This window comes from Phragmites australis, chromosome 4 (genome assembly GCF_958298935.1).
Source record: "Phragmites australis chromosome 4, lpPhrAust1.1, whole genome shotgun sequence".
Classification (NCBI taxonomy): Eukaryota; Viridiplantae; Streptophyta; class Magnoliopsida; order Poales; family Poaceae; genus Phragmites; species Phragmites australis.
Window position 1 is genome coordinate 41,099,890 of NC_084924.1, and position 66,799 is coordinate 41,166,688.

Here is a 66,799-nt window from a genome sequence, read left to right on the forward strand (position 1 = left end):
GTCGAATCTCGGGATGAGATTTTTTTAGGGAGGGGGGAGGTTTGTCACATCCTAAAATGGTAATCATATAATTAAGCATGTATAATCATTATGATGTTATGTCTTATGCGATTAATTATTATTTTGGATATTTTTTGGAGTGGAAAGAAAAGAGAGGTAAATTTAGGAAAACTCAGCAAAGGATCCCTCTTGTGGTCTAACCGGGATTCCCCGCGGTCTGATTGACTCTTCCCGCAGTCTGACTATCACAACACAGAGGCTCCACTTAAGGAAATCGGCCAACTCTCTCACCCTCTCACTCTCACTCACTCCTTCATCCACACTAAGAGAGAGGGAGAGACCACCTCAACGACCGGAGATTGATAGAGGGAACTTTCTTGAGCTCTCCAAAGGCTTCCTCGAGCTCATCCCTTTCATCTTGTCCATCGAAGGAGTTCCTATACGCGTTCATCCACCTCAAGCTCGTACATCACCCTGAAGCCTAATCTCCAAATCGGAGCTTCCCCAGAGTGAACTCCTCAAATAGAAAGCTTCTCTACACTAAGGTGAGCCATCCCCTACCCTTTTTCCACTATTCTCGAGCTCGAGTCAATCCCCATTCCATTTAGACCCAACTTCATCCCTAGCCTAGAGATTCTTCATGGGGTGTTTTGAGTTTAGCTCGGTGAATATTGTCCAAATCACCTTAGAAACATTCCACTAGTCTCATATAGTGTTTCGGTACCCCTTACGGTTGAAGGCATCACCAGAACCTTTGTTGGCGACATTCGAAAGGTGTTGCCAGCAGAGTCTCACAGTCTGACAGCCGACATACCATCGGTATGACTGTTAGGCACCAAAACTCTCTGCAACCCTATTGTCTGACCGCCACTTCTTCACCAGTCTGACCGCTAGCTTCACAAGTCACATAAACTTTAGGTTGTCCCATGCGACGTTTAAAGCACTTCTAGCCCAAGTGTTCGAGCATTCTTTTATAGATATTTTTGTAATCGTGCATCATACAAATTCTTTTATAGCATTCCATCATACTTATTGTGATGTATTTTCTTTTAGTGATCGACGAGTCGGAGAGTAACGGGTTTTTGCGACAAGGTTTTTGGGTTTGATCTCGAATTAAAGCAAAACAGCAAGGCAAGCATCTAAGCATACTCAACCTACTACTTTGTGTGACATCCAAATTAATTAATTACAAATTTCACTCCAAATTAAAAAAATTGTGAATAATTAAGCTAACTAAAATCAAAGAAATATGTATATAAATGTATATGTGCTAGTATCTATACATTAATATATATTAAATGAGCTAAATATTCCAAATACACCAAATTTATTTCTAAATAAATCCCTGCATGAATCGGTTTATGCTTTTTATGATTCCTTATGTGGAGAATTGAAATTGAATGTCTCTCAATTTCTAATCTATTCGTAGATTCTATTCAGCTCAATTCCAAATTGAATTCAAATCTTTTGATTAAAATTATCTTCAAGATCTAAGATCCAAATCCAAATCACAATTCAAATGTACTCATTTGAATCTATGTAAGGACCAAACTCAAATCCAAATTCAAAAAGTCTCTTTTGAATTTATCCCAAAACCCTCCTCCTTCTCCTTTTCCTTTTTACCTCGGGTCGAAATTCCCCTCCCTTCTCTCTTTCTCATCCTAGCCATCCGACCCAGTTGGTCGTTCCTTCCTTCCCACACGCTCGGCCCAGCTCGCCTCGCACCGGCCTGCTCGCGCACGCTCGATCGTCCACGTGCCGCACATCCCGCCGTCGCGCGCCGGGCCTCCGTCTTCCTCTCCTCCACCTCACCCCCGCACCGGCCGCCGTTTTCCCCTCCGGGAAAAATATCCCCACACATCCTCCGCTCCCTCGCTCTCTTCTCTCTCTGCCCATGCTCGCGCCACCCATGCCTCTGCGTCATGTGACTTTCGTGCTCCCGCACGCGTATGGATGGTGCAGCGTGCCCATGCCGCGGGAAAAATGGTGGGCGCCACCATGCCACCTCACCGCCGCACCACCGTCGTCGACCGTGTGATGCAAGAGATTGCATCGCCTCCTTGTAGCTCCCTTCCCCTCTATAAATAGCGCAGCCCTAGCCCCTCTCCTTCCCTTTTTCCCATTTCACCACTGTCGTCAGCATTGCACGCCCCCACAGCTCGTCATCGTCGTTCTGCTATCCACGTGCTGCCCAGGAGCTTGAGGAGGACGTCGTCGTCCCTGTGTCGTTCACCAGAAGCTCGACGGGAGGCCACCCACGCAGGATACTGAGCCACTCCGTCACTTTTACACCATCGCTCCACCAGCCACCAGCCAGTTCTCGCCGGCTTCGAGCTCGGTGAGTCCCCTCAGTCCCTTAGCGGCCCTCCTAGTAGCAAGTAGCTATCCCCCGTGCTCCCTTCTCGCGTGTAGCCTCGTGAAGCCGCGTGCTTTTGCCTTTCGCCGCAGTGCTATGGTCAGCGTCGGTGTGCTCGTGCTCTGTGGTTGTGGTCTGGCCATCGTGCTATGAAATCTAGGGGCGCTAGGCCCTTTTCCTTACAGGTTGACCCCTTCCCAATGCAAGGGAGGTGCTATGTGATTTCCTCGCGCCGCTCCTCTCTACTCCAGCCGCCAACTGGTATCGTTTCCATCCCTAGCCGCTGTAGATGAGCTCCCCGCGAAACCCGCCGTGTCGAGTAGAAGCCCGATGCCCTTTTGTCTTCATGAAACCCCGGTGAAAACCCCGCTCCGACGAGCTCTCCGGTGACACTCTGTTGCAATCTCTCATTGCCGCCTATTTTTCCTCCTTTGCCACCGCGCGACCACACACGTGCAGCCAGGTTGCTGTCCCCATGCTACTTGGCTTGGCCAAGTAGGCCTGGCTTGGCCCAGTGGAGATCAACCTGCTAAGCCGGCCCAGCCACCCAAAGGCCGCGCCCTAGTGGGCCAACCCAACTCTGCAGCCCGCAAAGCCAACCAACCCAAACCCGAGCGAGCCTGCTCTGTGTAGTCAGGTACTATGCAGACCAAGCTCGACCCAGCCCATCGAGGCTCGGACCCAACCCAAATTCAAGCCCAGTTTGGCCCATCTTGTACAGTTCATGTGGGTCCCACCGAATCACTATTCATGTGGGCCTAGGTTATTGTTCAGTGGGTCCCACCCGTGGGCCCCACCTATGAATAGTGTAATTTCATAATTTTCTGATTTAATTTTAGATTAAATCTTAGAGGAGTCATAACTTCTCTGTTCTAACTCTGATTTTGGTGATTCTTTCGCTAAAATTCATCTAAATTCAGGATCTACCCTTCTATCATGGTGTGATAACCATTAGGGCTTATTTAGTTTTTTATTTGGTGTTATTTGATTCTTCTCTAGTATAGCTCGCTTTTTATCGTAGTTGCAATTGCAGAGTCGCTAGAGTTTTGCAACAACTACGCAGGAAGCGTCATGAGTAAAGAAGATCTTGACTATAACCAAGAATTTGAAGGAAATTTTGAAGAAGGCAAGTCCTATCTCCTTGATCATACGAAATCTTTGGTTTTTAAATAATATACATGATCAACTAAAACCAGACTTATTATCACATGTACTATATATTACACCTATACAAACTACTTATAATAGTTAATCCTATGAAATACATGCCATGCCTTGAATATTATCATACAGAATACATATCACCTTTGGATTACTTGTTGTTATCTATATTAATGACGATTGACGCCTTTATGACTAGCATGGTTAGGATTGAATACGTCTCCCGAGAGACGTCGCTCTGAACTGTAACTCTTCGGAGATGATAATTTATTGTTATCAATATTAACTCATATATCATGAATCCTTCATGGTTGTGAATTCCGTGACGGTTGTGAAATCCTTGATGGCGTGTGATATGTAAAAATGGGTGAAAACTGATTTGGCAGGGATAGGTGGAGTAATACTCTGGACAAGGATGCTCCTGGGGGCTTGAATCACCTCTGTGGTGTTCATTGCCGGAAGATACCTACCTAGGCCGCTTAAGGACCGAGTCATTGCGACGTCTAGCCTAGTCACCCCATGTAACCATACGTTCTGAATAGGCAGGACTTGACTTTTCTTTCACCAGATCGGGTTGGGTATAATACTAGGAGGATGAGAGCAACAAGAGGTCAGGTGTCCATATGTCCCTCTATTTGAATGCTTTAAGAACCGTCCTAGGCTTAAAAAGGGAGCTAGCATTCAGTACATGGCCTCTGCGGCTTGGGGTATCTCGTAGAAAAGCCTATCATAAAAGGTGTTGGAGGGTCTCGGTATGATTCGCTCCTCCGCTTGCAATGGTTGGAGGCTAAGCATATCACATGGGTAAAGTTGTACAACTTTTTCAGAGTGTAAATCTATTTGAGTAGCCGTATCTAGGGTCATGGACATGCGAAAGCAGCAATCGCGTTGACTAGACTCTGGGTGCATGTGTCTTGATGAATGAGTGTGTGGACTAGATGTCCGTGTAATGAGGTTCCTGGCTCGATCTGCCAGAAGCTATGTGGTACTAGAGGTACACTAGGTGTGATACTAAGGACTACGGGGTGAGGTGTAGCCCCTCCTAGGACCGAAAAACCCCTAGATATAACTTCTTGCCTTGTTTTAAACTATTTAAATTGTTTTAAAGTCAATACTAAATGACACAATTGAATACCTGCATAAACAACTTCGCGCTTAAAACTAAACCATAAAGCCTTATCCTTGAATTTCTCCTTTACACATCTATCAATACCTTGAAGTAGTATAAGGCTTGCTGAGTATCTTCCGTACCCACTCTTGTTGTCATTCTGATGAGAAAGCAGACGCTGCCAATGCCAGAGGTGAAGGCGATGATGAAGAGTGGTCATAGAAGTCGTGTTCGCACCCTAGATGTTGTGGCTTTAGATCTTCGCTTTCCAATGTGTTTTGTTGACCGTTTAGCCAGATTTATAATATACAGTATGGTTTGTAACCTTTTGTACTCTGAACTTTAATATGTATGTACGAAGTTGACTGTGATACTACAACTGTTATACTATGCATATCAATTACTTGATTCAGGGACTGATACAGTAGGCACAGGAGATCCCAGGAGTGGGGGTCTTACACTTTGGATCTCTTATTGTATAACTTGATAAATTACGCTTTATATATGTTTGAATGAGTAGTGGGTCCATTGTCAGGTTTTGGCGGGTAGAACCTATGTTGATGCATTAATTCTCCTGCCTTGAGTTACTGATAATCCATATCCTTATCTCCTGAGTTTAATATGATGTTGTCTAACCTGAAAGATATCTGAAATACTTAATAATGCATAGGTCACCAGTAGAAGTCCAGCGGTGGAGTGCTTCATTGTTCGCGAGTATAGGTTTTAACTTCTTTCACAATGATAGCAATGTTGGGTTGATGATGTTGGTTGGATGAGTTGTGATAATGAGATGAGATGTGGGTGGTACTAGAGGTGCCTTTTGCCCCGCTGTGGAGTTCCCCAGGGTAGGTCAGGAGATGAGTGTGGACGCTATAGACCGCTTGCATTGTTTAAGCACTGATCATCAGTGCAGTTGGTTTTAGCATTGTTCGTACTTACTACATGTCGCCTATGGGAATTATAACCCGAATACCTTTGTAGTTGTGGTCATTTGGCATGCGAGTCGATGGTGTCATAAGCATAATAGACTTGGTGGGGTATCTAGTTTGCTCCGAGAGTAGTTCTGGATGACCCCCGCATCTATCAGCGCATGATCAAACAGTTCGAGCTTATTGAGAAAGGTTGACATGAGTACCCCTTACGTGGGTCTGTGTGGATATGTGAGCCGAATGGTTCTCGAGTCGTGCGGGTAAAGAAGTACCCATGTAGGGTGTAAAAATAATTCGAATTGCCGTATTCTCGGTCATGAGCATGCTTTTGTTCATTTGCATCGGTCGTAGAGTTTTCGAATTTGAGGATGTGTGATATGGAATGGTATGTTGGAAATAGTTGTTTATAATTATTGATTACATGAGATGGTTCTAGTTACATTTATATTTAGGTTGTTAGTTACAGAGTAGGAAGGTACTTTTTGTTAAGTATAGATGCTCACACATAGGTGTCTAGGTTGCTTACGCTTATGAATTTACTTAACCCTTTGGGCTACTCCTTACTAATGACTTAAATACATAATAATTAAAATCAATTTATTATATGTACTCATTATGGATTAAGTCTTATGAGTACCTTCGTACTCACACTGCTTATTTTCTTTTCAGTTGAAGTTAGGTGCCGGCTACTCTAACCCCGGTCGGTTGCCTTGTGGGCAAATAACGTCATTGGTTTTGTTTTCTTTAGCTGTTTTTCGTTGTGGTGTATGTATGTTAACACTAGTTGAAACATTGTCTTTTATTTTTGTATCAACTTGTAATCCTTTGAATCCTATTTAATCTCGATGTTGTGATATCCATGTTGTAAAGGTATGTGTGGGTAGTAGCTTTTCTAGGAGTTACTAACGCACGCATACTAGGACTGCCAGAATTAGATTCGCTTAAATCATTAATGGCTTCGATTGTTGTGGTGAGATGTGGGTTAACATGTGGCTCGTCAAGAGACGGATGCAGACTAGCTCTCATCTTACTAAATGAGCGTCCTAATGATTAAATCGAATTTACTTTGGATGGATCTTGACATTATGGTTGTATTCCCTAACAAGGAATCCCTGACAACCTTTTCAAGAATTAATTCTGTGAACTGGCCATCCATAAACTAAAAGTGAAAATCAGCAAGCATGGAAAGGACCCAGAACATTATTGATATTCTAAAGACCTCCTGGATTAACATCTATGGCATACTTGCTTTTGCCAAAGATATGGAGTCAGTCAAAGAAATCACCTCTTTGGTAGCTGAACCAGTGGTTGTGGATGAACTAAGTTTGGTAAAGGATGACCTTGCTAGAGTAAAGGTACTCTGCAGGGATCCTCACAAGATTAGAAATTTCATTAAAAAAAATTCAATGGTGAAAAGGCATCTGATCAGGTACATCATGGAGTGTTTTCATGATAAAGACTTCAAAGACAACCCATCAAAACCTGATAAACCTGATGATGAGGAGGACAAGGGTTCACATGGAGATAACATAAGTGAGTTTGAGGAGGAGTCAAGTTTGGGTGACAATAACACTAATGAAGGGGGAGAAAAAAAAACCAAGAAACACACTGCCAGACTCCACAAGCCCATGGAGAAAGGAAAAAAGATCCAAACTGATGACCCTGTGAGCTCTGACTCATGCATCCCAATTGTCCCTCTGGCCTCCTTTGATCTTTTTCCAGGGAAAGCTGGTAGTCAATAAGGTTTTAGTCGCGGAAGGGGAAACATCTTGGCAGTTAACTCAAGGTGAGGTAACTGTGGAAGGAGCACTAGGTGAACCATCTGAACTTGACATGGGTGTCTGTTCTTCTGGATCCCAATTATACCTTACTCTAGGGCCTACTCCTGATAATAAAAAGTTTGACTGCAATCATGAACCAGAGCTACCCTGCTCCAAGGAGGAGCAACAGATGACAAATGGCCCCCCAAATAAATCTGGACATGAAGGGTGGTTCGGAGATACTGAAGGGGCTTCTTTGGGAGATACCAGAAGGCAGGATGAAAAGGGGATCCCCTCCCCTCATCTGTGGCCTCACCCTTAGATATAGTTGGCCTCTCAAGAGAATGCACACCTTCAAGGGATTGCTATGGAGGTACCCCAAGGAGATACTGAAGAGGACTTTAACAACCTCTCACAGATTTGCTCTAGGACTGAAGAGGCTAAAGTACCCAAGGGTGGGTTGCCACATCCAAAGGTAAGAAACAACAAGCCTACAAAAAAGAAGGCTCCAGTGGCTGCCACTAGAGCCAGCTCTAGAATCCTCAAAGATAGCATACCTATCCATGCCAAGGTCATGAAGAAAGCCTGGGTGAAGAACACTACTGGAGAATTAGAGTACCCTCTATAAAGATGATGACAGGATCAAGGTGGACAATGCTACAATGGAGGCAAGGGAGTGGATGCGCCTTTTTACTCCGATTGAGGGGCTACTGTCTGATGTTTGCGAGCTCTAAGATCTTTGGCTTCCCCTATATAATTGGATAGTTGAGCTTTCAAGTTTATTTTCCTTCGTATGTTGTCTGTGACTTAATGGTTCTTCTGAACTTGTTTGGAGAGCTGGTGTCCTCAGCTTTTTTATATTGTTTGTATCTCTCAGATTCATGTTTGGTTTCAATATAAACCGATGTTTTTCTCCGTTAAAAAAACCATCGCTCTGGTGGCCCCATGCTGCATATGACCCATGTAGCTAAGAATATATGTAGTGAGGTAAAAAAAACTAGAATGTTAAGGGGCCATGAACCCTGCTTGCCTCCTCCTAGCTCTCCTGGTGAGAATGCGTGCCTAATGCAACCTAATGGTTCACTGCACATCGGACACTTCGAGATGCAACCTAATGCAAATTATTGTACATCTATGTTGTTGCTACGGAAAAGGATCTGGTTCCTTGCTAAGGAGGTCTCTAGCTTCATCCTTAAAAAGTGCTGAGAAATAGAAAATTACGACTAGGTCCATAAAAAGAAAAATTCTTCCTTTGTTAGAGAAGTTGACAATTAAGCATAACCATCCGGTGATCGAGTGCCTCCACACTGGTGACCATCAGGTGGCCTACGGTGGTGACGCCTACTAGGGTCTGCGTGGTTCTATTGACTCCTCAAGATAGAAATGTTGCCTCCCAAAGTACTGTACCAGTGTACAACCATGGACAAAAGCTGAGGTCCTCAACCATGGCAATCATCTTTGGCACACATTGAACAATCGACGCAGAAGAGCTTATGGATCTTGACCAGTGAGAGGGTAGAAAGACTGATTTGCGCCAACACCACCAAACAGAAAACTACTGCAACTACCAAGGCGGCGGAGAAAGGGGCCAGATCCGGCCCGGATGGAGAGTATGCACCCCGGTTCTGGTACCATACTAGCTACTTATTGAGAGAAACATTCAGAAAATACTGATTTTCTGCAGCAACACCCGACTCATAGCCGTTACCACCAATACTGTTGGACACAAAAACAAAGGAAATTTCTTGACGTGATAACATCTGGTCCAGTTATCATAATCTGGCTGACAACAGACTGTCCCAATTTTGAAATTTAGGCCGTGTTTGTTTGAGCTTCTGCTTTTGAGCTTCTCTGAAAAGCAGTGCTTTTGGCTTTTCTGAAAAGCTGCTTTTGGAAATAGGTTGTTGGCTTCTACAATAAATTTTTGGCTTCTCAGCACATAGCTTCTCAGAGAAGCACATCTCAGCGAGCTTCTCAGCTTTAGTTCATTTTCCTCAGAAACAGGCTTCTGGCTTCTCCAGAAGCCACTTCTCCAGAACCTCGTTTGTTCTGGCTTCTGGCTTCTGCCAGTAGCAGAAGCAGTTTCAGAAGCAGCAAACAAACACAGCCTTAATACCCAAGCTAACCATACCTCTCTAGCACTAATACATCACATTCGCTACCAACAGGCCCGCATCAGTTCCTTACGCCGGCAAATCATACAGGAGCACAGAGGCATTTTAACTACTAACAGCGATTTGATATTGAAGACAGCAACACCCGCAGCCAGATAACGAAGCGCACAATGCCATGAAGAAATCTACCTCCTCACGGGAGGTGCACCACTCCGCCTGACAGGACCACCACCACGACCAGCAGCCAGGTTCGGTCCTGACATTTCGGTAGCTCGGGACGAGATTAAAAATAGGATTTTATTATTAAATATAAATCGTCTAGATCTAATTTTTTCAGTTTACTTTTAAACCGATATACACAGTATACATATACATATGAGACTTTTGGATTTTGGGGGCTCGGAGCGGTCGCACCGCTCGACCCCCCTTCGGGCCGGCCCTGCCAGCAGCAGCCTACAAATTGTCAGGTAAAAAGGATTAGGGACCTCGATTGATGAAATGATGATTAATGTACAGCTCTAAATATAAGTCAGATCAGAATGTGTGAACCTCCCAGGTTCTTACATCACAAAAATGTACAGATGAGATTTATAGTTCATTGTACCAAGATACTTTGGCTTTCAGAATCATCTAAAGTCCATGTGTTGAATCTTTCATCAATACAAGACACACTCTCGAGTTCACAAAATGAATCTTTATGCTATTGCTTCATTCCTGCAAGTTTGACCACAAGCTGAAATTGCCAATTATGACGACACAATGTTCAAGTGGGGACCTTTCAATTCCATTATAACAGAAATGTAAAAATTCAGCAAGCAAGTTTCATTGATCATAATCCAGGTCCATTCAGGTCCGTCAAGATTTTTCACCAGATGTTAGTACGCCCAAAACAAATAATCCTTTCAAATAAAAAAAATCCACTGACAATGTGTCATCCATATATTTAGTGTTTCCAATAAAACAAAATTAACTCAAATGCAGATTTAATCAACACCCTCCCCACCGCTCCCTCCCTCCCAGGGAAAAGAGAAATCTGTGTTCTAATTAGGAATAAGTGCCATGAATTAATCCCACAGCGCCAGCTAAAGATTTACTGCAGACATGTTGGAAATGGAAGGCTGAAGTCAGTGAGGAAAGGGTGAATACCGATTAAAAGAAGGATATTTCAAACTTGTTCAACTTAACAACATCATTGCAATACCTAGTATGTGTAGGGGCTAGACTTTTCTATGGATGACACATTGTCAGTGGGGAGGGTGTTGATTTTGTAATATTTGAGCATGTTCCATTTGTCTAGTCTAACATACTATTCACTTGTTTTATTGTTTAATAGAAGACCGGAAAAAGAAAACCCTGACAGTAGTTTCATTTGCATTTCGGTACCCACTAAAGAGGACTAATGATCATAATAATCCCGGAGAGCTGGTATACTTTTTTCACCACATCTGTATGAATGCATGATCAGACAGCTCATGTGGTGCTTGTGAGCGCATGGAGTTTGGAGTTCCAATCATTTGACATTCGGCATTCGTGAACCCTTATTAAGAAGAAATTGGTACGTGTCCTATTTGCCATAATTCCGTGGTCTATTATGTTGGTCAAAACATGGGTTTAACTAGACGCCACTACCAGCTCTTATCGCCCCTAACCTCAGTGCCAATAGCAGATTATCAATTCTTTTTAGATAATCGAAAATCAACTCCAGCCTCTGCAAAGTGCAGAATATCAATAACCCCATCTAAATTAAAATCCAACAGTTCTTTTGATATGCTGGATGGGATCATCCATCCTAAAGAATATTCTCTCAATATGTTAGATGAAGCTATTTTTCTAAATCGGTGGGACGAAATCATCCACCTTTACTAATTATGCTCATTAGTAAAATAATTAGTGATATTAGTATGTTTGTATTATTTATAGTATATATTACTATGGGATTAGAATTTGTAAGGGTTAATATACTAATTAGTGGTAATTAATGAGTTAATTAGAGTATAATTATGGTTAATTAATATATTTTATTATTAGTAATGACTATGACAACAGTAATATTAATATGCGTCAGTGCATATTGATTAGTGTATTATTAATAATTATTATTTAAAATTAAAATATATAATTAGTTGATGATTCTCATCTCCATCCATTCTCATCCCTCCAACAAAAAAAGAGATTCATCTCATATCCAACCAAACAAAAAAAAAGATCATTCCATCCAAAAATAATAACGGCACTATCCCATCTCGCATCACGCTTGCCAACCAAACACACCTAAGTGATGCTACCTCATCCTCGGTCCACCGTGACGCCATCTCGTGCTCAGATTGGGTGGGAAAAAAATCACCTTATCAAAGGGTAATTTTTTATCTTTCGCCCTTTACCAAATTTCAAAGTAGTCGCATAGTTTTATATTTTTCTTTCATAGAAAATATAGAGAACTTTTTTTTTCTAATCCCTTGGCGACGAAGCTAACCGCTGAGACCAAGGAATCCGACGCGACTTGTCCTTTATCCACCTGTCCGTCTGTCTGTCCACCTAGAAGCCGAACCAACCCGCATCCATTTCGCACCCACGCGCACGAACTCGCAGATCGGAGAGACCGAGGCGGCCGAGGCTTTGCTCCCCATTGCCTTCCTTCCCTCACTCCGATCGCGGGAGAAGGTTCTAGTGTTCGAGTCGAAGGGGATTCCGATGGCGCTGCAGTGGATGATCCTGACGTGGGTGGTGGCGACGGAGGCCGTGGTGGCCGCGCTGCTCACGCTCCCGGCTCCCCGCGCCGTGCGGAACCAGATCGTCGCTCTGACGTCCTTGCTCCTGCACCCCTTCGCCAGCATACTCCCCTTCGCGGGCTTCAACCTACTTGGTGCGTGCGGCGCCGCGGGCTCGCAGCCTCCCCGAACCTTCTTCTGTCCCCGTTTCGGTCTCTGATTGGTTCGCATTTTCTGATGCGAGTGCAGATATCTACTGGAAGAAGGAGCACAGGCTGATGTGCACCTCGGAGGTTTGCACCGCCGACGAGCGGATCCATTTCGAAAAATCCGTGAGTACTTGATATGCCTTCCGTGTTCGGATTTGTTTGGTGTTTCTAGCTGTTTTGTTTAGTAAGAAGTGCTTTGTTTTATAAGTTCGAAAGATTTTAGTATGTTTTTCCTTGAGAGTATTAGTTGTTTGGTTGGACTATGCCGATTCTGTTGCCTTGACATAGAACTGGATTAGTGAGTGTAGCGACACTCGATTCATGAATTAACTAGTAAGTGACCAGATCAGATCTTAGTTATTTACGTAAAGGTTTAGAGGCGCTCTCATCTTTATTTTGATAGACCACTTCGGTAAGATGATTTCTCCCGAATCCCCATATTTTAGTGGCTCTGGCATGAAGCGAAGTTTTGATGTTGAACAAAAGTTAGAGAACCAGGAAATAGAAACAAAATGCAGGAGCAAAATTTGGAATTGGGGTAACAATTGACCTGGGTGTATTCTAGTCTTAGTCGCATAGCTTATTATCCTTCATGTTTAGGGCCACTATGGCAATGCAACCTCATAGATTAGAAGAAGTTTTGTCTAGCAGCTTAGTGTTTGTAAAGGGGTTATGGTTTTCTCCTATGCAATTATCTTGGTAGATATCATCAGAGATATAATCATTTGCAGCTAGATTGTGCCAAATCAACTGAGCTCACCTATTTTTAATAGGACACCACTATTCCAAAAAATTTACAATATTCCACAATTCTGTTTTCGTGAGTTTGGATGAATTGATGTTAAGAATTTATATATCTTCCACCTACAAACTATGCATGTTCCATGATATTACCACCGTTGAAGCATCTTTTGGACTAACTTCTCCCCAGAGTCTGAAGCGCTCTGGTGTGCTGCTGTGGAGTAAGGCCCAATGAAGTCGGTAGTTTATAAACGCTTAGTTCTTTTTTTTAGGAGGAATGTTCTTCTAGCAGGAATAATGAGAAAAAGAAAAACCATGCTGAGTATGACTGGCGCTTTTCAATCATGTGGAGTGCAGTTAAAGGAACCAGGTGCACCTGAGGCGCTAAGTATGTAAATTACCTTTGGCACAAAGTGTAAAAAAGAAAAATGACCGCCTGAGAAATTTGAGACACATAATAATAGTAGATATTCCCCCTATTTTGTAGATGACAAATTGAAACATCAAATCATATTATGTATCAGCATCTGCGAATGCATTCTCCATACATTTCACATAAGACAAACTATAGTATTATTAAGCTTTCATAACGTAACCTAGATTTTAAAAGGAAATCAAAATTTTCTAGCCTGGACGGTGACATTGGACCCCACTCCCATTCAGCTTTCTCTTCCATTGGAATATTTCCATCTTTTTGAACATTTGTAATTTATATCATTTATTTTCTTATGCGCAGACTGAATCAACATATAGCTGTTGCAAAATTTTCCATGGACTCAGCATATGGCTTGTATCCTAGTATCCTCTGAAACCTATTTTCTATGTAATTAGTTTGCCCTCATGGTTAGGGATTTTGCGCCTTTCAGATGTGGGTTCGTTAAATTCATGAATGAGTCACCCCCCCCCCCCTTCTCTCCCTCCCCGCTGACCCTTTAGAACTTAGGAATTTACCCTTTACAATTGGTTGGTAAGCTTGTGCATACCGACCAACTGTATTGCTGGTTTCTCAGCTTTTTATAGGAGTGAAATTGTACTCCATAGTTTGTTTGGTTCCTCTCTGTTCTCAATGACGGTTTTTCTTGCACAGATCTTCAAAGCCCAGAGGAATGTAATCCTTTGTGTTTCGGCATGCCTCCTTTATTGGTAAAGCTTCTCATATGCAGAATCTGATTAACAGACTTTCCATGAAAGTCCATCTTATCTTTTATTTTATGTTTTACTTTGGGACAGGTGCATTTGCTGTATTGTCAAGTACAACAAGGATATTAAAGCATTGCAAGAGGCTGAGAAGCGCCTCAAGGAAGATTAGAATCATTGTAGTTTAAGGTGAGTTGTTTTAGTGTTTCAACTTTCAATATGTTGTAGATTTGCCAATTTAACTCAGTAGTGCATTTATAAGGACATTTGACTGGCAATTAGTTCAATGTTTACTTAATAATGCTTTCATATGGAAAGATTGACTTCAGCACTTGAATTATTGCTCAAACCAGGGTTGAAAGATTTGTCACTGGACTTTGCATTGATGTGCTTTGAGAAGTAGCTTTACTGAAAATCAAGATATTTGTCTAGTAATTTTATTTTGTGCTAGAATTGAAAAGTTGCTATGTGTTGTGCCGAAATTGGAACTTAGCTAATGCCCACCTAATACCTGAACTGCAGCTATTAAGTTAGGAAGCCATCCATGTCATTTTCATTTCTACTAAAGTTTTGTAAACCATGCCTGTCTTTCTGATTGTTTTGTTATGGGTTTATGAATCTGCCTTCTCATACAATATTGAGTCCATTGTGGACCAGCATCCTCGTCTCTTATTTGGCATCCATGTCATTTTCATTTGTACTAAAGTTCTATAAATCATGCATGTGGTTCTGATTGATTTTTTTAGGTTATATGAATCTGCCTACTCATCCAATGTTCAATCCACTGAGCACCAGCTTGCATGTGGTTCTGATTGTTCTGTTATGGGTTTATGAATCTGCCTACTCATACAATATTCAATCCATTGAGCACTAGCATCCTCTTCTCTTATTTGGCATCCATGTCATTTTCATTTCTATTTAAGTTCTATAAACCATGCCTGTTCTGATTGATTTTTTTTTATGGTTATATGAATCTGCCTACTCATTCACTGTTTAATCGACTGAGCCCAGCATCCTCGTCTCTTATTTTTTACTTGCTTGTGATACCAAATAGTAGTGTGGTCACTAGGTGGTGCCTATATAGTAGTCAGTTTCAGTAAAGCAGTAGCATGACATACATGATACACCAACATACCATCTTTATATCTGGTTAGTAATGGAATTCTTGAACTATCAACTATGCTTGCCCTTATTTTTGGTGAGCTGGCGATTTCTCATGGCCCATGCAGTCTTGCATTCGGGCAACAGGAACGAACAAAAATTGAATGTGATCTCCCTAACCCGCTACAGTTTCAGCAATGGTGAGATAGCTGCCAGGTTCCAGTGTTCCACGATTTTCGAGCATCACAAATAAACATTAATATGAGTTTGAGATAAAGATGGTTAAGATCTACAACATGTGTAAATATTTGTGTAATTTTATCATTATGATCCATTCATGCAACTATTGTTCGATTTTACTGAGTTTGCAGCTGTCTATTAAAGGTATACTTGAGTTACATTCTTCTCCTCAGTTGATGCAGGTGGATCCTGTGGTGTTCCTGGCCTTCAGAAGATATGTCCAGATACTGTTCCATAGGATTCCTGGTGTATAGTGTTCTCCTTCGTACGAAGAAGAGAATGTCACGCTGTTTCGGCACATCTTCAGTACCAGTGCTCTCTTTTTTTTTAGAGGCCTTATTTTTAACTTACGATAACTGGTTATTGTGGACATGTTTAGCATCGGTCGTTTCTCAACGTTTTGAACATTTGCTTGGAATGTCGTTTACCGGCCTTTGGGTCTTGCATGTTGATTTAGTCTGGTATTTGTTAGAATTGTACTTAGATTTGATCACCCTGTTGCTTCCCTCAGTGATGTCAAAAGTTTCCAGCGGTTGACCAAGACCTGCTCGTAAACCTTGGATGGACGATGTATTCTACGCTTGTACTGTTGCAGCTAGAAAGTTGGGATACCCGTGTGGCCGTGTGGTCAAGTGTTTGCTGGCTGTCATTCGGTGGTCTTTGACTTGGTGATTCACTATCGCCATACCTACACGGAGTGGATTGTTTCTTTATTTTACCTGATGAGATTGCTGCTGTATCGGGCAGCGAAGGTGCTGCTCACCTGCGACGAACGGAACCTGCACGAGTTCAGCGCCGCCGCCCTCGATGTCCCCGCAACCGTCCGGCTGCATGCTGTCGTTGGGCTGACGGCTGCTACCTCTGTATGCTTGTCTACTAGATGAATGTCCATCCTATCAGAGTTACAGATGAGATGTGTCGATTTGGCAATGCGAGGAAGACAGGATAGAGGAAGTTACCAGACAACATTGCTCGTGGATCTGCTCTAGGAGCTCAAGCGGAAGACAGAGATGACGCAGCGGCGGAATGTCTTGTTGGGTGGACGGGCACCGTCCTCGCTGGATTTGGAGTTGTGGTTGTCCAGTTCTGAGTTGTGGCTGTCTCTTTCTTCATCCTCCTCCTTCCACTTGAGAGTTGAACACGGTTTCTTCGAAGACAAATACTGCGTAGTAAGCCGTAGCACTGAGTTTTAAACCTACCACTGAGAACTAATCTGAAATCTAAAGAAAAAAACAAAACTAAGAAGACTTGCTCCTAAACTCTGTAGGCGATCAACAAAACACGCAAGTGAGTAGTTCAACAAAATATGCATTTGAGACATCTAAGACCAGCAACCCCCAAACACAAGTCTACCAGCAACACCAAGTACACTAATGCAACACCCAATACTTGACGTCAAACTCAACCGGCGGCATGTTGTGCCCAATTTCAGACAGGGAAGTAAGAAATGTGAAATTTGAGGAACGGAATCGGCAGGAGGAAAGAGGTGGGTCTGTCACTAACCCGCAACGACAATGGTGAGCGAGGATAGATGGGATGGCCGCCGTGGAGGTTGACTTAGCCGCCTCCCTCTCCGTGAAGACTGCCACCGGCGAGTTTTTAAAACAATAATTGATTAATAAAAATATACTCTAATTAATAAAACAGCATTCAAACATTACTCATGAAATAAGTCATTCCAACCGCTATCTCCCATGGTGATCAACCGAGTTTTGATAGTTACTGACTGTCAAAGTTTCAAAAGTTTGATCAAATCTTGTCATAAACGTCAAGCATTTGTGACCACAGGGAGTAAACATTTATCAATTATCTCGACAAACAAAAGTAACATAGTATCCAATGCATTTTCCACTTAGGAATTTGAACAGCTCTATTTCCTTTTCAATATTACCACTAACTCTATAATTGTTGCCAAGAAAGATAAAAAAATAAGTCTATCTACTATTTTAGCTTTGTGGACAGCCGTTGGTGCATCTTGTGCGAGTGAGCAGACCCTCTGTCCCAGTCTTCCCATGAAAACAGTTTCACAATACATGCTCTTCTGTGGTCCTCACTAACCATATCGGGTGTAGAAAAGAGCAGAGTGAACGACATGTGAGCTGTCAAGAATGCGCAAGCACTTTTCAAGCCTCTCCACCTTTGGCCATCGTGCAACTCAATATCAAAGCTTCTTCACAGTTTCTTCCATTGCGCGTTCATAGTACCTTATTCTCTGTGTAGCTTCCACTGCACGGTCAAAGTCCCTCTTATCAAATGCCTCCTGGAAGGAATCAGACCAGGTTTCAAGCATTCTCTTAATCTGAAAATAGGTATCAAACAAAGAGTGAGCACAGAAATCGTTGAAACATGACTACCTCCCTGGTTATGACATGTGTAACTATATTTAGAAATCAGAAGAACCTGAGATTGGATCTTCTCCAGGGTTTCAGAATCACTGGCATCACTAACAGCTTCACGTATCTCCATCATCTGAAAATTATGTGCATCACTTTAGTCAGATTTATTTTTTATTGATTTATAGAGGACATTGCAATTCTTCATTTTGCTTGCAGTTTTTGGAATAACATGTATGGAAAAAATTATTATACTCTATGATATATTCAGCTATTAAGAATATGTTTGCAATTATTGAGAACAAGATATATGAAAACAAAGAAAATGGTGATTATGTTGCCTACTTGAAAAACACGTAAGCTAAGGTGCAAAAATTACCTCCATAAGAAGTTCTGGATCACTAATAGTCTTTTCTTCATCAACATGTATGCCCCCGAGTTGAAGCTGCCAAATAGTAGGGTTCAGAAGCTATTAAAAGATGAATTAAATGTTTATAGAGTCAGAAAGCATAAGGCTGTATTGATATGGGGAAGGGTCAGGCCCATATCATTACTTCAAAATAGATTTAAAAAGGATACAATCTAATGACGTACAGTTGCACGCTTCCGCATCAATACAATTTTTGAAACACTAACCGAGGAACTCACCAAGTATAATGCCCTTGATAAAGGTCTGCTGAGCGTGCGGTATGCACCAATCACAAGTGATGACTGCTCCGCAGCAAAGCCTCTCTCTTTCTAAATTAGGATTAAGCCATATCAGAAGTGATTTAGTGGCTAACATAGAAGAATTCAGCTAACAATGCGTGGCAGAAACCTCAGATTTAGTATGAACTAGGTCGGGATGTAACTTCTTCTGCCAGTCCTTGTACTTCCCTCCTAAATTATTATCCTTGACGTTGTATTCTCTTTTTCTGAAGAAACCAATAAGAAAACAAGTCATCACCAGATGTTATCACCATAAAATTAGCATACGTTTTGGGTTATAGCATACGTTTTGGGAGTTATCAAAGTACACATGGATTAGCAAAGTATAATTCCACATCTCCGACATTCTTTTGTTTTGGGAGTTACAAGTTATTGTATAAATTAAAACAAATTGTTCAGGGGCCTAATAAAATAATAACACCAAATGTTCAGACAATTCACAATAATCACATCACATATCAACCACCTCAGAATGTCATCTAAGCGCATAATGCACAGCAACAGAGAAAGCTATCGCTGTCAAAAGCAAATCTACTAGTAATTGATAGTGGTTCCATCCTAGCCACACAAGATACAAGTCCCCTTCGTACAACTATCCATTGAACAAAAAAATCATTTCCATTTCCCATTATTTTCGAACATTGGGCTGGGACTCTGCACTGTAACCACTGAAATTTCGGTTGATAGGAGGCTATTGTTTCGACTGCAGCACCTCCTCATTAATCAGCACCCAACAAAGAACTAACACTACAATTCCAAAGATATCACACGATTCACGATCAGACAGAATTCGGAATAAGTCTATGAGCGCTTAATAATTGCCCACAGCAACGCAATTAAAAGGCTCGAGCTCTGCTACTCACAGGCCAAAGATTTGGAAGTAGTCGATGGCGGGGTCGACGGGCTGCACGCTCCCGCAGGACCCGCACGAGAGGAACGCGCCCCTTGCTCCGCAGCTCCAGCACTCGCCGCCTTCTTCTCCTCCACCTCCTGCCTGGTTCGACAGGTTGCGACACGGAGCCCCGACGGTACCCCGGAAGATTCCAAGATTGTGGCGGGACGGGGAAGAGCAAGAGGCGGGGAAGGATGGGGCCGTGGGGATAGGAGGTGGCGGGGGTCGCCGCACGCGACGGCCAGCGGAGGCAGCGGTGGTGAGGTGGTGGCGGAGCGGCCCGGCTTTGGCACGGCGCCACATGGTCTTTAGGGAGTGGGGTAGCGACGGGAGCGCTGACGTACCGTTGCGATGGGCGACGCGTGCGGAACTGTACGGCGTCCTCGCTGCGGCGGCGGTGCGTGGGCGGCCCAGCACGGCGGCGATGGCCGATGGCCGATGCCCGAAGAGATGTATAATCGGACCACGGTAGGAGGCGTGCAGAGACGATGCACGGCAGGAGGTGGATGAGGACCTGCGGCAGGGACAAAACGTGTGTGTTGAGGCGGAGACGTCTCCCGCGGCCGTACAGTCTCCAGAGCGCCGCCCGGCGAGGTCTAGACGGCAAGGTCTCGGCGATATTCGAAGGAATCGGTCCCGGCGAGGCTGCGGGTCACGGTGTCGCCCACAGCCGGTGAAAGTTGGGCCGTACAGTGGGAGCACGATACGCCTCCAAGGCTTGTGCCTAGGGCCGTGCTAGCCCAGCAGGCTGTGCTCGTCGCGGGAGCACGACACGCCTCCAAGGCAACCGGGCGCAAGCACGGCTCGTGGCACGTCAAGCTGCCGCCGCGTAGTGCCAGCCCACGTCGCAGAGAAACTATCATGTGAACAAATATGGAACCGCCAAAACCCTTTAAAAACGTATATATCTTTACTATATAAAATATAAATTATTTCTCGGATCAACTCTTCTCTCTACTCTACTCATATCTAATAAAAATTTTAAAATTCAAATAACTTACTCATTTTTATTATTCACTCTCGTTCTTCAGCCTTTTCGTCTTGTTATCGGCTAAATAAATAAAAAAATTAGAAGAAAAATTAGTAGGTAATCTCCTCCTCTTTTTCAGATCTCATATGAAATTAAACTACGGTATCATTTATGATGTATTTATTTGGTGGTATTTCTATGATATACCCACATGTCTATATCTTGAATTTGTACTTGATTTACCGTATATAATATTTGTGTTTCGTTGCAACGTGTGTGTATATATATATATATATTCCCACACACCTAACTTTAATAATTCTTTAATGTGTATTTTAAACTTTTCTATGTCCTTTGGAGTGGTTTCTACAGGACATGTCTTAATTATATAATCCAGGTTTATAATGTTTATCTTACGTACAATAGAATTCTTATCCCAATATTTTATTGGTATTTCTTCAATTATTTAGATATCTTCTAGTCTTTGTACAATCTTCTCTATATCATTTTTATATTTTATATCTTCATACCAATTTGGTACGAATGATTGTAATCTAATGCATTTTATATAAGAATTTGTCATATAATATTCTTCTATTCTTGTATAAGCTCGTTTTATTTATGTTTGTTTGAGAACGGAGGAAGTGGACGAATGTTTCTTCGTCTATAAGGAAGTGATCGGTATTTAATGTTGGTGTAAGTGGTGGTCATCTTAACATTATGGACAGTGCGGCACTGTATCGCAATTGACGATCGGCTGAATATCGCACCCTCTGGGCCACCTACACTTTAATCACCATTAAATATCGATCACTTTCTTACAGTTAGAGGACGGCTCGTGGACCCCCTCTGACAAGAAGATATTAAATACCGGACACTTCTTTCGTCACAGACGTCCTGCGTCACAGTCTGTTTTCAGATAAAAATTGAATGCCATTTTATCACGTCCTATAGAATGTATTGGATTACAATCATTCGTACCAAATTAATATAGAGATATAAAATCTAAAAATGATATAGAGAAGATTGTACAAAGACTAGAAGATATCCAAATAATTAGAGAAATACTAATGAAACATCGGGATAAGAATTCTATTGTATGTAAGATAAATATTATAAACCTAGATTATATAATTAAAATATGCCATATAAAAGCCACTCTAAAGGACATAGACGAGTTTAAAACAGACGTGGAGATATAGTGTAAAAAACCCAAGTTATATAAAAGTTTTGTAATAAGTCAGCAATTAGATTTAGTTGACTATGAGATAAATACCAACTATATTCTTCAGAGGAATTTAATCTGCACCTAATATTAATATTATCCTCCGTCCATCCAAATCCACCGTCGCCTGCCGCTCTCCCTCTCTCCCCTAAAGCCCTGCTGTTTAGTTCTTGCGCGTGTGCCCAAAAGATGGCACCTTAGTCCCAGCGGCCCGTACTGGTGCAGAGTCAGCTTTCAGGAAAGATTGTCAATACAAAGGATAATATTAATATAAGTGTATAGTAAGACATGTTCTAACTGTTTAGATTCTTTGTATAATCTTTCTAATTTTAAGTCGAAGTCGTCTTATCTTTTACCATAAGTTATATAAAAGTTTTGTAATAAATTAACAATTTAATTTAATTGGCTATGAGATGAATGCCAACTATAAATTAATTTTAAGATACTCCAATGTCAATTACATGAAAAAATACAAAAGAATCCATGAATTTTAGCTAATTATAATAATATCCATATATTTATACATATAATCAAGTATATATAAAAAGTATGTACATACTACTTTAAAAAAATATACATACCACTTAAATAATTTTATATACTCTCATGCTTCATATGCATACCCTCCATAGCGTTAGATGTAGATAGGTGCGAGGCATCAGTTGGAGTAATATATACCCTATAAAAACCATTTTAAAGGACATAGAAAAGTTTAAAACAGACGTCGAGATATAGTGTCAAAAAACCCAAGTTATATAGAAGTTTTGTAATAAGTCAACGATAACTATATATATATATACATACATACACGGTAAGTCTATTCTACATCTAAGCGCAGAACAGATTTGTGTTACGCCACTACGGCCGATCGAGCCAACTGAGCCTTCCATGAGTCAACAAACCAAGAGAGCCAATCCAGTGATACCACATACACATCAAACTCCACCCACCAGAGCATGCAGTGAAGATTCTTTTTGTTGATTCGAATCGTTAAAATGCAATATCTCTATAACTATAGATCTAATTTTTTATTCGTTTGAAGCATATTATTGGAAAAATACGCTAAACAAAATAAGATCCATAAAGACTATATTTTGATGAAGTTTTATGATCGTTATATAGTTACAACATAGTACTATTTTTGTAGTAACTGACCTATTTTGTGAGTCGCAACTATATAGTTACGATTCTAAAAACAATATAGTTATGATTCTAAAAATAATATAGTTACGACCATATATACATTTGTCGTGATTGAACTATCTTGTAGATCGCAACTATACTGTTTTTAGGATCGTAACTGAGGGTTAGCGTAGAGGTGAACAAATTACGATCACATAACAATAATAACATAATTACGACTATAAAAAGTACCAAATTATGATCATATATATATTTGTAGTAACTGACGTATCTTGTAAATCACAATTATACTGCTTTTGAGATCATAACTAAAGTGTGACACAACAGTAATTTACAGTGCGCTTAGGCACATAATAGATATACAATGAATATATATATGTATGTATGTGAGTTTTGAAAATGAATCTAAAAAACACAAATGTAGAGTAACATCATGTTTGATAGATCTCTAGCTCTGAGATACATACAAGATTTGAAGTTTATATGATAACTAAAATAGTTTAAATATCTATTTTTTTAATAAAAATAAGAATAAAATATCTCAACCAATAATATTTAATATATCTATAACTCTACCTCTAAAAATTTCTTATGCTACGTAAGCTAGAGGTAACCACCTTAAAAAATTCTTAAGGTGACGCAAACACCAAATATGCTCTGATAAGGTGACGCAAGCTTACACGAGCTCCACGGTTGCAAGGTCCGGGATTGAGGTAGGCAAGCACCATCTGCTTCACGGGAACCAGAAAAAAGAAACGGAGAAAGGGCGGTTGGCGTCGTCGACTCGCTTGGACTGGTCGATGTGAAACTCGTCGAACTGCCACAAAGACGGCGCCGCCCGGCTGGTGCTGCCTCTGCCTGTTCGCATCAGAAACCGGCGCGGGTCGTACGTACGCTGGCCGGAAAAGGAGACGACCTCGTCCTCCTCGGAAACACGCGTACGCCGCGTCGCGAAAACCGTGTCGCTGTTCATCGCATCAAAAGACAAGGGAGGAAAGAAAAAAACACGCAGAGCCAGAGCACGCACCGTTGGTGCTGTGCTGTGCTGGACGAGCGACGGAGTGGCAGGAGCTCGGAAAGCAGGCACGCCGCTCCTACGCCGTGGCCCGTGTGCTTGCTGAATTTTAAAGACACTTCTGCAAAGAAAATACTTTGCCTAGTAAACAGCAAGATAAACAAGTAGTAATGCAAATTGCTCTGGTCCTAAATGAAAATTCACACTATTAAAAGGTGAAGAAAAAACATTGTTGTTACTCTAAAAATCTGACGTTCTTGTCTAGCACTAATAAACAACAAAAATAAACAAGTTGTAATACGTACTACAAAGTGCTCTGGTCCTAGAATAAAAACTCACTATGGAAATATGAAGAAAACTGAAAATTTCACTCTGCATGCTTTGGTCACCGAACGTGTGCAGGATATTGAATAACTTATGTGGAGGGAAAATTTCACTAGAACTTACAGTTTATTTATATTAAAATTCGTATTTGATAGATTATTTAAAAAATTATAAGATAAATAAGAGAATTAACGGTAAGTATCAAATAAAAGGGATCAACGGTCTAGATGACAGTGTGTCCATGCCCCCTTTCGAGTTGCGTTTCCATCGGAGAACGGCCAGAGAAGCGCGTGTGCACGTATGAGTACACGACAGCGACCTAAGGAGCCGCAACGGTCTTAGTTGAAGAACGGAACGATGAACGGCATTCGGTCTGAACCTACTTCCCATCGGAGACCAGGGATTGACCGATCAATGATTTCAACAGTTCAAACAAACATACTACGAGTATAAATACTCACAATAGACCAAACGTTCAATCTAGTGGACGTCCAGATGAGCGAAGTTGTAAGTTAGGTAAATTTACCTGCATTTGATTTCCACACAGCAGAATAGACCACGCATGGCTGAATGGGAACACAAGAAGATGCACGAACTGATTGCCCTGCATTGGGATTTTTTCTAAATTAAACAAGTCGATAATAATTATCCCCAGACCTTGGAAGTTCCTGAAGGTCGTGCGTGTGTGCTTGTTTGATTTTCCTTTTTTTTTTTTGCCTTTGTTTGTAGGATTTCTAGAATGAGGAGCAGGTACTGTTAGTCTTCAGCTGACAACAGTTGATACGCTTCTAGAGAAAGAATGCTGCCACGAAGAAATAGTAGTCTGATTGTGCCGCGCCCTTTTTATTTTACTGTACAGAGCACGATAAAAGAAAATTAAAAAAATATGTTCACAAATTTTGTACATTTTAATATTTATTTATGAAATTATTAATGATAAATACATTCAATTAATTATAGAGAAAACAGTAGTACTTTTTGCATGCACATAGTTTTAACATGTAAATGAAAGTAATACTAACCTAAAAAAATATGAAATATTTTTTTGAGTTTTTAGATATTTTTCTTTGCATTTTAAATTTTTTCAACTGATTTATTAATATAACTAATATTTATTTTGATATTTTTTTAAAATTTTTTGAAAAAGAAAATTACATATGTACGCATACATATATGTATATATACGTATAAATATATATCTAATATATACACGTATGCATAACCAGTATTAGAACTGCTGCTACAGCAAACTACAATAGCAGAGGGCCCGAGAGTCCGTCTAATCTTGACTGGACTAATATGTTATTGATTCCAGAAATATCGTCGCAACGAGACTGTTATTGATCGAATGAATTCATAGGAAGAAATAATTCGGTAGCAGTTCCAATGCAGAATTTCTGAACTTGCGGCCCAGAGTAACATTGCTTACTTTTAGCTGATAATCACACTATATGTGTTGGTCAATGAATAGGGCTGCCGGTACTTAACAGTCTGTAAATCAAAAGCAAAAGGCCCTTTTCTAGCATCAGTACTCCAGCTTTTAATATAGCTGCCAACTTGGAACCAAGTGATGCTGGAAGGATTCAGTGGCAGCTTTAGCTAAGTTTCTCTTTCTGCCAGTTCTAGCAGAACCTGTGATTTTGACCTTACTACTAGTATGAGTTTCTAGACCAGCTCACTTGGTTTGAGCTATTCTACACTAGTCTTAGTGACCTTACTACTAGTATGAGTTGTTAGATAAACAAATGTAATTCAGAATTTGTAATATGTGTATGCATGACATGCAAGGTTGATCAGCTGTTGGTAGTTAGATTTGTTGTATTCTAAATATAGTTAGTTGTGATCACCGCAAGACATGCAACACCAATTGTAATCCATGTGAGGGGAGTTTCCTCGCCTATATTAACACGTACACGCCCGCCAGGAGGAGGCACGGCGTTTCCATCCAATCTTCCGCACCTCTGATTGTTTCACATGGTTATCAGAGCCAATTCCACAAACTGAAATCCATCTACCACCACCATGGCTTCCTCCTCCGCCATTGTCAATCCTCTGGTGGGAGTCGCCATCACCGAAAAACTCAGCAAATCCAACCACGCAATGTGGAAGGCGCAGATACTCGCTGCCGTCCGAGGATCGCGCTTGGAGGGACACCTTACCGGGGCAAGACCAATTCCTGCTGAAGAGATTAATGGCAAGGATGCCGCCGGCAAGGAAATTCTCGTCCCCAACCCAGCATACGACGAATGGTATGCCAAGGATCAACAGGTCCTGAGTTTCGTCCTCGGCTCCCTAGGACGAGACGTTCTCTCCCAAGTCGCCGCTCAAGAAACGGCGGCAAATCTCTGGTCTGCGATCGGGGCAATGTACTCGTCGCAGAATAGAGCTCGGGCTGTGAACACACGGCTCGCATTGGCCACGGCGCAGAAGGGAAACCAGACCATCACGGAGTACGTCGGCAAGATGCGTACCCTTGGAGAAGAGATGGCGGCTGCCGGCAGGCCAATTGAAGATGAAGAGCTCTTGACATACATTCTCACCGGGCTTGACTTAGATTTCGATCCCATAGTCTCTGCCCTTCTTGCAAGCAAGGAATCTGTGTCGGTAAGAGATGCTTATACTCAACTTCTTGCTTTTGAGACTCGCATGGAGATTTTAGGCAATGGTCACTCTGCATCTTCGGTCAATATGGCCAACCGAGGTGGTCGTGGAGGAGGCTTTGGCCGTGTCCGCAGTACCAACCGTGGCCGTGGCTCTGGTGGACGCGGACGAATCAACACCAACAGCGTCAACACCAATCAACGACAAGGCAACAGTGCAGGTACTGGCCGCGGTAATTCCAACCGTGGTGGCTCCAACAGTGGCAACTCTAGGCCGCAGTGTCAAGTTTGCTTCAAAACCGGCCACACTGCAGATCGGTGTTGGCACCGGTTTGATGAAAGCTACGTTCCAGAAGAGAGACATGTGGCGGCTGCAATGAACTCCTACACCATCGACAACAGTTGGTACACCGATACAGGTGCTACCGACCACATCACAGGAGAGCTTGAGAAGCTGGCTGTCCGTGACAGATACAATGGTGCTGATCAGATCCACATCGCTAGTGGTGCAGGTATGAACATTAAACATATTGGTCAATCTACAATTCTTACCCCAGATCGTAATCTACATCTTCATGACATCTTACATGTTCCTTCTACCAAAAAGAACCTTATTTCTGTTCATCGCCTTGCATCCGACAATAATGTCTTCTTTTAATTTCACCCCAATTTCTTTCTTATAAAGGATCGGGACACGAGGAGCACTCTTCTTAAGGGACCCTGTCGAAAGGGGTTGTATCCCCTTCCTCCTGCACCTACGCCCAAGCAAGCCTTTGGAATCAATAAAGTGCCACTTGATAGATGGCATAGTCGCTTAGGACATCCTGCATTTCCTATTGTTGAAAGGATTCTTAAAACATATAAATTTCCATATTCTTTTGATTCAAGTAAAGGTTCTGTGTGTGATGCTTGTCAACAAGCAAAAAGTCATCAGCTCCCGTATCCTACATCTACTAGTATTTCCACCCATCCTCTTGAGCTCATATTCTCTGATGTTTGGGGTGCTACGCCAGATTCTGTGGGCAAGTACAAATACTACGTGAGTTTTATTGATGATTATAGCAAATTTACCTGGATTTATCTTTTAAGATTCAAATCTGAGGTGTTTGAAAAATTTAAAGATTTCCAAAATCTTGTTGAAATGCTTTTTGATCGGAAAATTATTGCTGTTCAAACCGACTGGGGAGGCGAATATGAGAAACCGAACTCCTTTTTTACAAAAATTGGGGTCTCTCACCTAGTTTCCTGTCCTCATGCTCATCAACAAAATGGCACCACTGAGCGAAAACACCGACACATTGTGGAAGTAGGGTTGTCTCTTTTAGCTCATGCACATATGCCTCTCAAACTTTGGGATGAAACCTTGCGGCACATTCCTCATCAATCGAACACCCAGCAAAGTCATCAATTTTGAGACCCCTCTCGAGCGCCTGTTCCATACCCAACCTGACTACTCAGCTTTGCGCGTCTTTGGATGTGCTTGTTGGCCGAATTTGCACCCATATAACAAGCATAAACTTGCCTTTCGGTCTAAGGAATGTGCCTTCCTTGGCTACAGCAATCTCCACAAGGGTTTTAAGTGTCTGGATATAACATCAGGACGTATTTATATTTCTCGCGATGTAATATTCGATGAGAATATTTTTCCTTTCGCTAAACTACATGCCAATGCAGGCGCTCGAATTCGCTCTGAAATTCTTCTTCTTCCTCCTTCCTTGCTTAATCCATCAACATGGGGAGAATTTGTAGTTGATCATATGTTTAATGGTAAAAACTCTAATGATTTTTGTGGAGAAACAAATGCTACACAGGGCACAACATCCGGAGATGGCACAGGCACGAGTCCTTCCTTCTTTCCGCGCCAAGCAGCTCCGGGATCGGCGCCTGCCGTTTCTCCTATCCCCAGGATAGGCACACCAGCCGCTGCAGGCACCTCTTCAGGCGACACATGGGCCAATCCGGGCTCGTCTCCACGTGCGGCTGCCACCGACCTCTCCGTGGACGCCACGCAAAGTCCGGCGCCAGGGGGGGACCGTGCTACTCCGACAGAATCTCACTCGGGATCTGCCCGATCTGCCCCGCCTGCTTCTGGAGTCTCTGCGCCACCTGCGCCGCCTGAAGCCGGATCTTCTACACCGGAGGCCTCGGATCCTATATCGGATGCAGCTCCAGAACCGGTACAAGCTTCACAAGGACGGCCACGAACCAGACTCCAGGATGGCATCACGAAGCCTAAGGTATTTACTGATGGTCGTATTCGCTATGGTCTTGCTGCTATTAGTGGTGAACCACACAGTGTAGAAGAAGCTCTAATTAGCAAACATTGGAAAGAAGCTATGGATATAGAGTACAATGCATTAATGAAGAATAAAACTTGGCACTTGGTTCCACCTAAGAAAGGCAGCAATGTCATAGATTGCAAATGGGTATATAAAACAAAACTTAAAGCTGATGGGAGTCTAGACAGATATAAGGCTCGGTTGGTAGCTAAAGGCTTCAAACAAAGATATGGCATAGATTACGAAGATACGTTTAGTCCAGTTGTGAAAATGACTACAATTCGGACTATTTTATCTATTGTTGTTTCAAAAGGATGGAGTTTGAGGCAACTAGATGTGGAAAATGCTTTTCTTCATGGGATACTAGAAGAAGAAGTATACATGAAACAGCCTCCTGATTATGTAGACATCACAATGCCCAACTTTGTATGCAAATTGGACAAGGCTCTTTATGGCTTGAAGCAAGCACCACGAGCATGGTATGCTAGACTCAGTTCTAAATTGATTAAACTTGGCTTTAGTGCATCAAAGGCAGATACTTCTTTTGTTTTATTTTAACAAAGGAGGAGTAACAATATTTGTGTTGATCTATGTTGATGATATTATAGTAGTCAGTTCAACTATAGAAGCCACTACAAGTCTGCTACATGATCTGAGACAGGACTTTGCATTGAAAGATCTAGGAGAATTGCGTTATTTCCTTGGAATTGAAGTGAGCAAGGTACGTGATGGTATAGTTTTAACACAGGATACGTATGCATCTGATTTGCTTAAAAGAGTAAATATGTCAGAATGTAAACCTGTTAGTACACCACTTTCTACTAGTGAGAAGTTATCTGCGTTTGAAGGATCTCCTTTGGGTACTAAAGATGCTACAAACTACAGAAGTATAGTTGGTGCTCTGCAATATCTAACTCTCACCAGACCTGATATAGCATTCCCTGTTAACAAAGTATGTTAATTTCTACATGCACCTACTGAGGTTCACTGGTCAGCAGTAAAAAAGAATATTAAGGTATTTGAGACAGAATACAAGGGTAGGTCTCAAGATTAGTCGGTCTAACTCAATGTTGATCAGTGGTTTTACAGATGCAGATTGGGCAGGTTCTCTAGATGACAGAAGGTCTACTGGAGGGTTTGCTATTTTTCTTGAGTCAAATTTGATATCCTGGAGTGCACGCAAATAAGCCACAATCTCCAGATCAAGCACCGAAGCAGAATATAAAGCCATTGCAAATGTAACATCAGAGATAATGTGGATTCAGACATTATTAAAAGAAGTTGGTGTTTACACTCCACTGACTGCAAAATTGTGGCGTGATAATCTAGGAGCTAAGTACCTCTCGTCTAATCCAGTGTTTCATGCTAGAACTAAACATATTGAGGTTGATTATCACTTTGTTAGGGAAAGAGTTTCTAGAAATCTTTTGCAGATAGACTTTGTTCCCTCAGGTGATCAGGTGGCAGATGGATTCACCAAAGCAATGACTGTTCGACAGCTGGAGAACTTCAAGCACAATCTCAACCTCTCACGCGGTTGTGATTGAGGAGGAGTGTTAGATAAACAAATGTAATTCAGAATTTGTAATATGTGTATGCATGACATGCAAGGTTGATCAGCTGTTGGTAGTTAGATTTGTTGTATTCTATATATAGTTAGTTGTGATCACCGCAAGACATGCAACACCAATTGTAATCCATGCGAGGGGAGTTTCCTCGCCTATATTAACACGTACACGCCCGCCGGAAGGAGGCACGGCGTTTCCATCCAATCTTCCGCACCTCTGATTGTTTCACATGAGTTTCTAGACCAGCTGACTTGGTTTGAGGTATTCTACACTACGTCTTAGTGACTAGGCATGTGGTGAAGTGATGAGCTGCTACAAGTTTGGAACAGCTCTATGATGGAGATCACCACCACAAAGTTACTACCTTAAATCATCGATTGTTACGCATAACCGAGATATAGTCTCTGTTTATAATTCTTCAAGGAGAACGTTCTCGAAAAATATAATTCTTCAGGGAGATCAGCTGGTGAGATTGTGCCATGTCTTGCAATTCAAACGTGACGACGGGAGCCAAGTTTTTCAGAGCGAAAGAGTCTTCAGAATTTGAAATGTCGCTAGTACCGGCTCCGGTTCAGAAGACTTAGTTGATAATTCGGAACGAAAATTGCCGTACCATGCACACAATTGCCGAAGAGAACTGCTATACGACCGGAACGCGCGGGCACTGTGACATGGAACACTGTAGCAACGCTTGGAAACAGCGAATGCATGGCATTTTCGATTACCGAAATGGTGCCAGTGCTGACAAGGTAACAGCGAGTTGTAGATGACTGGACTTTGAATTATTCCAATTGCAATCAATTTTCCCACTTTACAGCAAGGAACGATTCTTGTCTTTGGTAATACAGCTGCGGCGATCAACCTGTCATTGTTATGAATTTGAAACGTTGTCATAAATTGCGATCAGGTTCTAGCTGAGAGTGATGACACTCAGACTTACATGCACAAGATGATAGTCTGGACTCTGAACTAGTCTGAACTACGAAAACTGAAACTATGGACTAGCTCCATTCACACAAGATTATTTACACGTTGTTTTTCCAGTAGTGAAAAACAAAAACATTACAAGTTTTCTTCTTCTTTTTTTTTTAACAAGAAACGGCTCAAGTCCTGCAGGTATCAGGAAAAAAAATCTACAATGTTCGCCTGATGAATTCTTAGACGCGTTTGGTTAGCCTGATGTTTTTTTAAAAACTGCTTATGAAAAAAACTATTTTTAATATGGATGAAATATGTAATACCCTTCAGAACATTATCACTCATAAGCTATAAAAACTACTCTAAACCAGCTTCTAGTAATAATGACAGTTTTTATCAATTTTTACTTTTTAGAAGCTATTTTCAGAAGTAGACTGTTTAATTCAGCTTTATGTTAGTAGCAAAAGCTAAACCAAATAGAACTTATACTTGCCGGACCTTCCAAAAATGAAAATAAGACCGTGACTGCTGGCGCCTAACTAAAGACAGCGCGCGTTAAGGCATTACCGACCGTTTCCTCCGTTCCCCGCTGTTTAAAACGCATTCAAACACACGTTCAACGTCAACATTCCCATTCAAACCCTTCACCCCTTCCGTTGGCTTCCCTCCCTATTTGAACCCTTCCTCCTGCGCCCAGTCGTCTCATTGAACTCTTCACACCACACCCACCCAGAGGAGGACCCAACACGTACGCCTCTCGACTCCAAGAACTCATCGTCGAAATCCTTCTAGCCTTCGCTGGTTTTCTGATGGCGCTGCTGGCGCGGAGGGCACGGAGGGCGGAGACCAAGGCGGTGTCACTCGGCGGCGGCGTGGAGCTGGCGATCCCGGCGCACTTCCGGTGCCCGATCTCGCTGGACCTCATGCGGGACCCCGTCACGGCGCCGACGGGGATCACGTACGACCGGGAGAGCATCGAGGCGTGGCTGGACAAGGGCCGCGCCACGTGCCCCGTCACGCACGCGCTGCTCCGGCACGAGGACCTCGTCCCCAACCACGCCATCCGCCGGGTCATCCAGGACTGGTGCGTCGCCAACCGCTCCCGCGGCGTCGAGCGGATACCCACGCCCAAGATTCCCGTCACGCCCGTCCAGGCGTCCGAGCTCCTGTTCGACCTCGCCGAGTCCGCGCGCGTCCGCGGCCGGGACGACGCTGCGGCGCGGTGCGCCGAGGTGGTCGCGAAGGTAAAGGCCCTCGCCAGGGACAGCGAGCGGAACAGGCGCTGCTTCGTGTCCATCGGCACGGGCCGCGTGCTGGCCGCGGCGTTCGAGTCGCTCGCTGCCGCTCACAGCGCGCCGGCGGGGGGCGTTCTTGATGACGTCCTGGAGACATTGGTCTGCATGATGCCGTTGGACGAGGAGGCCGCCAGAATATTGGTCTCGCCGAGCTCGCTGCGGTCTCTGGTCGCCATTGCCGAGCACGGGAGCTTAGCGGGAAGGATGAATGCCGTGCTGGCGATCAAGGAGATCGTCTCGTGCGACGGAGAGTTCACGGACTTGAGCGAAAAGCTCGACGAGATCGTAGACGCGCTGGTCAAGATCATCAAGTCTCCTATCTGCCCTCAGGCTACCAAGGCCGCCATGGTCGCCACCTACCACCTGGCGCGCTACGACGAGCACGTCTCGGCGCGGCTAGCAACCGCCGGGCTCGTCCCCGTGCTCGTCGAGGCCCTCGTCGACGCCGACAAGAGCATGTCCGAGAAAGCGCTAGCGGTGCTCGACGCGGTGCTCGTGTCGGAGGAAGGCCGCGCGAGCGCGCGGGCGCACGCGCTCGCCGTGCCCGTGCTCGTCAAGAAGATGTTCCGCGTGTCCGACCTGGCCACCGAGCTGGCCGTGTCGACGTTGTGGCGGCTCGGCAGGGCGCCCCGCGACGGGGAGGAAGAGGAGGACGCGGTGACGCGGTGCCTGGTCGAGGCGCTGCGAGTCGGCGCGTTCCAGAAGCTGCTCCTTCTCTTGCAGGTTGGCTGCAGGGACGCAACCAAGGAGAAGGCCACCGAGCTGCTCAAGATGCTCAACAAGTACAAGGGCGTAGGCGAATGCGTCGACGCTGTAGATTTCAGAGGGCTCAACAAGCTGTCTTAAATAAAAGGGTATGCTGATGTAAAAAGGATACTGTAAGATAAAGAGGTGCAACTTTATTTGGACGTGCTACTTGAACAGCTTAGGTTCAGAAGAAAGAATGAACAAAACGAAAACATAAATCTGTGATTTTCATTTGTGAATAACTTTTGTGTAAATTTATTGTTTAGTAGCTTTTAAGGTGTGAGACGATGCGGATGATCTAGCTAATGTTATGAGTAATTACCAATAAGTATAGTTGATTGCATTGAGATTTGTTTTAGGTGCGAGGGTATACGGTGAGATGTGTGATGTTTAAATGCATTGATGTATATGTGTTGGATATGTTAGTACATGTATGGTTAAGTATATGGGTGATATTATCATGCATGGACTTGCATGTTATGTAGGTGCATAGAAAGTGCATTTTAGGATAAAATGTATTGTTGTGAATGGCGATGGTTTACTTGATGAAAATGCATAGATATGATTATGTTGCTAACTGGAGTTGATGAAAGGTGGTGGATGTTATATTGTAGAATTGGAGAAATATGTTTTCTTATCTCATTATGGTAGGTCAATATAATAAACATGACGGTTAACAGCGAGGAGGATCAGGACTAAGCGGGTGGCTTAGAGCCGAACGATCAGGAAGTCGAGCGAAGTCATGGGTGATCCACACCGGACACATAGAGAGGTCAAGAAGCATTGGATGGTTTATTAAGATGGCGGATTGACCAAGTCAAAGACAATCGTGGTTGGTACGAGTGATGAGGTTGTCCGTGGGAGTAGAAGTGGGAGAGACCTGCCGACGTGGAAGATCGCGGGATGAGATGACACATGTCAAGATCGGGAATACTTGCTTCAGGTGAAAGCAAGCAGGAAGTCACGCTTTGAAAAGCATACGGGATAGTTTGGTGGTTTGGCCTCAAAACCTTGAACGATGGATAGTGGTGCACATGGCACCATCATGATAATATTTCTTGAATGATCTTGGATCAATCTATCTCACGAGCATTACAAATTTGGAGTTCTTGCCTTATTCATCTCTCACATTAGTTTCTTAAAAAAACAAAAAAAAATTGTGATGATTTCTTGATCTTTTGGGATGGATCTTTTATGGCGGTGATTCTCCATATCTAGCTGTACTCTGGTTCAAATTTCATTGAATTTGGAGGTTGTTTGATTGGATTTCAGCTTTTGGATCTCATTCGTCCGAGAGGAATTTTGTTATGTTTTATGCATATCCAGAAGTCAGACCGACAAAATAGGAGTCAGATTGCCAATACTGAAAGTGCATCTAGGCCCCTATATGGGTTTTGGATAATTGATGATAAACGATTAAGGGGCTAATAAGTTTATCAAAGTTATGAACATATTTTAGTCTCATCAAGGAAGTTAAATGACATTGGCGTCCATCAAAAAGAAAAGAGAAGCGGCATGTAGTCATTCAATAGATTTAAATTGATTTTATTTTTGAATTTAAGTATATGTATGCCATTCTATCAAGAGGGATGTGTATAGATTGACTTGAAGATGTCTCAGTGCATAAAGTGTCCATCTAGACCAAAGAAAAGATACACAAATCACCCCACGAATACCAAAAAGTTAAATGTCTTAGTCTGGACCTAGAGTCTTCGGGCTAACCCGGATACTTAAGATTCTAGTGTGTCAGCCGGAGTCTCCGAGTTCAGCTCCGGCAAGGGTGCTTTGTTCAATTTTTTTTACCCGGAGTCTCTGGATTGACCCGGATACTCCAGGTTCTGTTAGTCTTCCGGACCCTCCGAGTTGGGTTCCGGATAGGGCTCTCAGTTACATATTTAAGTGCCAACTCGGATTCTCCGGATATAACCTGGTACTCCAGGTCAGTATAAAAATCACTATAACGACTAGTTTTTTTGAGGAGAGAGTATATATACCCTCTCACCCTCTTCTTTAATATGCTGTTGTTACTGAACCAACTAGAGACAAACACATTTATAGCCATTTAATAGCCCTCCTAACTCATTCAGTGCATCAAATCTTGCAAGATTTTGAGAGTTGGATTGGGAAAGTGAGATTGAGTGCTAATGAGCATAAATTCATCCTTTGAGCACTTGAGTTCGTTATCAATCCATTGATTCGCGTTCGTTACTCTTGGAGCTTAGAGCTCCTAGACGGCTAGGCGTCACTCGGAGAGCACCCAAGCTTGTGGAGTGCCCTGAAAAGTTTGTGAAGGTCATCCTTGCCTCTGCAAGAGAAGACGAAGCTTTGAGTAAGCCCAAGCTCGATCTTCATGGTCGCTTTGTGAGGATAAGGGTTGAAAGAGATCTGACTCTTTGTGAGCACCTTAACAGAGACGTAGGATCGTTTGATCTAAACATCAGGAAACAAATTCTTGTCTCCTTTACTTTCTTGTATACTTTCTCGTTCTAGTTGATGTTTGGGGCAATTTGTACGATCTACTTGTTTGCGAGTTTGTATCTACAGGTGGTTGGTGAAATTGTCTTTAAGATTCCTTTAAAACTTGTGGTAACCCTTAGATTCAATTAGACTTGCTTAGGTAAGCTTAGTTTTTGATTTCTTGTTCCATCTGGACTATCCGGGTTGAGCTCGAAACCTCTGGACCCCGGAGTCTCTAGATTGATCCGGAGTATCCAAAATCTGTAATCCGCTGTGAAGTTTTAATTTTCAAGAAATGCCTATTCACCTCCTAGGGGACTCACGTACATTCAATTGGTATTAGAGCCTAATCTCCTACAAGTCTTCACCACTTGGAGAGTTTAAGATGTTGACATCCGAGGAGAAGAGTCCAAAAGATGATGCTTCGAAGTCAGGTAACGGTAAAGGCAAGGGATTTGCAATCCAATTCAATTATGATAAATTGAATGCTTCTAACTCTTACATTTCCGTGTCGTCCAGGTGTGCGCCATATTTTGATGGGACACATTATGCCGCTTGGAGACACAATATGAGCACCGAGGGGGAGGACGTGCCCCCGGGATTTCATTAAGAGGATGTCAAGCCTTGAACCCGGACCGGCTTAGTGAGACCGTACTTGAATATCCGTTAGCACCATGAGAGGCTTGGCTCAAAATGAGACTGCATCTAATCTCTCTTCATTCAAGTATTTGAAAGATTGTTCGCACAGGTCTTGAGCTACAGGATAAGGACAAAGAGCTTACTTCCGAGCAAGAACAAAATCTTCACCGCAATGCACAAGCCGCGAGTGTATTTCTTGGTGCCTTGAGCATCGAAGAATTCAACAAGGTGGATGGGCTTGAGGAAGCCAAAGTGATATATGATCCATTTCAAGTCGCACATGAAGGAACCACAAACGTGAGAGAGTCGAAGATAAAATTGCTTGAAGGCAAATTGAGAAGATTTGTTATGGAAGATGATGAAATCCCCAAACAATATATGACCCCATGATGGTGCTTGTGGACAAATAGAGGGCTTATAAGTGAAGAGCTAGATGATCACAAGGTGGTGCAAAGATTGCTAAGAGTTTTTGCACTAAGAAACCTCACCTTGGTCACTCTCATCTGAGAAAAAAGAGACTACAAGAGGCTCACACTAAGTGATTTGCTCGGTAGAATTTTTGCTCATGAGCTTATGGAGGAGGAAGCCAATGAGCTCAAGTACCTAGTTAAGCAAAGCTCAACCTCCAAGAACAAAAAAGTAGCATTCAAGGCAAGTAAGAGCAAGCAAGTTAAAGAATAAAGCTCAAGTGAAGATGAGAGCTACGATGATGAAGAGATTGCTTTCTTTGTAAGAAAATTCAAGAAATTCATGAAAAAGGGTGGCTATAGCAAGTACAAGAGAGACATGCGCAAAAGAAAAACATTCAAGAGAGCTTGCTATGAGTGTGGCGAAGTTGGTCATTTTATCGCCAAATATCTAAACAAAAAGAAGAGAAAAGACAAGGAGGAAAAGAATAACAAGTCTTTTAAGAAGGACAAGTATAAGACCCACAAGAAGAAATATCCGAGTCAAGCTCACATTGGTGAGGAGTTTGACTCCAACTCTAACTCCGACTCCGATGATGAAGGAGTTGCCATCATCGCCATCCACTCCTCTACACCGACAAAATCACTTTTTGGTGACATAAGTAACGACGACGACACTTCCAAGTGTCTCATGTCAAAAGGGCGTAAGGTAAAATCACAATCCAAGCTCCTAGGTAGTAATAATGATAGTGATTGTGATTGTGAACCTTTGCTTAAAGGTTTAAGTAAAAATATCATGTCTAATATAAAGGAGCTAATGGAAACAATATAGAGTGAAAAGGAGATTCTCGAGAAGCAAGAGGACTTTCTCATCCTTGAAAATGAGAGAAACCTTGAACTCGATAAGCTCCTTGCTAAAGAGAAAGAGAAATTTGAGAAATTGACTAAAGATCTTAATTTGGTCAATATCTAAATTGCTAGTCTAGAGGGTAGAAATTCAAGTGTTTGGATGAAACTCATAAAACTCTTAAAGTAAAAATTGATGCTCTTAGGAATAGCTCTTCTCCCTCTAATAAAGCAACATTACTCTCTAATGCTTCCACTAATCAAGGTTACTCTCGTTGTTATAATGTTGATATAAATGCTAGTGCTACTAATGTTTAATTCTTGCAAGTATTACAAAAGGAGAATGCGAGACTAAATGCTTTAGTTAAGTATAGATGTATCAAGATATACAAATTCAATGATACACTATACAAGATCATTGAGGCTAAGGACAACAAGGAAAAGAGGGGCCTTGAATTTGATATGCATACAAGCAAGCCAAGTGAGCATATGGTGATAAATGGCAAGGGATGCCTCAAGTTCATCAAGGGAGGCAAGCAAAATGATCTCACCACACAAGTCCAAGGGCCATACACCTCAATCTACTTTTTATGCATCTTATGTTTTGAAGAGAAACCACAGTGGTAAAATAGTTACTCTATATGTTAGTGGCTGCACAAAAGATCGAGTTGTCAAAAGGAACGTGTGTGCCAAAAATACTTGTGACTAATATGAAAGGACCTAAGCAAATTTAGGTACCTAAAACAAAAGCTTAACTTATTTTGTAGGTATACTCCTCCGTTAGATCAAGTTCAGTGCTTGATAGTAGATGCACAAATCATATGACCAAAGAGAAGAGAATGTTCTCATCATTTAAAAAAATAGAGGATTTCATGAAAATATCATTTTTGGTGATGATGGGAAATGAGAGGTAAATAGTTTAGGTAAAATTGCTACCTCCAATGATAATTCTTTTTCAAATGTGTTGTTAGTCAAATCTCTTAGTTACAACTTGTTGTCCGTATCACAACTTTGTGAAATAGGCTATAATTATCTTTTTACTAATAAAGATGTGACCGTTTCTAGAGGGAAGACTCCTCAATAGCTTTCACTAGTCGTTTGAAGGTTAAGTTTTATCTTGTTGACTTTTCAACGGATGAAATGAGGCATAAAACTTGTTTGATTGCTAAGTCTAGTATGGGTTGGCTGTGACATCATCGACTAGCCCATATTGGTATGAGAAACTTGTCTAAACTTCTAAAGGGGAGCACATCCTAGGACTAACAAAAGTTTCTTTTGAGAAAGATAGAATTTGTAGTGCGTGTCAAGTGGGCAAACAAATTGGAGCTCCTCATCCCGCCAAGAATGTGATAACGACCATAAGGTCATTGTAGCTTCCTCACATGGATTTATTTGGACCAATCACCTATATAAGCATTGACAGTAACAAATATAGTTTGATTATTCTTGATGATTATTCTCATTTTACTTGGATATTCTTTTTGCATGATAAGAGTGGAACACAAGCCATATTCAAGAAATTTGTAAGAAGAGCTCAAAATGAATTCAATGTGAAGATAAAAAGGGTGAGAAGCAACATCATAAGTGAATTAAAGAATACATAAGTTGAAGAATTTCTTGATGAAGAAGGGATCAAACATGAATTCTCGGCATCCTGCTCCCCACAACAAAATAGGGTTGTCAAGAGAAAGAATAGGACTCTCATAGAGTTGGCAATGACCATACTTGATGAATATAAGATCTCTGATCAATTTTAGGTTGAGACCGTCAACACCGCATGCCATACCATCAACCGGTATCTCCACAAGATCTTGAAGAAGACCGCATATGAGCTTTTAACTGGTAACAATAAAAATGTGTATTACTTTAAAGTTTTTAGTAGTAAATGCTTTGTTCTAAATAAGAAGGCTAAAAGTTTTAAGTTTGCTCCTAAGGTAGATGAAGGTTTCTTACTTGTTTATGGATCAAATGCATATGCTTACTGTGTTTTTAACAAAACCACCGGTTGTGTTAAAATCACGTGTGATGTGATATTCGATGAATCTAACGGCTCCCAAGTGGAGCAAGTTGATCATAATATTTTAGGTGATGAATAAATTCCAAGTGAGGCAATCAAGAAGATGAAAATTGATGAAATTAAGCCTAAAGAGCCCCAAGAGCAACAAGTGACTAATAATGATCAAGCTCATTCATTTTCATCAACTCAAGTAAAGCCACCAACATCAACTTAAGATCAAAACTAAAGCCAAGATAAAGATCAAGATTAAGCTCACGATGACTCCACAAATTACTTGATGATGAAGTGGATGACATTCAACCACAATCCCAAGTGCTACATTCAAGAGTCCATTAAAGTATCCAAAGAGATCACCCAATTGACAATATTCTTGATGATATACAAAAGGGGGCAACCACTCGTTCTAGAATTGCAAATTTTTGTGAATATTACTCTTTTATTTTCTCTTTGGAACATTTGAAGGTACAAAATGCATTTGGAGATTCAGATTGGGTGATGTCCATGCAAGAAGAGCTCAACAATTTCAAGAAAAATGAAGTTTGATCATTGGTGAAAAGACCCAATCAAAATGTGATTGTCACCAAATAGGTTTTCCGCAACAAACAAGATGAGAACAGGATCGTGACTAGAAACAAGGCAAGGTTAGTTGCTTAAGGTTTCACGCAAATAGAAGGTTTGGATTTTGGTGAGACATTTCCTCCCGTAGCTAGGCTTGAGTCAATTCATATATTACTTGCCTATGCTATTCACCATAATTTCAAGTTATATCAAATGGATATGAAGAGTGTATTTCTCAATAGACCTATCTTCGAATTGGTATATATAGAGCAACCACCTGGATTTGAAGATCCCAAGTATCCTCATCATATATACAAACTCTATAAGGTGCTCTATGGGCTTAAGCAAGCACCTAGAGTATGGTATGAATGCCTTAAAGATTTTCTTGTCAAAAAAGATTTTGAAATAGGTAAAGCAGATACTACTCTTTTAATTAGAAAAATTAATAATGATTTATTTATTTTCCAAATATATATCGATGATATTATATTTAGTTCTACTAATCAACTCTTTTGTGAAGAATTTAGTAGGATCATGACTAAAAGGTTTGAGATGTCAATGATGGGGGAGTTGAAGCTCTTCCTAGGATTTCAAATCAAACAATTCAAAGAAGGCACATTTATATGTCAAACCAAGTATATCAAAGATATGCTCAAAAAGTTTGATATGGAGAATGCCAAGCCTATCAAGACTCCTATGCAAGCGAATGGACATCTCGACCTCAATGAAGATGGTAAGACCATTGATCAAAAGGTATATCGCTCTATGATTGGTTATTTACTTTACTTTTGTGCATCTAGGTCTGATATTATACGTAGTGTATGCATGTGTGTAAGATTTCAAACCGCTCCAAAAGAGTGCCATTTAGTGGCCGTTAAGAGAATTTTTAGATATTTGGTTCATATCCGTTACCTTGGCTTATGGTATCCTAAAGGTTCAACCTTTGACTTTATCGGCTATTCAGATTTGATTATACCAGTTACAAAGTGGATAGGAAGAGTACCTCTGGGACTTAACAATTATTGGGTAGGTCCTTGATGTCTTGGTCCTCAAAGAAATAAATTTTCATAGCCCTATCCACCATCGAAGCTAAGTATGTTATCGTGGGTGCTTGTTGTACTCAACTATATTGGATGAGGCAAATCTTGAGAGACTATGGCTACAACGTGACCGAAGTCCCTTTTTTGTGTGACAATGAGAGTGCTATCAAAATATCCAACAATCCCGTGTAACACTCAAGAACTAAATATATAGACATCCGATATCATTTCTTAAGAGACCACTCAACAAAAAGGAATATCGATATTCTCCATATGAGAACCGAAAAACAACTAGCCGATATCCTCACCAAGCCACTAGATGAGCAAATATTTTACGAGTTGAGAAGTGAGCTAAATATCCTAGATTCTCGCAATGTGGCTTGATATGTTGCATACAATTATTTGTTCTAGTCTTATAGCTTTGGTAGCTAGAAGTTTGCGAAAATCTCTTTTTAGTGCTATTTTCCAAAAAAAATCTTTCAATCATATTTTGCTACTCATGATCATTTTTATGTATTGTTGTTTGTTGGGTGATCACAAGTGGTAAAAATGTCTTATATGTCCAACCATCATTCTCGAATCTCAGCTCCAAATCAAGTTCTGCCATGTTCCAGAACCTGGAAGGTCCTGCTTAGCCCAGAGTATCCAGATTTCGGAAGCCCTTAGGCCCTGGGTGTCTCTATCCAATTGACAGAATCTTGAGTCTCCGGGTTAACCCGGATACTCCAGATTCTGTCACTTAACCTGGAGGGTCCGAGTTCCCCTCCGGGTGACCCCTCTCTATTTTGGTTAAATCCCAACTCGGAGTCTCCGGGTCCACCCGAATATCCAGTCTTATACCCAACCCAAGGAGTTACCCCTTCATTCTATCTCTTTCACCTCCTCTCTCATCCTCCCATCGTGGTGAACTCCCCTCAGGCGATCTAAGGTTTCCACCGTAGGATTTCCAAGTTCTTCACCAAGTGAACTCATCTTTTAGTTGGAGTGTTCGACCCTCCATTCGAATTGACTCTGAGTGCTTCGATTGATCTCAAGGTAGACCTAAAAACCATCTCCTCTCGATCTCTTAATGTCTATCTCTAGAGTCGATTTCCTTTGGTGAAGATGCTCCTTTTGCTTCATAGAATTGTGTATTCCAAGGGTTTGCAAATGCATTTGTTAAATCCCTTAAACCCTAAATTTTCCATAAGATCGGGTAACCCGGATAGTCCAAGTTGAACTCGGATACTCTGGGTTGTCCTGATCATGTTCATCTAACTTTGTTCCTTAATTCCACTTCTTACGCAACCCTTTTCATATTTTAAGCATGACATCCATGTCTGTCTTAGGATAATTCAAGATGGTTCATGCAAAATATATTGATCAAGCTTATCAAAGGAGGACAAAGTCTAAATTTGATCCTCTAGCCCAAACCAACTCTCCATCGCAGCAGCATGCTTCAGAGAATGAAGGCAGTGACAGTGGACATGGTAGTGGACACGGTTGTACCTGCAAGGTGGTTCGTAAGGTGAGGGAGGAATTTATGCTCAAACCGTCAATATGCCTTGTGGTGATGCTTTGGCATCTAGAGGAGGAAGGGGAGCAGTAGCAGGGAGAGGCAAGAGAAAGGTAGTTGCTTCCGATTATAGGGCTCAAGGGCAAGAGGAAATAAAGGAAGAGGAAGATGAAAAAAGAACTTATGTGTAACTTTTGAAGCTTCGCAAGCCATATAATGTTGTAAGATTCGATGAGCTAAGCAGAAAAGTGATTGATTACATGAAAAAGTCCGGCAAGGTGAAAAAGAAAAGATATCAAGATCCATATATTTATGAGAAAAATGCGCTAGATCATCGGTTTTGGAATGATTTACAAGCGAATTTCTACAAAACCGTTATCCTCAAAAAGAAGAAGCCGGTCACCCCAATGCAATAGATTGATTGGGACTATATGACTAACAAAAGTGATCATACCTTCAATGAAGTTATTGCAACTTGTGAGGATAAAAGGATCAAGAATATCATGGCATTGAAATATGATTGGAGTGATGAGGCCATAGCATAATTTTATGGCACTCTCTACTATGACCATGAAGAAAACCAATCAATGCTTTGGATTATCGAAGGAGAGAAATACAAGATCAAATATTGGTCTTTTACTCGTTTGTTAGGATTTGATGTCTAAGACACAAGTAAGACCAAGATTCATAATGAGCCACAACTCTCCTTTGAAGAAATGGATTTCATGTATGAGAATCGAGGCGAAGTGACTTGTAGCACAACAAAATGCTTGAGGTCGCTCTACAAATGTCTAAACTCTTTGCTCTGTATCACCTTAGCTCCAAAAAGTGGTGATTCCACTAATGTTCAAGGGAACACAAGGAATTTTCTCGCTAGGATGTTCAATGAGGGTGATCCTTTTAGTGTGGTGAACTTTCTTTGGAAAGAGATACATACTACATCTCACACACCTAGTAGGAGTTGTGCCTATACGCCATATATCATGTTTATGATTAAGAAGGTCACAAAGAAGAATTTCTTCAAGGAAGTGAAGCATGAGCCTTATAGGGTAAGGTTGGTGGGTTCAAAATCATCTTCATCTATACCACCTTCTCCTCCAAGGTCAGCTCTTAGCGCAGCACAAAGAGCAGCACCAAGGCATGCATCTTCCTCATGTGACTCTCCATCCTTTATCATGAGTGCCCTCAAAGCCACATTCAATGTTTGCACTCACAATGCCGTGAAGATAAAGGAGCACAAAGATAAGACCAATTTGAGGTTGAGGAAGATTGAGCAGAGGCAAAAAGTTATTCATACACATTTGAGGATTGAACCTCCTTGCTCTCTTATTGCCTCCAAAGAAGAAATAAGCGAGCCCGAAGCTTTTGAGAATCCATAGGCTTCGTATGATGAGGCTCAAACTGCTGCAGAGGGTGCGGAAACATCTCATGCTCAAGAGTTGATGAGGAAGAGACCGAGGAAGAGGATTTGGGTGGTATCGAGGAAAACTCCCAAGATGATGATGATGATGGCAGTGGCAGTGGGGATGAAAATGGAGATGAGGACTATGAAGAGGGCATCAACTAGATTTTTATCTTTGTTTCTCTTTCCTTTTTGGTGCTTGATGACAAAGGGGGAGAGAATGCCCTTATCTTCCTGCTATCTGTTCTTTGTCTGAATCCGGAGTCTCTAGGTTCATCCAGAGCATCCGAGTTCAGGACAATATCCTATCTTCTTTATCTGTTGAAATCTTTATGATTTCTGTTGGATATGTAAGACTTATTATAATAGTATGTGATAAACTATATGGTGGTGTGATAGTTGTTGATCTTTAAATTGGTAAGTCTTTTATCTATGTTAGTGTGAGATCTTTATGACATTCTATGGTGTAATGTTTGTTTCTCTCTTTCTTTCATTATGTGATATACCGTGTCATATGCATCACGGATTATCATGTACACTCACACCCTTTGCACCTCACGGATGCTAAGATATAGGGGGAGCCTTCGCAAAAAATCTTTTAAATATGTGCATTTTATCTCAAATTCAAATTTATCTAATGCACATATATAGGAGGAGCTCACATATATCTTAGAATTTAAAATCTTTAATTTAATTATTTTTAGTAAGTATTAATCGTGTTGTCATCAATCACCAAAAAGGATGAGATTGAAAGTGCATCTAGGCCCCTATATGGGTTTTAGATAATTGATGAGAAACGATTAAGGAACTAATGAGTTTATTAAAGTTATGAATAGGTTTTAGTCACATCAAAAAAATTAAATGATGTTAGTGTCCCTCAAAAAGAAAAGAAAAGCGTCATGTAGTCACTCGATAGATTTAAATTGATTTTATTTTCGAATTTGAGTATAGGTATGTCATTCTATCAAAAGGGATGTGTATAAATTGACTTGAAGATGTCTTAGTGTTCAAAGTACCCATCTAGACAAAAGAAGAGAGACACAAATCACCCTACGTACACCGGAAAGTTAAATGTCTTAGTCTGGACATAGAGTCTCCGAGCTGACTCAGATACTCCAGATTCTGGTGTGTCAGTCGGTGTCTCTGAGTTCAGCTCTAGCAGGGTGCACTGTTAAGTTTTTTACCAAGAGTCTTCAGGTTGACCTAGATACTCTGAGTTCTGTTAGTCATCCGGACCCTCCGAGTTGGGTTCCGGACAGGGCTCTCGTTTAGGCATTTAAGTGCCAATCCGGAGTCTCCGAGTATAACCAAGATATACCCAGAGACGCCGGGTTAGTACAAAAATCACTGTAATAGCTAGTTTTTTAGGGAGAGTATATATACCCCCTCACCATCTTCTTGAATATGCTATTGGTGCTGAACCAACTCGAGACAAACACATTCATAGCCATTCAATAGCCCTCCTAACTCATCTATGCATCAAATCTTGCAAGATTTTGAGAGTTGGATTAGGAAAGTGAGATTGAGTGCTAGTGAGCACAAATTCATCCTTTGAGCACTTGAATTCGTCATCAAACCGTTGATTCGTGTTCGTTACTCTTGGAGCTTAGAACTCCTAGATAGCTAGGTGTCACCCTGTCGGAGGATTAACTCCTGTCGCAGGGATCCCGAGAGACCCCTTTTTAGAGATTCGGTCGGGGGGATGATCTTGAATACGTTCGTCGGAGAAATAAATGGGAATGAATGCAACGGCCGGTGGTGGGGGTGTCTACCTAGTGCAAGAAGAAGTAAATGCACCGGAATTTAGACAGGTTCGGGCCGCACGGAGGCGTAATACCCTACTCCTGTATGGATACTATAACTGTCCTGAGGAAGTCCCTCAAGGATATTGCTGGTTACAAGAATTTTGATCTATCTAAGAGCCTGGGACTCCTTGTTCTTCAGCTGGGACTGGGCTCAGCCCTCCCCACGCCTCTCTGCCAGAACGTGGTAGGAACTGACGCTGAGCGCGGCGGGAGCAGTTGGAGGTGATAGGCCACGCACGCTCATTAAATGCGGCCTCGGGCCTTTGACTGGTTGACACCTCATCGGTGAGCCCCTCGGGGGCCTTTCTGGGTCATCGGGGTACCGAGTGCTCGGGGATACTGTTCACCTCCCCGAGCACTCTCTCCCGAGAACGCCCTTTCTTGTCCTCGGAGAACCGAGTGCTCTGGGGTACTGTTCACCTCCCCGAGCACTCTCTCCCGGGCACACTTGTACAGATCCTCGGGGAACCGAGTGCTCGGGGGCTACCGCATGCAGCCCCGAGTACTCTCTCCCGGAACTTAGCTCTCTTGGTCGTCGGGGGACTAGGGTGCTCGGGGGTGACCGTACACTTCCCCGAGCACTTTCTTCCCGGTACTTGGATTCCGTGGATCATCGGGGAACTGGGGTACTCGGGGGCCACTGACTGTGGCCCCGAGCGCCTTCTCCCGGGACTTGATCTTTTCTCATCTTGCAGGAGAGACCCCGCGGGATGGCGCCATGTGGTGGATGGCTGGCCTGGCCTCGGGATTCGGGGACCCCCGGTGTGAGGAACCGTCCAAATAGTATTCTAATTAATCATCAGGAGGATCATTATTCATAATCACAACCTCGACGATTAACCCGAATACCATTCCGGTAGTCCCGGCACGTGTTTTGTGACCAGGATCAGAACACATGCCTTCCAACCCAAATATCACAACACAGTTTAATAGAGAGCAAGTAATTAAACTGAATTACAATTATTAAACATGCAACTGCTTCTACAATTTACAACAAAAGAAGAACAGCAACAACTAAGCAGTGGAAGAAAAACCTATACAACAAAAGAGTATGGAGCCGTATGCCCTTAGGCTCCATACCAAAAGCGTCGGAGTTCGGAGTAGAATGTGCTACTCCTGCCCGCCACCCGGATCGGCAGGCAAAAAGTAGCCGAAAACCGCCTCTTCCTCGCCGACCTGTGAACCTGAAAGCAACTTAAGGGCAGCACCCTTAGTATGAAGGTACTAGCAAGTCTTACACAGTGTGAGTATATATATATTCTCGACTCCAAGGATCATGCATTTAAAGCTGTAGCAAGGATTAAGACATGTTTAAGTTCATTAAGCGGTAAGCAACCTAGATTCTAGATGTAAGCAACTAACTTAACCGACCACCAACTCAAACCCTGCCAACCAACTGACCATAACAGATATGTAAACAACAAGTGTATAAAAGTAAACCAATACCACCAAATCACCGACCACAAACCGACCAAACCACCCAATCCAACCATGCCACAACCCACATCGAAACTCTACGACCAAAATATGGTCGCTCGGTGGAGATAAGCGATAGCGATGCTCATGACCGAGAGCGCGGCAGTTCGAACTGGTTATACACCCTGCAGGGGGATACTCCTGGACCCACACGACACAGGGACCATACGGCTTGTGCCACCCGCTAAGATGCGCACAAGGGGGTACCCGTGACAACCTTTCCCAACCAGGCCCAACCATGTGGATCAACCATAGCTCGGCGAGGCGGTATTAGAACTACTCCCCGAGCAAACTAATACCGCTAAAAGCCCGGACTCAAACCGGACTCACACCGTCTATGACGAGGCCCACATGACCACGTCTGCGAAGGTAATCAGCTCGCCTACCATTATATCAGCATGTGGTGAGTAAGGTATGTGCTAAAGCCGACTACACCGATGATCGGTGCTTAACCGGTGCAAGCGGTCTACGGTGTCCGGGTTCCCTCCCCGAACTGCCTGAGGACTCCTCGTGAGCAGATGACACCCCTAACACCGCCCACACCTCGTCTCAACTCACCACTCACCAAACCGACTCATCATCAACACAACCATAAGTGTGAACAAGTAATAAATCCTAGGCTCGCGACAACGGTGGACGCCGTCGTCGACTTCTACCGGAAAGCTTAAGTACCACTAAGCATAGCGAACTAAAATTAGACCTCGATGACACCACTAGGCTCCTAGGAACAACACATGACATGTGACCGAAATGGGATAATGCATCGGCATAGGTTCTACCCAACTCAGTACCCGACACATGCAATGTATACATAAGCGTAGATAACATATTAAATTTTCAAGTAGACACGGTGCAATATGAACGATGCTTGCCTTGCTGCCCTGAATCAGAAAGGTGGGACGCCTCACGATCGCCCACGGCCTCCGGGATCGATGGATCGGCGTTCACTACAGAGAGCAACGCGTGCAATGTAATGAGCATGTATGAAATGCGATCATGTAAGAAAAATATGCTCCACAATACATGACAACATTATTCCAAGATCGTACTATCCAAACCAGAATTTTCCAAGTGGTCTCAAAAAGTTTGGAGTTCCTACGAATTAACTACGAATTTTACAAGCTATCAGCTATCAGGAAAGCCTGATAAACCGTGCTCGGGGTGCCCGGGATGAACAGTACTCACGGGTGCCCGGGGTGAACAGTACCCGGGCTCGGGGTGAACAGTACCCCGGGGTGCTCGGGTGAACAGTACCCGGGGGTCCTCGGGATCGACCGTGCTCGGGTGCTCGGGTGAACAGTACCCGGGGTGCTCGGGAGTGCTCGGGGTGAACTGTACTCGTGCTCGGGTGAACAGTACACGGGGGTGCTCGGTGAACAGTACCAGCGGTGCTCGGGTGCTCGGGTGAACAGTACCCGGGGTGCTCGGGTGACTGCGCTCGTGCTCGGGTGAACAGTACTCGGGGATCTTCGGTGAACAGTACCCGGGGTGCTCGGGAGTGCTCGGGGTGACTGCGCTCGTGCTCGGGTGAACAGTACCCGGGGTCGTTGGGTGAACAGTGCCCGGGGTGCTCGGGTGAACAGTACTCGGCGCTACAGTAAAATCAGCCTCGCGCAGCTCCAGAACAGCAGCCATTACGAAGGGAAAAACTGGGCTAAACTAACCTGGGAGTCTCTCTAAATCAAAAGTAAAAATGCCTAGAAGGGTGTACAGGGTCTAGACTTTGCTCAACCACCTAGCAACATGATTCCTAACTCAAATCCACATAAATCCTCATTTGTTCCCAGACTGCAGAACCTTAAGAACTTTGCAACCCTAGTTCCAGATTCAAGATCTATCCAACCAAAAATGAGCATACATGCCATGGGAGTCTAGCAGACTCACCCAAGGTCCTTTGCTGAGGTTGGTGACCGCCAGTTGAAGGAGGAAACGACGGAAAATGGCTTGGAGAAGAGAGGAAAAACTGCTGCTTCCTTGCTTCTCCCAAAGAACACCAAACAAGTTCAGAACCAGCTCGAATTCTTTCGGGGAAACTGAAAATGAATTGGATGGACGAGTAGTCCTTGAGCTGGTGATCACGTGAGTACCACATACGTACCTTGATCTTGCTCCCAGAGGTAGGGATCCAAAAGGGGAAAAAGAGAGCCTAAGAGAGAGAGTGAGAGACAGCCAACTCCAACTTGCTTCCTCAAAAAGCCTTATCTGGTGGAGTGGGTGAGGAGTACGTATGGGCAAGTTTGAGGGGAGAGAGAGCTGTTGCCCACTTATAGAGAGATATTTTCCACCCAAGTGGGCCCCATTTACCTAGAGGAAAGTCCAGACTTGCTTCCAGCTCCTTTATTTCTCTTAGTTTTTCCTTCTCCCACCTCATTGACTCAAAGTGAAGTGCTCCAGTGACCCAAACTGGAACATGAAGCTGAAATTGCATGTTTTAGGATTAAAACACACAATTATGGATTTCGGGACGTGACAAACCTCCCCCCCTAAAAAGAATCTCGTCCCGAGATTCAGTATGAGTCGGGGAGAGAACGATGAGCACACTCATGTGAGAGATTCCAAATATGCCATATTACGACATCTTTCACAAGTCCTCAAAGAACTCAGGATACTCGGAGCGGAGCTTATCTTCCCGCTCCCATGTCGCTTCGGCTTCTGTATGGTGGCTCCATTGGACTTTCAGGAATTTGATAGAATGGCACCGTGTCTTGCGCTCGGCTTCATCCAAGATACAAATTGGTCGCTCACAATATGTCAAATCCGGTTGCAACTCTTGGGGTGCAATTTCAACGACTTCCGTCGGGACTCGGAGACACTTCTTCAATTGTGACACATGGAACACATTGTGTACGGCGGAGAGAGATGGAGGCAAGTCCAACTGGTACGCGACCTCCCCACGCCGAGCAAGAATCTGAAATGGGCCAACATACCGAGGCGCCAATTTGCCTCGGACTTGGAATCGACGAACGCCTTTGAGAGGTGAGACCTTCAGGTACACGTGATCCCCCACCTCAAATGTGAGCTCTCGGCGACGTCGATCCGCATAGCTCTTCTGCCTAGACTGGGCCGTGAGAATACTCCTGCGGATATTCTGGACATGGTCTTCTGCCTCCTTGACCAAATCCGGACCCAGAAAAGCCCGCTCACCGGATTCAGACCAATTCAGCGGCGTACGGCACCTCCGACCATAAAGGGCCTCGAATGGCGCCATCCCAATACTAGCCTGGAAACTGTTGTTATACGAAAATTCCGCGAACGGCAGGCATATGTCCCACTTCTTCCCATAAGTGAGCACACAAGCACGGAGCATATCTTCGAGAATCTGATTTACCCTCTCCGTCTGACCATCCGTCTGCGGGTGATACGCCGTGCTGTGGAACAATTCGGTTTCCATAGCCTCCTGGAAACTTCTCCAGAAATGAGAAGTAAACTGTGTACCCCGATCAGAAACGATCTTCTTCGGCACTCCATGGAGACAAACAATTCTAGTGTGGTACAACTCCGCATACTGCTTAGCAGAATAAGTGGTCCTGACAGGAAGGAAATGCGCGGATTTTGTCAACCGGTCCACGATGACCCAAATAGAGTCATACCCACTCGAAGTCTTCGGTAAGCCAGTAATGAAATCCATCCCAACTTCTTCCCACTTCCAAGATGGAATGGGCAAAGGCTGGAGTGTGCCGGCAGGCTTGATGTGTTCATCCTTCACCCTTCGGCAGACGTCGCACTCAGACACATACCTAGCAATCTCCCGCTTCATGCGAGTCCACCAGAAACGGGGTTTCAAATCCTGATACATCTTCGTACTACCAGGGTGAATGGATAGCAACGAATCATGAGCCTCATCAAGGATCTTCTTCCTCAGCGCCTCAACCCTCGGAACCACTAGACGGTCCCTAAACCAGATAACGCCTTGATCATCCTCAGTAAAGCACAGGGCCTGCCTGATCTTCCCCTTCTCTCGAATTCGGGCCATACCCTTATCATCCCTCTGTGCAGCCTTAATCTCATCAATGAGCGTGGACTTGATTTCGAGATTGGCAATAAAACCGTCCGGCACCATATCAAGCCCAAGACGCCGGAAATCGTCGCATAACGTGGAATCCATCGGCGAGGCTACAAGACAGTGACAATGAGCCCTTCGACTCAAAGCGTCGGCGACCACATTCGCCTTGCCAGGATGGTAGTGAACCTCCAGTTCGTAGTCTTTGATCAACTCAAGCCACCTGCGCTGCCTCATGTTCAAATCTGACTGCGTGAAGATGTACTTCAGGCTCTTGTGATCCGTGTAGATATGGCACAAGTTGCCCATCAAGTAGTGGCGCCACATCTTCAGAGCGTGCACGACAGCTGCAAGTTCAAGATCATGTGTCGGATAGTTCTCCTCGTGACGCTTCAGCTGTCGGGATGCATATGCAATGACTCGGTCCTCCTGCATCAAAACACAGCCGAGACCGATGCCGGACGCGTCGCAATACACATCAAATCCTCTGGTCACATCAGGCTGAGCAAGCACTGGAGCGGTCGTGAGCAGCTCCTTCAATGTCTGGAAGGCAGACTCACAGGCATCTGACCACTCAAACACGCTGCCTTGCTTCAACAACTGAGTCATCGGCTTCGCAACCTTGGAGAAGTTCTCGATGAACCGACGGTAATAGCCTGCAAGTCCAAGAAAACTCCGGATCTCACTGACATTCTGGGGCTGAACCCAGTCGAGCACATCCTGCACCTTGCTCGGGTCAACTGCCACTCCGTTCTCTGATAGAACATGTCCCAGAAAAGCCACCTCCCTGAGCCAGAACTCACACTTGCTGAACTTGGCATACAACTGATGCTCTCGGAGCCTGCCCAGAACAATACGGAGGTGCCCAATGTGCTCTTGTACAGTCTTGGAGTATATCAGAATGTCGTCGATGAAAATAATGACAAACTTGTCCAACTCCTCCATGAATACCGAGTTCATGAGGTACATAAAGAAAGCCGGCGCATTAGTCAAGCCAAACGACATAACGGTGAACTCATACAAGCCGTATCTAGTAGAGAATGCTGTCTTTGGAATATCCTCTGGTCGGACCTTGATCTGGTGATAGCCCAGCCTCAAGTCAATCTTTGAGAAGACTCGGGCTCCAGTCAACTGATCAAACAAGATGTCAATCCTAGGAAGCGGATACACATTCTTCACAGTGACTGCATTCAGCGGACGGTAATCAACACACATCCGGAGAGTGTCGTCCTTCTTCTTCACGAATAGAGCCGAGCATCCCCAAGGTGAGGAACTAGGACGAATGAAACCCTTCGCCAGCAGCTCCTGGATCTGCTTCTTCAGCTCAACTAGCTCAACTGGCGACATCTTATACATCTTCTTCGAAACCGGGGCCGCACCGGGCACGAGATCAATAGAGAACTCCACTGCCCTACCAGGCGGCATTCCAGGCAACTCATCCGGAAAGACATCCGGAAATTCCCACACCACAGGAATGGTCTCCATAACCCTGGTGGGGACAGCCTTTACGGCGAACAGGCAGGACTTGACATCCTCTAGCTTTACGTGGACCCGAGTACCTGACAGACCATTGAGGGTGACGGTCCGCCGAGCACAGTCCAACACAGCCTTGTTCTTGGAGAGCCAATTCATTCCCAGAATAACATCAATTCCCTTTGAGTTCATCACTAACAGATTGACAAAGAAGGGAACTCCGTTGACAATTACCGCCGCTTTATTCACACACTGGTTGATTAAAACTTTGGCCCCTGGGGCGTCTATATGGTACGGCGTGTGGGTAGCACTGACTCTCAACCCACTTTCCCAAACATAACCCGAAGATATAAAGGAGTGAGAGGCTCCTGAATCAAACAAAACCACTGCAGAAAAGATGTCAGAGTTGAAACTCATATCCAACGTACCCATTAGGACGGTGTCACCCTCCTGAACCTCGTCGGCGGTAGTGTGGCGAGCTCGACCACGCTTGGGAACGTGAGTCGCCTGCGAAGACTGCGGTGCTGACTGAGCCGGCGGTGGTCGCGGGGCACTCACCGCGGCTCCTGGCCTCGGATACGGGCACTCCCTCGAGAAATGGCCGACGCGGCCGCAGTTGAAGCACGGACCGCCTGAGCCACCGGTCACGCTCACTTGGGAGCCGACGGGTCGTGCAGCCTGCCCCTGTGGGGCGGAGAACGCAGGACGTGGTACAAACCACATCGGTCGTGGGTAGCCAGCCGACGGCACCTGAAACTGTGGAGGCTGACTCTCAGTGCGGGCGCGCTGCGAGCTCCCACCCACAGAAGACGAGGAACCCCTCTTCCGCCTCTTCTCCTCTTGGTGGCTCTTATACTTGAGCTCCACCGTGATCGACGTGCTTACCAACTCGTTGAAGTCGGCGAACCTATGCGCGGACAACCGGTCCTGCATCTTCGAGTTCAGGCCATTCACAAAGCGGCGCTGCTTGCGCGCATCCGTGCTGACCTCCTCGGTAGCATATTGTGCAAGGTGGTTGAACACCTGCACGTACTCCATCACCGCCCGACCTCCTTGCTTGAGGTCCTCAAACTCCCGCCTCTTAGCCTCCATGAGGCCACTCGGTATGTGAAACGAGCGGAAGGCCTCGCGAAACTCCGCCCATGACACGCGGTGATCGGCGGGGTGCATGGCCAGAAAGCCGGACCACCACGCACCCGCCGGGCCCTGAAGCTGATGGGCGGCGAAGAGCGCCTTCTCGTGATCCTCACAACGAAGAAGGGCGAGCTTCTGCTCAATCGTCCGGAGCCAATGATCAGCATCGAGAGGATCCTCAGCTCGCGAGAAGACCGGCGGCTGAGTCCGCAAAAAGTCCGAGAAGTCGTCTCGGCGCACGGCCCCACCTCCTCCATGAGGAGCCGCGTTGCGCACGAGAGCCTCCAGGAGCGCTTGGTTCGTCTGGAGGAGAGCGTGATTCGCTTGGCGGTTCTGCTCGATTTGCATGAGCACATCCGCCATGGTCGGCGGTGGAGGAGGGTTGTTCTGACCGGAACCCTCCGGAACCTCTCCACTACGCCGAGTGACAACCATTCTTGAAATGTAAAATAAAAGGGGGAAACGTCAAATTCCGACTCAGCACAATGCATTCGCCGGATATATTGTTAGAATCCCGTAATACATGTACAAACATGAATGCATGCATGAATGCCATGAAAAGATGCATGCTCGAACCTAGCTACCGCTTCTTTCTCAAAATAAGAACCGCACCTGCAAGCATCAAAATCACAGGCAGTTTATAACATCCAGAACGTACCCTTCGCGCTAGAAAGAGTAAGAGCGCGAACGGCCCTTGTACCACATGCCGTACAAGCGACAATCCATACGTCGACAACGACGTATTCACTTCCCGTAGACCCTACGGGACATCTCGTGTAAACGCCACACGAGTAGACGACCATGTCTCCCATCGCATGGTGGATGTTCATACGCTATTGCTAGCGTATTCACTTCCCGTACGGATCACCGTACGGAACATGCCGGGCCCCTGCCTCGCATCCGGCTGAGCCCTCGGTGATTAACCGCCACCGAGCGTCGTACCTTACCTTCCGACGATGCAAAGCCGAAGATGCAATGCTCAACATGAATCAATGCAGGGTCGAAAGCAAAACAATGTGGTATAAGACATATAAACGTCACTCATAATACGCATTTTAACTTAGGGGCATAAACGATAGCAGTTTAATACATATTAGACATGAAGAGGCATAAACATAAATTATGGGTTGTTTAGGTGAAGTTGTCGACTTACTAAACAACGCACTAATTATGTTTAGGCTACTAAATTAAACCAGGCTCTGATACCAAGCTGTGAGGAACCGTCCAAATAGTATTCTAATTAATCATCAGGAGGATCATTATTCATAATCACAACCTCGACGATTAACCCGAATACCATTCCGGTAGTCCCGGCACGTGTTTTGTGACCAGGATCAGAACACATGCCTTCCAACCCAAATATCACAACACAGTTTAATAGAGAGCAAGTAATTAAACTGAATTACAATTATTAAACATGCAACTGCTTCTACAATTTACAACAAAAGAAGAACAGCAACAACTAAGCAGCGGAAGAAAAACCTATACAACAAAAGAGTATGGAGCCGTATGCCCTTAGGCTCCATACCAAAAGCGTCGGAGTTCGGAGTAGAATGTGCTACTCCTGCCCGCCACCCGGATCGGCAGGCAAAAAGTAGCCGAAAACCGCCTCTTCCTCGCCGACCTGTGAACCTGAAAGCAACTTAAGGGCAGCACCCTTAGTATGAAGGTACTAGCAAGTCTTACACAGTGTGAGTATATATATATTCTCGACTCCAAGGATCATGCATTTAAAGCTGTAGCAAGGATTAAGACATGTTTAAGTTCATTAAGCGGTAAGCAACCTAGATTCTAGATGTAAGCAACTAACTTAACCGACCACCAACTCAAACCCTGCCAACCAACTGACCATAACAGATATGTAAACAACAAGTGTATAAAAGTAAACCAATACCACCAAATCACCGACCACAAACCGACCAAACCACCCAATCCAACCATGCCACAACCCACATCGAAACTCTACGACCAAAATATGGTCGCTCGGTGGAGATAAGCGATAGCGATGCTCATGACCGAGAGCGCGGCAGTTCGAACTGGTTATACACCCTGCAGGGGGATACTCCTGGACCCACACGACACAGGGACCATACGGCTTGTGCCACCCGCTAAGATGCGCACAAGGGGGTACCCGTGACAACCTTTCCCAACCAGGCCTAACCATGTGGATCAACCATAGCTCGGCGAGGCGGTATTAGAACTACTCCCCGAGCAAACTAATACCGCTAAAAGCCCGGACTCAAACCGGACTCACACCGTCTATGACGAGGCCCACATGACCACGTCTGCGAAGGTAATCAGCTCGCCTACCATTATATCAGCATGTGGTGAGTAAGGTATGTGCTAAAGCCGACTACACTGATGATCGGTGCTTAACCGGTGCAAGCGGTCTACGGTGTCCGGGTTCCCTCCCCGAACTGCCTGAGGACTCCTCGTGAGCAGATGACACCCCTAACACCGCCCACACCTCGTCTCAACTCACCACTCACCAAACCGACTCATCATCAACACAACCATAAGTGTGAACAAGTAATAAATCCTAGGCTCGCGACAACGGTGGACGCCGTCGTCGACTTCTACCGGAAAGCTTAAGTACCACTAAGCATAGCGAACTAAAATTAGACCTCGATGACACCACTAGGCTCCTAGGAACAACACATGACATGTGACCGAAATGGGATAATGCATCGGCATAGGTTCTACCCAACTCAGTACCCGACACATGCAATGTATACATAAGCGTAGATAACATATTAAATTTTCAAGTAGACACGGTGCAATATGAACGATGCTTGCCTTGCTGCCCTGAATCAGAAAGGTGGGACGCCTCACGATCGCCCACGGCCTCCGGGATCGACGGATCGGCGTTCACTACAGAGAGCAACGCGTGCAATGTAATGAGCATGTATGAAATGCGATCATGTAAGAAAAATATGCTCCACAATACATGACAACATTATTCCAAGATCGTACTGTCCAAACCAGAATTTTCCAAGTGGTCTCAAAAAGTTTGGAGTTCCTACGAATTAACTACGAATTTTACAAGCTATCAGCTATCAGGAAAGCCTGATAAACCGTGCTCGGGGTGCCCGGGATGAACAGTACTCACGGGTGCCCGGGGTGAACAGTACCCGGGCTCGGAGTGAACAGTACCCCGGGGGTGCTCGGGTGAACAGTACCCGGGGGTCCTCGGGATCGACCGTGCTCGGGTGCTCGGGTGAACAGTACCCCGGGGTCGTCGGATGAACAGTACCCGGGGGTGCTCGGGAGTGCTCGGGGTGAACTGTACTCGTGCTCGGGTGAACAGTACCCGGGCGCTCGGTGAACAGTACCAGCGGTGCTCGGGTGCTCGGGTGAACAGTACCCGGGGTCGTCGGGTGAACAGTACCCGGGGTGCTCGGGTGACTGCGCTCGTGCTCGGGTGAACAGTACTCGGGGGTCGTCGGGTGAACAGTACCCGGGGTGCTCGGGAGTGCTCGGGGTGACTGCGCTCGTGCTCGGGTGAACAGTACCCGGGGGTCGTTGGGTGAACAGTGCCCGGGGTGCTCGGGTGAACAGTACTCGGCGCTACAGTAAAATCAGCCTCGCGCAGCTCCAGAACAGCAGCCATTACGAAGGGAAAAACTGGGCTAAACTAACCTGGGAGTCTCTCTAAATCAAAAGTAAAAATGCCTAGAAGGGTGTACAGGGTCTAGACTTTGCTCAACCACCTAGCAACATGATTCCTAACTCAAATCCACATAAATCCTCATTTGTTCCCAGACTGCAGAACCTTAAGAACTTTACAACCCTAGTTCCAGATTCAAGATCTATCCAACCAAAAATGAGCATACATGCCATGGGAGTCTAGCAGACTCACCCAAGGTCCTTTGCTGAGGTTGGTGACCGCCAGTTGAAGGAGGAAACGACGGAAAATGGCTTGGAGAAGAGAGGAAAAACTGCTGCTTCCTTGCTTCTCCCAAAGAACACCAAACAAGTTCAGAACCAGCTCGAATTCTTTCGGGGAAACTGAAAATGAATTGGATGGACGAGTAGTCCTTGAGCTGGTGATCACGTGAGTACCACATACGTACCTTGATCTTGCTCCCAGAGGTAGGGATCCAAAAGGGGAAAAAGGGAGCCTAAGAGAGAGAGTGAGAGACAGCCAACTCCAACTTGCTTCCTCAAAAAGCCTTATCTGGTGGAGTGGGTGAGGAGTACGTATGGGCAAGTTTGAGGGGAGAGAGAGCTGTTGCCCACTTATAGAGAGATATTTTCCCATTTACCTAGAGGAAAGTCCAGACTTGCTTCCAGCTCCTTTATTTCTCTTAGTTTTTCCTTCTCCCACCTCATTGACTCAAAGTGAAGTGCTCCAGTGACCCAAACTGGAACATGAAGCTGAAATTGCATGTTTTAGGATTAAAACACACAATTATGGATTTCGGGACGTGACACCCGGTTCCTGATACACCGACAGTAGCCCCCGGGCCCATTAGCAGGCAATGGCCCAGAGACTGCGGATGGGCCCTTCGTCGCAAACGAGGCCGAAGCCGGCACGGACGCCACGTGGCGAGCTTTCAGAAGGTGGTCCCTCCGGTCCGGGCCTTTGGTACGGCCCAACGGGGAGCCGAATGGACGCGCATCCACACAACTCCCGACGGGTGTGACAACGGGACGGGCGGCGCGTGATGACGGAGCAGGCAGTACGCGCGACAGTCACGCAAATCGAGGAAAATACGCCTGGCAACCGCTGACACCGCACGACCTGTGGGAGACTCGCCTGGCGGTTGCGTGAATCGAGGAAACCGTCCCGCCGAGTGTGCTGTGGCAGGAGACGTTTGAATTCCCTGGGGTATAAAAGGAGGAGGGGAGCGAACCGCCCTCCTCTTTACGCCATCTCGTGATCCAACCCCTGCTTTCTTTGCGCTCTTGAGCCCTTAGACTCTCCTTAGGCGATCAGAGCACCTTCCCTTCTCCACCGTCCAGATCATCTCCCGCCCCGACGAAATGCCAAGAGCAGGAGGAAGCCACCGCGACAGGACTCCTGACGGCGTGCTGCCGGAGTCCCGCCTGTCGAACGAGGAGGCGGCGGGGAAGATTCGGAAGTTGTTGGTCCCCGAGGGCTAGCAGGGGGCCCTGGTGGTGACGCATCTTCCTCTTCACCTCCTTTGTGGCGGCCGGGCTGGTGCCGCCGTTCTCCACGTTCTTCCTCCAAATCCTCTACACCTACGGGATCCAGTTGGTGCACCTCAGCCCCAACTCCGTAGTCATCCTGGCGGTCTTCGCTCACTTCTGCGAGATGTTTGTGGGGGTGCCGCCGGCGGTGACACTCTTCCGGCATTTCTTCGCGCTGCGGTCGGCCGGGAAGAAGAGGGGTTTCTCCACCGCGGACGTCTCTGGCTGCTGTAGCTTCCGGCTACGGGATGGCCTGGCGGAGCGATACATTCCCCAGGTGCCGCGAAGCAAGTGGGAGGAATGGCGGCGCGACTGGTTCTACGTCGACGTTGACCCCCACGACAGTCTGACCCTGCCGGAGGTGGCGGCGGAGCCCCAGAAGGCGACCTGGGAGGTGTCGCCGCCGATGGATGCACGGCTGGAGCCGGTCTTGGAGCGCATCGGATTCTTGCGTGACGTCGGGCTCACCACGGTGATGGTGGTGGCAGACTTCCTGCGCCGCCGCTTGGCGCCGCTGCGGGAGCGGGCCCGGCCTTGCTGGCTCTACACCGGCCCCGAGGACATCACCCGGACCCAGATCGGTGAGGAATGGGACCTGGGCACGCCGGAGTTGAGGGGCATGCTCCGGGTGGTGACCGGGGTGGATGAGCCAAACCGGGCGGAGCTCCCGTGGAAAGAGATGGCGCTCTGCGCCAATCCTGACTGGGTGGCGATTCAGGCGAAGCTGCCGGAGTTCGACGCCCAGGGGTTGGTCGACCGGCCGAGGCGCCGGAGTCCCGAGACCACCGAGACCCCCGGGGTGGATGAGGCGGCTGGCGAGGAGGCCGCAAGCGGTCCGGCGCAGACTGGTGGCCTGGGCGCCGCAAGCGACGAGCTGCAGGCCAGCAGTAGGGCTGCTGCGGGCAGCAGCCGCCGCACCGGAGGAGGAGGCACCACCGGCAGCGGGGCGGCAATGGCACCGGAGGACCGGGGGAAGTGCCCCCGGCTCTTTATTCCTGTGCCAAAGTCCCCGCCGTCGCCGTTGCCAGGCGAGGGGGAAGCTGGGACGGCCAGTCGTCCAGCGCGGGGCTGTCGGCGGGGGCGGCATCTGCGGTTCTGGAACCGCACCTTGGTCTGCTTGGGCCCGATTCGGCGCCCGGAGACCACGCATCGGCCCCGCAGAACCCCCGGCGGAAGAGGAGGAGGGAGGACTCCGGGCCAACGCCATCGAGCCCGGAGTTCAGGATTCCGGCTGCAAGGTGGTAGTACCGAAGACCCCCAACCACGTAAGTTTCGTCCTCCATTCTTTCCTGGGCATGCTTTGCCCGGACTAAATTCTGAGTTTTGATCCCTTTCTTTTCCTGCAGGCCGCCTACGAGTGCCGCCGAGAGCCAGGGGCGGCCGGAGGCACCGACGCCAGCGCCAGCCCCAGAGCCGAGCGCACCCGAGCCGAGTGCACTGGCGGAGAAGGGGCCGACGGACGCGGCGGCGGGGCCGGAGCCGGCGGACGCGGCTGCGGAGCCGGGGCCGGCGGATGCGGCGGTCGAGACAGAGACGCAGCCGCTGCCCGAGCATTCGGCGCCGTCCAAGCCCACCCCGAGCGCCCTGAGCGCGGGGCGGGTGACCGCGTGGCAGTTTTTGGGGACCCCGAGCCCCCCCGGGGGAGGATCGCAAGGGACCCAGCGCCCAGCCGCCGCCCAGCCAACCCGCCGAACCTCTCTCGGTCGTGCTTGGGAGCGCCCGGGAGGTGATCAGGCGGCTGGAGGCGGCCGTAGCGGAGGAGATGGCACAGCGAGAGGCGGAGCGCGCCGCTCTGGCCACGGAGAGAGCGCAGCTCACCGCGGCTTGGCGCGTTGTCAACTCCCGCCTTGCCACGGAGCGCGCCGCCAACGAGGACGAGCAGCGTGCCATGGAGGAGGGCCGGAAGGCCTTGGAGGAGGCCCGTGCGGAGGTCGCGCGGGAGCGGAAGACTCTGGAAGACACCCGCGCGGAGGTCGCGCGGGAGCGGGAAGACGCCGCCCGCCTAGCCGAGGCATCGCGGCAGCAGGTTGCCGAGGCCCTTGCCAGGGAGAGGCAGGCGCAGGAGCGGGAGGAGGCGGCGGTGAACCGCGAGAGGGCAGCAGAGGCCTCCAAGCGGACCTAGCTTGCCAGAAAGGCGAAGTCGACCGGACCCGCGCTGAGCACCAATACTGGGCGGAGGAACTCCAGCACGTCGAGGGGGAGCTCCAACGCCGGGAGGAGGACGCTGCGATCCGGGAGACCGACGCCGAGATGACAGCGGCGGACTTGGGCGCCCGGGAGGATCTGCTCGCCCGCCGGGAGGCGGAGGCTGCCGAGGCTACGGCGGCCATTGCTGCTAGGGAGGAGCGGGCCGCCAAGTCCGAGGCGGAGCTGGCTGCCCGCGAGCAGGCCCTGTCCGTCCTGGCGGGGCAGGTGAAGCTGGCTAAGGGCCAGGCATCCGGCGTTGGCTCTGCCGGTGCGGCCAGGGGCCAGGGGCTCGAGGAGCTGCTGCGGACCGCGACGGAGGAGCTCGAGGCCGCCTCGGTCGAACGGGCCAGCCTGCAGCTGATGCTAGAGGACACCCTCCGGCGGATGCAGCGGTCCGTGATGGAGGCTGGGCTCGGGCAAATTCTCGTGGAGGAGAAGGGGGCGGGCTCACGAAGGGGTAGTTGAAGCCGGGACCCGAACTTCCCGCTGGAGCCAGCTCAGGAAGGGGTAGTTGAAGCCGAGGAGGAGGCCACCCGGGAGGCAGTTCAAAGCACCGCCGCCACGGTGGCGGCCGGCTTCAAGCGGGAGGCGCCGCCGCCCCTAGTCCCAAGGAGCGGCAACGAAAGCTCCGACTCTGACTAGGCTCTTGTAGTAGTTTTTTCTTCTTCTTTTCTTTTTGACTTGATGTAAATATGGGAGTGATCCCTCAGAAACGTTGTCCCTCTTTTTTGAATATAATGGAGGCCTTTCTTTGGGGTCGCAACTCCAGTATTCTTCTGAGTGCTTAGTGTAGTTTCTGCTGTTTTCACTTGATGCCCCAAGGAGTACTCAGTCGGACCGACCCTGACCTTTCCTTCCCCGAGAACGAAGTCGCCTCGACCGTCCTTCTCGGTGCGTTCAGCCCCCGAGCCCTCGCGAGTCCGCAACGGCTAAGTCAAAAGACAAAGGCACGAACTTCCTTGCTCGGGAGATAGATCGATCCAGCACGGAGCACGCCATGACCGGTGAACACTTGTCCACCTTGTGACCACTCAGCCAGTAGACTGGAGACACGCGCGGGCAGGAATGTGATCAAGAGTCCCCACGGTTCGGTGGTGCTCGGGCTTAGGACGGATCGGACCGAGCACCGACAGCCCGTCCCTGGGGCCTAGCCTCCGGACTACTCGAGCGGCTCAAGCGATAGGATTACTGGGGCGCCAGGGACTCGGTAGTTCTCGGGGCCCTATAAGCGGACCGAACACAAAACCCCCATGAAAGACTTCCATCGGACATTACCGCTCGTACGGTACACCTTTCAATGGACCGTTCTGTCGTTCTAGGAAAAAGTGGACACGCGGTAGGGTTTTGTGCGCGAGGAGACCATCTCACCGAGCGGATTAGAGTACGAGGGCCCCCGAGGACGACTCGGCAACAAAATATTATTGAATGTAAATTCGTCTGAATTTAACCACTCACCGGACAGCTGTCGGCCTTTCGGCCAACCGATCCAGGAGGGGCACGCGCTCCGAGCTCGGGGTGCCCGGGGACTTGGTTCCAACGGCCGGGGCGCCCAAGCACCAAGGGGCGCATGAGGAGCCCGGGGTCAGGCGATCTCGACCACTCACGCTTGAGCGGTAAGACCACCCGAGGACCCTTGGGGCCGAGCAACGACCTGGGAACGGAGGCCCTCGCGGTCGAGCTACTTTTATTTTTGATTGTCGATCTGTGACTTGAGAAAAAATGGAGAAATTCTTTGCTTGGTGCGCTCTGTTAGTGCGGTACTCATTATAGACTGCTCTCGTTTTTGACCCGAGACCTCTCGAATACCCAGACCGGCGGACAAGAGTAGACAAAGGCATAACCCAGAGGTCCTATGGTCCGGTGGTGCCCGGGTATGACAGACCAGACCGAGCACCGACAGCCCGCCCCAGGGGCCTAGGCTCCGGACTACTTGAGCAGCTCGAGCGATAGGATTACCCGAGAACCCCAGGGACTCGGTAGTGCCTGGGAGCCTGCCACGACACCGAACACCACAGCCTACCACAACAGATGTAAGCCAGCGGCAACTGCCCGCGCGCATACCGATCGGGATTCTTTTGTCAGCGGGGAAAAAGAGAGAGCGAACTTTTCTCGCACAATCGAGCATCTCACCAGACAGATTAAACATATGGAATCCAGAAAAATGAAATTGACATATGATTGCACATTGATACACATACTGTATTGACAATTTTTTTACAAGGTTGGGTGACTTACCCAGTTAGTGGTAGCCCCCGGTCAACTTGGGCGGGGGGGAAGCCCCCGGCCTGGTTGACCTGAGCCGCGAGCATGGCCATCTACGGGTAGAACTTGTGCAGGTGCTCGATGTTCCATGGGTTGGGGAGCGGCTGCCCATCTTCTGCTGCCAACCGGAAAGAGCCTTCTCGCGGGACACTGATCACGGTGAAGGGGCCTTCCCACATAGGGGACAGCTTATTCCTTCCTTCACGCGACTGGACGCGTCGGAGAACTAGATCCCCCACCTCGAGAGACTGGGCCTGGACGTGGTGCTGATGGTAGCGCTGCAGGCTTTGCTGGTAGCGGGCTGCTCGGAAGGCGGCACGCCACCGGCGCTCTACCAAATAGTCGACATCATCGCGCCTTTGCTGCTCCTGCTCGCCTTCGGAGTAGGCATGCACCTGAGGGGAGCCTAGAGTGAGCTCGGAGGGGAGGACCGCCTCGGCGCCGTACATGAGGAAGAAAGGAGTCTCCCCGGTAGCGCGGCTTGGTGTGGTCCAGTTGGCCCATAGCACGGCATGCAGCTCGTCGACCCACCCCTTCCCGTGCTTTGCAAGCACGTCGTAGGTCCGGGTTTTGAGCCCCTTCAGTATCTCCGCGTTGGCGCGCTCGACCTGCCCATTGCTCCTAGGATGAGCGACGGAGGCGAAGCAGAGCTTGATGCCGAGGTCTTCGCAGTAGTCCCCGAACAGGGCACTTGTGAACTGAGTGCCGTTGTCGGTGATGATCCGGTTCGGGACACCAAAGTGACTGGTGATGCCGCGGATGAACTGGAGCGCCGTGTTCTTGGTCACCTTGATGACTGGGACCGCCTCCGGCCACTTGGTGAACTTGTCGATGGCGACGTAAAGGTACTCATAGCCCCCGATTGCTCGGGGGAATGGACCCAGAATGTCCAGCCCCCAGACCGCGAAAGGCCATGACAGGGGGATTGTGTGAAGAGCCTGAGCTGGTGAATCTGCTTTGCGTGGAACTGGCACGCTCTGCAGCGCCGAACCAGCTCAGAAGCATCCTGGAGGGCTGTAGGCCAGTAGAAACCTTGCCGGAAGGCATTCCCGACCAGCGTGCGGAACGATGCATGGCCACCGCACTCGCCCTCATGGATCTCAGCGAGAAGCTCGCCGCCTTCTGCCCGGGTGATGCATTTCAGGAGAATGCCGCCTGCACTACGCCGGTAGAGATCTCCATCTACTATGGCATAGCGTTTGGACTACCGAGCAACTCTTTTGGCAGACGCCTCATCCCCAGGGAGGAACTTTTCCTTCAAGTACCCTCGGATGTCGTCCATCCACGAGGCATCTTGAGAACAATCAGCAAGCGCAGCGCACTCGCCGGACGGCGACACCCTGACGGGGCTTCCCACTGAGGGCGCCACCGCGGTCCCCTGAATTGAGTTCGAGGTTTCCCCTTCGCCCTGTTCGGCAGGTAGGACGGAAGGCCGTGTGAGTCTTTCTTCAAAGACTCCGGCAGAGACGCGCGCACGGGAGGAGGCCAGGCGGGAGAGGTCATCGACCAGAGCGTTGTCGCGGCGCGGGATGTACCGCAGCTCCAGGTCATCGAAGTGCTTCTCCAGCTTCCTGACAGCTGCCACGTAAGCCGCCATTTGAGGATCCGTGCACTGGTACTCTTTAGATACTTGGTTGACCACCAGCTGGGAGTCTTCCTTGACCAGGAGGCGACGAATCCCAAGACCCACCGTGGCTCGGAGGCCAGCGATGAGACCCTCATATTCCGCCATGTTGTTGGATGCGCAGAACTGCAGCTGCACGACGTACCAGAGTTCTTCACCCGTTGGGGAGGTGAGAACCACTCCAGTCCCCGCACCTTTCAGCGACAGGGAACCGTCGAAATGCATGATCCAGTACCCGGGCGCATCGTGCCCGGGATATGTAGAGATCTCTTCTGGGATGACCTCAGGGACTGGCGTCCAGTCTGCCACGAAGTCAGAGGGTGCCTGGCTTTTGATCGCCTAGCGACTGACGAAATGCAGGTCGAACTCCACGAGCTCCACCGCCCACTTGACTACACGCCCAGTGCCTTCTCGGTTCCGGAGGATGGGTCCCAGTGGGTATGTGGTAACCACTGAGACCTTGTGCGCTTGGAAGTAGTGGCGCAGCTTCTGGGAAGCGATGAGCACGACGTAGAGCAGCTTCTGAGCCTGGGGGTACCTTGTTTTTGCCTCCCGGAGGACTTCACTGACGAAGTACTCCGGTCACTGTACCCAGCGGGCCCGTATTGCGGCCTCACCCGAGGGCCTGCTACCGCCCCCAGGCTCGGCGACGTGGTCGGGGCTAACCGGGTGCTCGGGCTCTACTCCCTGGTCGGGAAGAGCCAAGTGCTCGGGCTCGACTTCCTGCTCGGGAGGAGCCAAGTGCTCAGGCTCGACCCTCTACTCGGGAGGAGTCAAGTGCTCGGGCTCGACCCCCTGCTCGGGGGGAGCCGCGAGGACGGGGGAGTGCCCGGGGGTGGCACCTGACCCTGTGCACTCATCGCGCTCCACCACCAGCACCATGCTTATGACCTGAGGGGTGGCCGAGACATAGAGCAGCAGTGGCTCGCCTTCGGACGGGGCCACCAACACGGGTGGTGAGGTGAGATACTTCTTCAGATCGCGGAAGGCCTGCTCGGCCTCCGGCGTCCAGTCGAAACGATCGGTCTTCTTCAGAAGCTTGAAGAGGGGGAGCCCCCGCTCTCCAAGTTTGGAAATGAAGCGCCCGAGGGCCGCCATGCAGCCGGCGAGACGCTGGACCTCCTTGAGTCGAGCCGGGGTCGCATCTGCTCGATGGCCCGGATCTTCTCTGGATTGGCCTCGATCCCTCGGCTGGAAACCAAGAAACTGAGGAGCTTGCCCGCAGGCACCCCAAAGACACAC

At 46.2% G+C, this 66,799-nt stretch overlaps 3 protein-coding genes and 1 non-coding gene across 5 annotated transcripts; 3 read left to right on the plus strand and 1 right to left on the minus strand.

Annotated features, from left to right (window-relative positions):
• Nucleotides 1–11,950: 11,950 nt before the first annotated feature.
• Nucleotides 11,951–16,047, plus strand: LOC133916549 (uncharacterized). 2 transcript variants are annotated; one of them, XM_062360253.1, is made up of 5 exons: nucleotides 11,951–12,291; nucleotides 12,386–12,468; nucleotides 14,174–14,229; nucleotides 14,317–14,412; nucleotides 15,747–16,047. In XM_062360253.1, exons 1-4 carry the CDS (start codon nucleotides 12,120–12,122, stop codon nucleotides 14,393–14,395), a joined length of 390 nt encoding a protein of 129 aa, XP_062216237.1. In that variant the 5' UTR covers nucleotides 11,951–12,119; the 3' UTR covers nucleotides 14,396–14,412; nucleotides 15,747–16,047. The 2 variants fall into 2 exon arrangements, with proteins under 2 accessions (XP_062216237.1, XP_062216236.1); XM_062360252.1 differs by having other exon boundaries at nucleotides 11,952–12,291; nucleotides 15,738–16,047.
• A 1,273-nt stretch (nucleotides 16,048–17,320) lies between these two features.
• LOC133916548 (iron-sulfur cluster co-chaperone protein HscB homolog) lies at nucleotides 17,321–19,986 on the minus strand. Its single transcript, XM_062360251.1, has 6 exons — nucleotides 19,469–19,986; nucleotides 18,715–18,811; nucleotides 18,546–18,635; nucleotides 18,277–18,342; nucleotides 17,965–18,033; nucleotides 17,321–17,863 (listed from the first exon to the last, which is right to left on the minus strand). Exons 1-6 carry the CDS (start codon nucleotides 19,798–19,800, stop codon nucleotides 17,726–17,728), a joined length of 792 nt encoding a protein of 263 aa, XP_062216235.1. The 5' UTR covers nucleotides 19,801–19,986; the 3' UTR covers nucleotides 17,321–17,725.
• A 6,690-nt stretch (nucleotides 19,987–26,676) lies between these two features.
• On the plus strand, nucleotides 26,677–26,815 carry LOC133917176 (small nucleolar RNA Z247). Its single transcript, XR_009909586.1, has one exon. It is a non-coding gene; the product is annotated as a small nucleolar RNA Z247 (small nucleolar RNA).
• A 5,410-nt stretch (nucleotides 26,816–32,225) lies between these two features.
• LOC133916550 (U-box domain-containing protein 21-like) lies at nucleotides 32,226–33,866 on the plus strand. Its single transcript, XM_062360254.1, has one exon. It carries the CDS (start codon nucleotides 32,349–32,351, stop codon nucleotides 33,678–33,680), a length of 1,332 nt encoding a protein of 443 aa, XP_062216238.1. The 5' UTR covers nucleotides 32,226–32,348; the 3' UTR covers nucleotides 33,681–33,866.
• Nucleotides 33,867–66,799: the final 32,933 nt, after the last annotated feature.

Coding starts and splice junctions, on each gene's coding strand:
- LOC133916548 (XM_062360251.1), bottom strand. CDS start 19,800: ATGTGGCGCCGTGCCAAAGCCGGGCCGCTCCGCCACCACCTCACCACC. Junction 18,343..18,545: donor TATCAAGGGCATTATACTTG/GTGAGTTCCTCG, acceptor ACTATTTGGCAG/CTTCAACTCGGGGGCATACA. Junction 18,034..18,276: donor ATCCAGAACTTCTTATGGAG/GTAATTTTTGCA, acceptor CATAATTTTCAG/ATGATGGAGATACGTGAAGC.
- LOC133916550 (XM_062360254.1), top strand. CDS start 32,349: ATGGCGCTGCTGGCGCGGAGGGCACGGAGGGCGGAGACCAAGGCGGTG.
- LOC133916549 (XM_062360253.1), top strand. CDS start 12,120: ATGGCGCTGCAGTGGATGATCCTGACGTGGGTGGTGGCGACGGAGGCC. Junction 12,292..12,385: donor CGCGGGCTTCAACCTACTTG/GTGCGTGCGGCG, acceptor ATGCGAGTGCAG/ATATCTACTGGAAGAAGGAG. Junction 14,230..14,316: donor TCGGCATGCCTCCTTTATTG/GTAAAGCTTCTC, acceptor ACTTTGGGACAG/GTGCATTTGCTGTATTGTCA.